This window comes from Cynara cardunculus (assembly GCF_001531365.2).
Source record: "Cynara cardunculus var. scolymus isolate 2C chromosome LG 3, CcrdV1, whole genome shotgun sequence".
NCBI lineage: Eukaryota > Viridiplantae > Streptophyta > Magnoliopsida > Asterales > Asteraceae > Cynara > Cynara cardunculus.
Genome location: NC_037530.1, coordinates 11,422,765 through 11,478,482, shown reverse-complemented (window position 1 = coordinate 11,478,482; position 55,718 = coordinate 11,422,765). Strand labels below are relative to the sequence as shown.

General features: G+C 33.2%; 2 protein-coding genes across 4 annotated transcripts; both read right to left on the bottom strand.

Annotated features, from left to right (window-relative positions):
- Positions 1-20,853: 20,853 nt before the first annotated feature.
- LOC112509476 lies at positions 20,854-22,362 on the bottom strand. Its single transcript, XM_025114456.1, has 2 exons — positions 22,281-22,362; positions 20,854-22,163 (listed from the first exon to the last, which is right to left on the bottom strand). Exons 1-2 carry the CDS (start codon positions 22,329-22,331, stop codon positions 21,384-21,386), a joined length of 831 nt encoding a protein of 276 aa, XP_024970224.1. The 5' UTR covers positions 22,332-22,362; the 3' UTR covers positions 20,854-21,383.
- Positions 22,363-47,753: 25,391 nt separating this feature from the next.
- LOC112508480 (SHUGOSHIN 1-like) lies at positions 47,754-51,921 on the bottom strand. Of its 3 annotated transcripts, none has more exons than XM_025113106.1 (10): positions 51,779-51,921; positions 50,690-50,844; positions 50,531-50,568; positions 49,162-49,270; positions 49,046-49,069; positions 48,879-48,947; positions 48,751-48,792; positions 48,518-48,617; positions 48,383-48,437; positions 47,754-48,304 (listed from the first exon to the last, which is right to left on the bottom strand). In XM_025113106.1, exons 1-10 carry the CDS (start codon positions 51,825-51,827, stop codon positions 48,010-48,012), a joined length of 936 nt encoding a protein of 311 aa, XP_024968874.1. In that variant the 5' UTR covers positions 51,828-51,921; the 3' UTR covers positions 47,754-48,009. The 3 variants fall into 3 exon arrangements, with proteins under 3 accessions (XP_024968874.1, XP_024968875.1, XP_024968876.1); XM_025113107.1 differs by having other exon boundaries at positions 50,690-50,841; positions 51,779-51,901; XM_025113108.1 differs by having other exon boundaries at positions 50,690-50,826; positions 51,779-51,901.
- Positions 51,922-55,718: the final 3,797 nt, after the last annotated feature.

Genomic DNA, 55,718 nt, shown 5'->3' with positions numbered 1-55,718 from the left:
CACATGTTTATAAACATACATAATAAACTCTTATCAATAAAAGAGTTCAAGACATCATCCAGATGTAAACCGAGACTTACAAGAAACCGAGTAAACAATTACGTACCGGATGCTAAGATCATAGGATTCCATATTCAAATCACCATAGTATACCATATCATTGATGCTCAATACAACAAGGAGATAGGATCAACAACCAAATATATTCAGCAACGTTAGAATACCAATAAATATCAAGAACCAAGAGATCGAATTGGTATACATAACGAAGACAGTGCATCACCCCGTCCTTCACCTCCCGGGCTCATGCCAAAGTCCGAGTCAGAATCATACATTACGGGAAACCTTGCACTGCCCGCTTCCTCTATCGGGTATGTGCCAAGGTTCCCTACTCATTGCTCTTCCTCCTCTTCGAGCAATGAGTATTCACAACCGCAGAAAGTCTCACCCGTCCAACCCGGGATCTTGACTTTGCCATAAAATTCCGGTGTACCACACGAAGTAGTACCCGTACTATGGCATACAATTCAAGGAATAAAACAAACAAGTCCGGATCCAGAAAGCAAACCGTTGTACGAGATAGTAATATGGAATCGACTCAAGAGACGGAATGAAAGACAAATCAAGATCGTGTGACTCCATTCAAGACCAAAAACATTCATATGAAAATATAAATGTTCAAATCAATATGTAACAATTAACAATATAACTCACCGGGCAACCGTATAATACCGAAAAGCTCCAAAATGAGCTCACAAAGCAAGTCCAATCTACCACACTTAKATTGCTTCCAAAGTATCAAATCATGTCCTAATTACCCCCTGAAGTAAATGTACAAAATCTCATAAGCAACCAATATAAGAAACTCATGATATACACATATCCTATTTGAACACTTTACCTAAATTTCTATGTACAGCTACTGCATGCATAACTGTTTTGCCCATTTTAAGCTCGAATTCATGCCTTGATCATAAAATAAGAAATAAACTAGACTCAAATATCTAACTAAAAAAATTGGCCTCACCTCATTTGGATTTTTCTACGATTTTATACAGATTTTCAAAGTCTGCACACTTTCAATTTATTCAAAAGTCGAAAATTCTCATTTTCATACATTTTCCTCAAACCATTTCGATTCCAAACCATTCCAACTTCTGAATCTCAACTTAATATAACATATTTGACATAAACAACCAAAATCCAACCTTTATTTTATCATTTATATTATCTCCCAAATAATTRACTTAATCAAGTCAAAGTTCATATGATGAACTTGCATAAATCTTGATAATCTYTTGAATCTAATGACCATTTCATGCCATAAACACTAAAATGCACTCATTTTATACACTTAAGATCAAACCCATATGAAACCCTAACTCTATCTCAACATGCAATCCATAAAACAAGAATGTCACCCAAGAACAAGTGCAAAAATAGATTATACCTTACTTGATGATCAAATCCTTCCAAGATCTTGTAGTTCCTCTTTGATTCGAGTTGAATCAAGCCTATGTGTGTGAAAATCCCACCTCTAATGTGTGTGTGAGTTCTGGACTTAAATGACAAGAAAAATGGGCAAAAAATCCAATTTATAATGCTAAAACTCGAGTTGGGCCGGGTTGGCCCGGCTAGGTACCCATTTTGACCATCAACACTTAAATTATTCATAACTTTTCGCTCGGACATCCGTTTTCTATGAGGTTTTCGCCTACACGTTCATAAAGAGATAATATATAACATCCAACAAAAATATTCCAGAAAATATCTCCCAAGAAAATCAGTTTTACGTATCTATTTGACGTAAAATTTTACCAAATCCTTTAATATACTCCTAAGAAGTATAATTCTAAAATTTTAAACCTAAACTCCCACTAAATCATAAGTTCTCTTTAACCCAATAATTAAATATACTAAGCAAATAATTGGGCATATTAGAAATTGGATGTTACAAATTGGGCGGATGTCGAAGAAACTGCGAAACCAATTGATCACATACATCAAAATCGTATGGAAGAATCAAGATTATCGGGAAGCGATGTGGAAACAAGAGGAATGATTAAAAAACGAGTATCCAGATTTCTACAAAAACTGCAAGTCCTCTTACCCTATCTTATATTTCGAGGACGAAATCTTATTTTTAAGGGGGAAGGATATAATAACCGGACTTTTGTGACGAACTTTACCTGAAAAGTTAGTATTTAGAGTTAGTTTTTGCTTTGTATACTTGTAAATATAGCACTGGGACATGAATCCAAACTAACTTTGTCAAACATGGTCATGAAAAGGGTTTAACGTGGACAAGTGAAACTATAATTAAACCTAAATGTAAAAGAATTCACTAATCATTGTCAGAACACAATTCATGGAACTTGAAGGACTAAAAATGAAAAATAGAAAATTATAGAAACAATTTTGAAATTAATAAAACTCATTTATCAGCCTCTCTTCTCCACGTCTCTCTTAGAACCAAAGTTTTCTCCTTCAAATAGAGCCTCGTATCTTGATGAAATCATTAAATATTGAAGAATTGAAGTTAAATCTTGAAGGTAAACCATTGGGTAATCTTGTAGTCTTGAAATCTAGGTTATTTTATTAAAACACATACTAAGTGTGTGTTTTTGTTGATTAGGTGTTGGAGTTTGGAAGAAATTGAAGGATTCAAAATTTTGAAGAGGTTATAATCATCCTTAAGGTAAGAACTTGATAAATTATAGAAGTTTGATGTATGGTAACCTAGGATTCAAGTGGGTTTTTGGTTGCATGACGTTAGGGACTGTTATAACATAGTAAAATTAATTTAATTTGGTTAATTGATGGTTTAGAATGGTTACTAAATCAACTGATAGTTTTGTATGTTAAAATGGTGAAATCTAATGCTGTTGGTATGAAAAAGAAGCTGCTAGTTGTTTAAAAATGTGTAAAAAATCAACTATTGATCCGATTAAGGTATATGATATGTATTTGGAAATCTTAGATGGCGTTTGGTTCGCAGATTCTGGAGGAATCTGATGGAATTGGAATGTTGAATTTCATTGACCAAATTCTATTCCCTCGTTTGGTTCATTCTTTATTCATGAAAGAAATCTTCAAAATCCTAAAAATTCCACAAATAATGGAATTTAACATTCCTTAGCAACTACATGGTATTTTGATGGAATGAAATCTCTATCTTCATTATACCAAATATACCCTTAACTAAATATACTATAATCTCATAAAACTCAATATGACCATCGTCGACCACCTCTCGACCACTATTGATCTGAACCACTGTCGACCACCATCACCGACTACCACCGATCTGAACCACCACCGACAACCACCGATCTGAACCACCGCTGACCACCACCACTGGTCTGAACCACCACCGACCACCACCATCGACTATTACCGCTCTGAACCACCACCGACTACCATCGGTCTGAACCACCGCCGACCACCACCACCACCGACTACCACCAGTCTGAACCACCGCCGACCACCACCACCGACTACCACCGCTTTGAACCAACACTGACTACCACCGATCTGAACCATCGCCGACTACCACCGATCTGAACCACCGCCGGCCACCACCACCGACTACCACCGATCTGAACCACCGCTGCCCACCACCACCGACTACCACCGATTTGAACCACTGCCGGCCACCACCACCGATCTGAACCACCGACGACAACCACCACCGACTACCACCGATCTGAACCATCACCGATCACCACCGATCTGAACCACCGCCGACCACCACCACCAACTACCATCGATTTGAACCATCGCCAATCTGAGCCACTACTGATTTGATTCACCGTCAATTTGAACCACCGTCGATAACCGCCATCTGAACCACCATGGACCACCACTTACCACCACCACCAACTACCACAGATATGAACCGTCGTCGACCACCGTCGACCACCACCGATCTGAACCACCGCCGACCACCACCATCGATCTGAACCACCGGCGATCTGAGCCACCACTGATCTGATTCACTGTAAATCTAAACCACCGCCGATAGCTGCCATCTGAACCACCACGGACCACCATCGATCTAAACCACCGCCAACTACTACCGATCTGCAGCACCGTCGATCAAAACCACCATTGACCATCACTGATATGATCCATCGCCGATTTGAACCACATCTGACCATTGTCACCTGAACCACAACGGACCACCATCAATCTATATTACTGCCAACCACCGACGACTACCATCGATCTGAATCACTGTCGGACAACGCCGACCACCACCGATTTAAACAACCACTGCCGCCACCGCCTATCTGAACCACCGCTGACCACCTCCATCCTAACCACTGCGGACCACCATCGATTTGAATCACTACAGACAACCACCGACTACCGTCAATTTAGTAACATCGTTTGGCTTATGATTATATTTGGGTTGTGTATTTTATATTGTTTTACATATTAAATAATTATTTTATTAAAGTATTTTTAGTTTTAAAAAAAATATTTTCAAAAAGGGCATTTTGGTCATTTACCAATATTTTTTTTCCAATTCTAAAGCTAGATTCTGTGAACCAAACAGGCAGATTCCAATTACTCAACAGATTCCATTCCAATGTCTGCCAACCAAACACGTGGTCAAACCTGACAACATTCCATTTTAATTCCTTCAAAGTCAAATTCCTTTAACAAATTTCATTCCATCCAAAAACATTATGCGAACCAAACGCCACCTTAGGGTGTCTACTACAACTTTTATGCAGAGTCCGAAAGCTAATTGTGACCTTAAGTGTGTCAAAATTCCAAATTACAGTAGCTGGTATGATGGTATTGAGGATTTGAACATTGTTGGCATAAACTTTGTGTTTAATTGGCCGTAGCTTCAAATGACAAAAATATTGTTATATTGAAATCCTAAGGGACATATATACAACTTAGAAAGTGTGTAGGGCAAGAAATTTTCATTTGCAATGTCTTATTTGCTTGTTAAACCATATCATCCCCTTAACAACACTAGAATTGTATTATAACCCTATTGATATGAATATAAGGCTTATTTAAGCTAACAAAGATTACACATAGGATAAATGGATTAGACATAACATAATTAGGAATGCTTTAATAGTAGTCGAGGACTAGCGGGTGTCGTGTCCACACTACTCGTTCTTACTTATGCCCATAAGACTGTACATCCTCTAGGAACAACGAGTTTAGTATGTTCAGGTGATTTATGTGAACTTGAATAGCACGAAGCACGAATAGGGTGATTACGTGAACCCCCTCGTTATATCTTTGTGATATTCGATTGATTTAAATTATCATTTCATTGTTTATTATTCATTTGTTAATCTGTTCAATGAGTTATTACTCAGTGACGTTTGTTTTTCGTGGCAGGTTCTAGAGACAGGATATGGGATTATCCAGGTTGAGAGACCAGGAGTGGACTTTGGAGGCTGACTTTATAAACGACCTCACTTTTGTATAGTTACTGTTGGCTTGTATATATATATATATATATATGTGTGTGTGTGTGTGTGTGTGTGTGTGTGTGTACCCTATCATTCGGTTGTCCACAATGATGTTTATTTTGGTTATGTAATTAACTTAGTTGCTCTTTATACTATTAGTCCTGTGGGGTTACGTTGGGATGTTACATTTATGGACACAAATAGTTTCTTAAGAAACTATTTTGGTTGATAAAAACATAGGACTTCTGACCATCTGGTTATACTACAATAGAACTAAATTATGTGTATTGAATTTTTTGCAGCATTATGTTGCTTTGATGACTATTGTTTCTTCCCCTATGACTTCGGCTGGAGGATTTCTACATTAAGAATTTGCTGCATTTGAACGCCTAATGGATGATATTCATGATCCATCTGGTCACTCAAATCCAAAGATTGATAAGTCAAAATAGATGTCATCCAATGGTTGTTTTGTTGACACAAACCATGGTTTTCTTATATATAATCGTGTTCCTTGTACAGAAACCTTCTAGTGTGATCTAAAAAAGTATGCTTGTGTCAATTGACATACTTTAATAGAACTTGTATAAGTGTATATGTATTAAACATTGTAATATGTCTAAAATAGACAATTACATAGATTCAGACATTTATCAATTTATAAAAAACAATCTTATTTATTCCGCTTTCAGACTTCAACACCTCTTAGAAACTAAACATGACCTAAAATTATGGTTACCAGTAAATTTGGTGAGACGGTCATAAATTTTTTCCTTCCATGTCATATCACAAAAGAAATTAAAAAATAAGAGGTGTGCGTGAACCATGGATCGGTGGACAAATTTTTCTCTTCCATGTGATATGTCAATATGTCATCTTTTGGTTTTTTATTTATTTAAATAAAATTTATGTATATGTTGTCTTTAATTCTCTCCGATTCAATGCCTGTTTTATTTCATTTCAGATGTATGTGAGGTCTTTATAACTACAAGTCTGTAATGATAGTTTTAAATATGAAATATGTTTTATTATACATTTTATAGTCTAAAATAAAATTACAAATTTATTTATAAATAATACAAAAATTAAATTAGAAATTGACAAGAAAATTATATTTTTTATTGGATTTAATCACTAATTAATAAATTTAATAAAAGTTAGATTAAGTAGTAGAGAATTATCTATACTATCTTAAAAAACATTTGGCTAAAACTCTTAAAAACCAATTATCGTCATCCCTATCCCTAAATATCGCCATCTCTATCCCTAATATCCCAAAAACCAATTCGATTTTCCAACCCATGAAATCCAAAACTCTATCCTAAAGTCGCGCAATGCAAAACCCCTAAACCCAATTCGCTTTTATCGCCATCCCTAATCGATTCCAACCGATTATATCCTTAAAAACCAATTATCGCCATCCCTATCCCTAAATATCGCCATCCCTATCCCTAATATCCCTAAAACCAATTCGATTTTCCAACCCATGAAATCCAAAACTCTATCCTAAAACCGCGCAATGCAAAACCCTTAAACCCAATTCGCTTTTATCGCCATCCCTAATCGATTCCAACAGATTCTATCCACGCAATGCAAAACCCCTAAGGATAGAATCTGTCGGAATCGATTAGGGATGACGATAAAAGCGAATTGGGTTTAGGGGTTTTGCATTGCGCGGCTTTAGGATAGAATTTTGGATTTCATGGGTTGGAAAATCGAATTGGTTTTAGGGATATTAGGGATAGGGATGGCGATATTTAGGGATAGGGATGACGATAATTGGTTTTTAAGAGTTTTAAGCGTTTTAGCCAAATGTTTTATAAGATAGTATAGATATGTAATCTTTGGTTTGATTGTTAGTCAAAGGTATAAACCTTTTTTAATTATAGTTTTTTTTTTGTTTTTAAAAATCATAACGTTTGATTTAACAAAAGATTATTCGTATTTCCAACATAATCTTCAAATATACGGATTACAACGTGTCATTTTAAATTGATTGTACATTATCTAAAATACATAAATCAAAATCAATTTCATGGTGATAATAACAAAACACAAACCAAAGGGCCTTTGGCCTAGCGGTATCTGAGTCCTTGGCTTTTTAGAAAGTTAAGGGTTCAAACCTCACCAAAGGTGATGAGGGTGTGTGAGTTTATTTGTTCTATTTGCCATATATAAATATTATATACTTCAGAAAAAAAACAAAACACAAATATGTAGTCTTAAAAAAATATTTCATAACCATAAGAGTGGTGCCTGATTGGTTTGAGCTTGACTTCAAAGATCAAAAGTACCATGAGGTCCTATGTTCAAATCAAAGAAGGAATAAAAATTCCCTTGTAGCCACGGAGGTTCAAATGCGATGATTCCGGGCTATCTGTAAAGCAGATGGTCGATCTGGATTTAGTCGGCTCGCATAACGGATTGGATATTCAGGTTAATAAAAAAAATTCATAAAATATTACAATGACAATAATATTTTTAATAGAATCTTCAAAGTATAGAATGGAGGCGATTTTAAGGTTTTATTTATTATAAATTTACAATAGAATCTTCAAACAATTTCTTAAAAAATAGAAAAAATGAGTGAGTAGATTATTTTTCCTTTCAAATAGAGAGAGAAGAGATCTCCAACGTGAAATTTTGGAGGAGAGGGAATATATTTTAGTTATCTATATTATATTATAAAACATTTGAAAAAAACTTTTAAAAACTATTTTCTATTCATGAAATACTGTTTATTAATGCATATTATTTATACGATTATAAGTAAGTTGTGCGTAAATATAACTAATTAAGGCTCTATGTTTGAATTCGTGTAACTAACTGCAGATAAACATAATTAAATATAAAATAAACATCTTATTTTAAATATAAAAAAATCTTAAATATAATTAGGATAATCATTGAGTTCTGACAGAATACTTAATGATTATCTTTATAAAAAATTATATTATTAAACCTAAATTAAATTACTTCGTTACGTTAAATTAAGTTATAATAAAAATTTTGAATTAAAAAAATTACAAAAAACTATAACTTTTAAATAGTTAATTTGATACTAATATTGATATATTTTTTTTCAAAATTTTAAGATATTTTCAAATTTATAGTTTATTCAAAAATAAAATATTATTGTTTTCTCAACCACATAAAACCATATTATATCGATATAGATAAAGAATAAAACGAAACATTGCAATCGAGATGTGTCTCGATGCATTGCAACAGTACCCTTCTAGTTTTTTAATAAATGATTGGGTGCGTGAAGATAAGATCATCTCTAAATAAGTATCTATATTATATTATAAAACATTTGACAAAAACTTTTAAAAACTATTTTTTATGCATGAAGTATTATTTATTGATATATATATATATATATATATATTACTTAAAATTTAATATTACAAATAAATTGTGCATACGTATAATTTATTAAAGTTCTATGTTTAAATTCGTGTAACTAACTGTAGATAAACATAATCAAATACATGATAAACATAAAAAATTTAAAATATAATTAGGATAATCATTAAATTCCAATAAAATACTTAATTATTATTTTTATAAAAAAATGTATTATTAAATCAAAAATAAATTAWTTYGTTATTAAACTTGAATTAAATTATAATAAAAAAATTGAATTAAAGAAATTACTAAAAAAACCGAAAACTTTTAAATAGTTAATTTGATACTAATATTGATATATTTTTTATTCAAATTTTTATGATATCTTTAAATTTATATATTATTCAAAATAAAAACATTGTCGCTTTCTCAAAACCACATAAAACTGTATTATATTGACAGAAATAAAAAATAAAATAAAACATTAAAATCGAGATGTATATTACTACATTGTACGAGTATCCTTCTAATCGTATTTAATATTAATATGTGATCCGAACCCACTACAAATATGGATCTGGGTGGTTGGTCCGACCCATGGCTCAATGTTAAATTCAAACAATTGTAATTTTAGCCCCCATAGTTTTATAAATTACTTTTTGAGGGATTTGGAACGTTTGGTAAAATAGAATTGAATTTCATTCTCTTATAAAATCGATCGTACCTGCTGTGCTTCACTTCGAGAGTTGGCGGAACATTTTACAAAACAGGCGGGCTAGAAACGCAATTAAAATAATTGAAATCCATGGGATTCGTATTTGAAATGATTGTCATCTCCAATATTTTTCTAATCTGTCGGTTGAGGGATTTAATTGAATATTTAAACTTTCTTTCAAACCAAATACATGACTGAAATTCAATTCAATTTCAAATACCTTCAAATCATACTAAACCCTGTTTATGTCCGTTCATCAAGAAAATATGTTTGTTCCTGTTCGTTCATATTCATCCGTTAAGATGCTAAAAGAATGTAGAAGAATATAAGCGAACATAATTGAACTAATGAGACATTTATTTGTTTCTGTTCGAGACAAAAAATGTTTTCATGTTCATTAATTTATTAAATAAACGAACTTTGAACCGAACAATTTGTTAAATGTTCAGTTCTCTTATAGTCCTAGGTGAGATGTATGTATATCTGCCCTCTACGATCAATAATGATGTCAGTTGTTTTCGTGAAGACCCATTAATAACTGAAACTGAGTTTTCAGGATCGATTCAAGGACTATTTCAGTCTTTTTGTATCTCTAATCAAATAATAAATCAAATAAACTAAAATGAAAATATTAAATTTTAAAAATGAAAAGTATTCAAAGTATAAGAATACTAAATATTTGAAGAAAGAGGCATAGAGGTTAATTAGAGATGAAGTGAATAGAATATAGATTTAGATTTAGATGTGTGAAGTTGACTTGGTCCAATGTCAAAGAATGTATGCAATGCCTCATAAATGAAATCTCGACTTTTTGTCTCATTTGACTTCCCATCAATTCATCAAAACAAATGTATTTGCCGACACCCATTAAATTATGTAATTTATCAAAAATATGTTTAATTTTCTTAGAGAAATCATTGAAAAAGTTAACGGTTCTGTTGTGATACGTTCATGGGTCATGATCATTCAATGAACATGTTCGATTTATGAACTCTAATTATCATTAAAAATTATTATCATTTTGGATGACTACTTCTTTTTCTCCAATTAGATACTATATATGAACTCAAACACATTTTGTTTACCGCAGTATGTGTATATATACACACACACGTATATATGTATATATACACACACACGTATGTATATATGTATGTATGTATGTATGTATGTATGTATGTATGTATGTATGTATGTATGTATGTATGTATGTATGTATGTATGTATGTAATACTTGTGATTTTATTAACGGGTAGTGTTAAATTCTCTTAATTTATCATGTTAGTCATTACAAAACAGTGGACAAAGATTAATAACAAACTGAAAGTGAGTTGATGGGTGGAAAATTCAAACAAAAGCTGGAATAATTGAGTTAAACAGCTACGCGAATACTTGTAACTATTGTCGTGTAAACATCAAGCATCATTCGGAAGATTATAGCCAAGTATGTTATCGGATCTAAAAAGAGAAAAAAATGCATGTTCTTGAAAATTGAAGGGAAGAAAATAAAATAACTTTTCATGCATGTTTTTAAGTATGAGAGAATGGAAATAGAGTATATCATATTGTACAAATATACCCTTTTGTTTTTGTCTAACTATTTCTAAGTGATGGGTAATTTTGTAATTTTACTAATTTTTAAAGGATGTTTTCACTATCTTTCCATATTTAGGAGGAAACTTATGATTTATTTTCATTCAGATTGCTTTCCTCTCTCTAACACAAGTTTTTTCTCTCCTCTTTCCATCCCTCTTCTTTCCTTTGTAAAAGAAGGCTTAAGGTACACAATGTTTTTTTTATTAACCTGGATATCCAACCCGCTATGCGAGCCGACTAATCTCACGGCAACCACCTGCTTTGCTTTGCAGGTAGCCCACAGAGTCACCGCATTTGAACCTCCGTGGCCACAAGGGGATTTTTGTTCCTTATTGGATTTGAACCTGGGACCTCCACACACTTTTGACCTTTGGAGCCAAGCTCAAACCAATCAAGCACCACCCTTGTGGTTAAGGTACACAATGTTAGAGATAGGTGTGAACGAAAGCATAAGTTTGCTTAAGTAAGAAGCATGAATAAAGAAAAATAGAGGTTTAAGATGATGTAAATGAGGTATACTGAGAAGTGTTTGAGCCAACAAGTGACAATATTGGCGGTGAATACATTAACATCTCACTATAAAAGGAATAAGAGTAATGAGCGAGATGCTTTTACAAAGATTTGAAAGTAATATTTAACAAAAACTTAGATTTGAGAGGAATGTGGGTATGAAAATGGATAAAAACTCATCATTTGACATGAAGCTTCAGGGTCTAATATTAAAGTGTCTTTATAAAAGGTGTAGACTTGACTAAATTTGAGAATAATAAGGTTAATTTAGAGGAAAGAAGCTACAACATTACTAAATTGTTGAGCCAATGAGAAGAATCAGTTTCTTCATATTGTTGTTTCAAGAGATACAAAAACAGAATTGAAAATGACCATTGCAACTTTTTAAGGTCTAGGGATGTCATTAAAACTGTATGTGTGTGATTAAAATATCCGTAAATTAACCGTAAGAAACAGTTGATTTGGTTCGATAAATAAAACCTAGTAATATATAAGTGTGACTGATATACTAGAGAATAAAAAATGTATATTAGATCGGTAGTGGCCAGGCTTTCACCTATGATCGGGTGCCCAAAATACAGTGCTTCTTCTAACTTGGAATGAATTGGAAAGAAAATTGAGATTACTAATGACGGATAGAGGTTGAGGACAAGTTGATCTCTCTGGTAGAGATTGCAATTCATTTTGACATGTTTTAGACCGTTCCTAGCTAGTACTTGCATGAAAAATCACAGACTTATCGGAACATTTGGATTGGACCGACCCCAGGTTTAGTATTTACTTAACCGATTTTGGGCTTTTTCAAGCTTGTGCACCTCTAAAGTGAAATGATGTGCAAAAAGTATATAAACAAGAACAAATACTTATAGGCTTATATTCATTAACATATGAGGATAATGCTAAGTGATATAAATCGAAAGTCTAAGTTGGAAGGAGAAGAAGTGAATAACTTGAAAGTTTTAAAAATATTTTAGTATGAGGACTTACTTCACAATTGGGTAACAACTAAAAAGGATAAAACTTGCAAAGTTGAAGTCGACAGGGGTTGTTTGACTTCCTTTGGAAGATCGAGGGACCGAATGTCACACCACAAAAAGCGAAAGACATCTTTGTAATTACCTCAAGTTCATGATAATAGGGAGGTGGCACAAATTAGAGTTCATTTGGTGACGATTCTTGCAAATGGAAAGTATTATAAACCAAGTGTAGACATTTTCATTCAAATCCCGACATTATTTTTTTAAAAACCCACATGTATTTAGAAAGATAAAATCAACGTTGAATTGCGATAATTGAACTTGTGGTTTTGTAATAACTGGGCCATGATTTCTAAACCTTTTCTTTTTTTTATTTTTATATGCAAGTTATAATATTCCACTTTTGGCTTAGATAAAAAGGATGTTCTAAGTGAGGATCTAGTATGTTTATTATTTATCAAAAATTGGATTCTAAAGGGAAAATGGGAAAATAAAATGGATTTGAATTAAAATGTTCGGGTAATTAACAGACTGAAAGGAGGAGGAGAGTTAAAGAAATAAGATGATCCAAACTCCTCTCGATTGTGCTCCCATGGAATCAAAAGCACAAGGTGGGAAAGATTGGAGTTTTTGGTGTTCTTAACATCAAGAATAAAGGACAAAGTGTGCGACGTTTAGAAACTAAGAATCCATTAAACTTACATCTTTAGGTATTTTTTGTTTTGTTTTAATAATGGATCAGTAGCCTATAATGTTTCTATAGTGTTTAGAATGTTAATCAGATCGAATTTGAGGCTAGAAGGTTAATGATTCGACAAAGAGGACCCATTAACATCAGAGAGGATTTGCCGAATGGTATCCAGATCAACAGTACAACTTAACCTACCAAGAGGTCAAAGGTTCAAGCCTTGGTGAAGGTTTTAAACCTTGGTGAGGATGGTGTGCGAGTATTTGTCCATTGATGCATTATTTTGTGTTAAATTGATGTTTAAATGAATAATAATGTTATATATATATATGTGTGTGTGTGTGTGTGTATGTGTGTGTATGTATGTATGTATGTATGTATGTATGTATGTATGTGTGTGTGTTTGTATGTGTGTATGTGTGTATGTATGTATGTATGTATGTATGTATGTATGTATGTATGTATGTATGTATGTATGTATGTATGTATGTATGTATGTATGTATGTATGTATGTATNTATGTATGTATGTATGTATGTATGTATGTATGTATGTATGTATGTATGTATGTATGTATTAGAAGTGTTAAGATCCAAGTAGAATAAGTTCAATTGTCCCTACCGGAAATAGGATTGACTACGTATTCAAGCCATAACACATGGTAACACAACCAATCACTATTCGAACCCCCTTGTTCAATGTGTGATATTCCGAATCCTCATTACTAATGGAATCAAAATGATTTAGATATATGTATTAGAAGTGTTAGGATGCAAGTAGAAAAGTTTTTAATCAAAAGATGAGCATTTTTTGAGCAACACAACATGAACAGTTAACTTATGAAACCCGAAAAACGACATGTTTATTATTTTGGCACACACAAGGCGGGGTTGTAAAGGATTTCGGCAACAACTGTGCACGGTTGTTTCCGAAATTCTTCAAAATCAAGTTAGTCTTTATACGACTTATAAAATGGGATATATGTCTAATATGTTTTCAAAATGATTTGTATGTTGTGTTACATATATTTAAATTGATTTAACATGCTAAATGTATTTTGATACATCAACTAAGTTGTGCACGAAAATAATAATTTTTGTATGTGTTGTAACACCACATAATCACATTTGCATATAACTACATATTTCATATATCATGAAATACAAATTTCATATTTGGTCCCAATATATATACAAAAGTTACATTACAGAAGTAGCTACCAAAGTTTTCCATGTAATCCCAGTACAAGACTTGTAAATATAACAAGTATTCAGGTACAACAATAACACAACATCCCCAAAAATCAACATGCAAGCAATCATAAATTCTTCATAATTTCCCTTATCATCCGATTGTGTCCGACCTGTAATGCACAATTTTAAAACACCAAAATGAGGGTTAGACCATGAGGTCTAGTGAGAAATCCCTTTGATTGCTATTACAAAGTGAAAATCATCAAAACACTTTTATAAAACCCATGAAAATTATATTTCAAAGCATTCAAAAAATTATTTGGCCACGACTTCAGACTAACATTCTAAGCCATATTCTTTTTGAAAAGCAGCAAACTATATTAAAAAAAGAACAAGAATTATACAGCTAAGGAGGACTTGTTATAGCAAGATGGCCGCAACCATAACTAGACGTAACCAACAGCCAAAGGAGACAAAATGAGGAAAAGATACAAGGAAAAGAAAACACCAACAACCGAGCAAACAAATCAATGAGAAACGAGAAGCCCAACTGGATTTTTGAATTCAGCTGTAAGCCATTTATTTCAAGAGATAAAATCCTTAAGGGGTTGTCTCGAGATCCAATCATACACATAGACTTGGATATCGGAGAGACAAAACCTCCATATAACTCGACTTGTTTCGAAAAACCATCTTGTTACGGTGGCAATTTGACCCCAAAAACTTGTAAAATTCATATTTTGGTCTCTCGTATTCGTTTTTATATGTAAAATGTACTTTTTACAAAGTTTTTACTAAAATAAATATCTTTTACATGATTGAAATAGTTTACGAATGATATAAACTTGTTGATTTCAAGGAATGTCAAAGAAATATTTTAGATTTAGTTTTCTAGAATGATTGGCTAATCATTTTATTGGTCATAGTTGTGTTAGAAATGGAGGGGCACTCGATGACTACTGAATATATCAGATCATTTTTTTGGATACCCAAGAGTTATATTTGTCGTATAAGGTAAATTTAGTTGACTCATCAATAAAGGAGTATCAAGACCGACTTCATAAATTTCATAAAATTTTATTGAAATCTTTACATCGTTTTAATCGTAGTTCATGCTTATGACGAATATTTAATAGCATGAAATCATTTCAAAGTTAATATAAATATAAAAATTGCCTAAATTGTGTAAATGGTTAAAAAATACATTAGAAGGGGAATTTACATATATGTTATTCGGGGGACGTATGTACATACATTCTTTAGGGGATTATGAATGATTATTCTTAACGGGATCCATTGTACGGATTAATATACAGAGTGCTCTTTAATATTTATTTAAAATTGTTTTGATTTGCATACAATCAAATAACTGTTTTTGAGTGTGTGTCTGTTATGAAGTTACGAAGCTGGTAAAGTAACACCAAGAATGCACATATATAAATCTTGGTAGTAGTAGAAGGATTGAAATGAAGAGGTTTTAAGTGCTAGTTTAGAAACGTTTTATTTTCTACATACTGATTTTCTTGGATGTAATGTTTTAATTCTTTTGGCGTATATTTGTGTAGAGACTGTATAATACAAATGTCTTTTCAAACTCCGTATCTTACAACTCAACAAAATTTAGATTAATATATACTGGAACTTAAACTGAGTGTTCAACACCATTCATGTTCGTTTTCGAGTATGTGGAAGTCAACATCTTTTAAACGATAAATTAAATAGCATAAGGGAAAATTTTCTCATATAATCCTGTATACTTTGAAAATACTTCTTGTCATGTGACTACACCCATGGATATATAGTGAAACAAAATAATCACTGTAACAACCTTAAATCTGGAAATAGCGACTAATTTTAAAAAAAATTTCGAAAAAACATCAAATAAGGAATAAATTTCTCTCGATAGATCAACACTTGATTACCTATAATGGCCATATAAGATTTGACACCAAGAAAAGATAAATCAAACCTTATATAAAGTCTAGGTTATGGACTTGTGATACTAATATCCAATAATAGTCACTATCTCCATATACAGAAGACATCCCTGAGTAGCTAAATCTTTCTCGTGCTTCTAACTAGCACTCAACGTTATCACAATGTCGCTAGTACCATTCTCCAACGAGGACCTTATGCAAATGCCGATAAATAAAAGAGTTAGGCTTAACGCCTAATGAATTCAAGTAGGTTCATCATTTATAAAAATGTAAAATCGAAAGGATACTATTTAAATAACAATTTCTAAAATCAAATGTATTAAATATAAAAGCGACATCTTTTCTAAAACTCACCATTTTCTTAATGAAAACTCGTGAATCAAAGCACTCATTTAACATGGAACCAAAACCGAATACATGCTCAAATTGCAAATAAAGTTTAATATTCAAAATTTCAAATACTGAAAACATGGATAAGAACTCTAATATCCAAACCCAATAAAATATGGATAAGAACTCTAATATCCAAATACTAAATTTTCTCTCAAGGTTATTGGGATCCGTCTACGACTCTACTGAGTACCACCATAAGACCCAAGCTTCGTATACGACTCCAACAAGTAACATCGCAAGCCCCAATGGCAGCCAAGATTCCTACTCGTCCTCTAGATGATTTTCATCATAAAAGTCACCGGTCTTTGTATATGGCTCCAACGAGCACCATTGCTAGACTTAGCCCTGTAACCACTTAATAGAGCATCACGGCAGGCTACTAGCTCTGTATGCGACCCAATACGGTACCATCGCAAGCCCTCAAAACTATGAATTGGTAACCACTCACTATTAATTATAGTGAGAACATAAAAATTTCTCACTTAAAACAATAAACATTGACCCATTGGTCCTAGAGTCCGAATCTATGCGAATTTACCTCCGCAATACCAAATGAAATCGACAACTTATAGGCTCCGGATTCTAACTCTACATGAATCTCTCTCTGCAATACCCATCGTCTCAGAGTTCAAGCCTACATGGGCTCTCTCCGCAATACCGACACGACCACCATGCTTACTCGAGCACTGGTCTCAGTGAGAACATCAAGACTCCTCACTCATCAAACGACTGACTCACATAACTATGGATCCAATCCGTTATACTCTAATTACATGACTCCAACCTAATGACCAACTCACTCAAAACATGTAATTCTCAAATAAATATGCAATATATGCAAATCATGTCCAAAGTTTAACATGAAGCAATTTAAAGCGAACAATCATCCCCAAATCTCATTTGAGCCACAAATGACCAATACAATCCACATTTATGAGATTACTCAATAAAAGCCATCACAAGTCAATAAAAATGCATTTTCTAAAACGACTTATTAACTTAAATACACTAAAAGTGCATTACCGTCAAATAAGCTTCATTTATACAATAAATCATTAAAGAACACACTCTTATGATTTATTTATCAAAATACTCAAATATCTCAAATAACACATTTTTCAAGATTTATTGAACCAAATTTACCTAATTTCAAACTTCATCAAATAATCAACACATTTGATAAATATCAAGGAAAACACTTTAAGACTCCAAAATATACATTTTTTTTTGCATGTATAAAGTTTTCACAAAGCAACTTAAACTCACCTTACTAGGTTAGGTTAAACCAAAATTCCAAACCCTAAAGCTTTAGCTTCCATTAGTGAAGACTTCAAATCCCCAAGATAGACTTCTAGATCCATGATACAACGCTCACAAGAACATCTCATCTGCTCTCAATCTTTAGTAAAATTACCATAAAGAAGGATAAAGGTTTGAGGATGCAAAGTGCACAAACCCTAGGTCAAAAATAGAGATCTAGAACTCACCTTTCACCACTATGATCTCCATAATAAACAACAAATTTAACCCTCTTTGATCTCCCCTTGAAGAGCTTCAAAAATCAAGTCAATAGCTTGAAGAATCATCAAAATCGGATAAGAAATGAAGAAGTTATGACCAAAAGAAAAAAAAAACCCCTAAAATTGGCATTTTTACAACTTTCAAATGCTTCTCGCGGCTTAGTTCGTGGGTCATGTCATGTCATGTCGTGCTCCCATTCGTTTCACACCGCATTCCCACATCGTGTTGTGCCACGTGCCTGCCTTTCCAGACCATTTTCTCGACCGTTCCTTGATCGTTTTCCTGGCCATTACTCGACCATTTCCCCGCCCAGTTCCTCGACCTTTCCCAGACCGTTTCCCCGGTTGTTCCTCGAATGTTTTTCCTTGGTCGTTCTCCTACAGTTTCCCCATCCATTTCTCGACCGTTCTCTGACTGTCTCTTGACTGCTGCCCGACTGTTTTTCTTGAAAATTATGGGTGTTTCAAACACACAAACACACAAACACTCATCTAATCTTGATATTTGAATCCCTTTTGTTTATTATTGATATTCATATCTTTGTAAGTGATATTTATTTTGAGTGTCTGTAACATCCATTCAAGCTTTTATCAATAGGAAAGTATGTACCCATATTTTATAGAAAATGATTTTTGTTTATTCACTAAAAAAGATCCGAGTCGATTGGTATGTCCTGGGGTGGGCTCAAGAAAAATAAATTAGCCAAGTTGGTGAATCATTTTACTTCAACATGTTTGTTTTCTCTTCCTCTCGTTCTTATAAATTTCGACAGTATTGTTTATACGTGAAGTAAATTTTTTGCAAAAACCAATTTCCGTGTGCCAAACAACACCCCTGCCCTGCCCTAACACTTACCTCAAGCTGCACGACGACTTCGAAGTTGACAACACGAAAATCCTGTCTCAAATCACCATATTTTTTTTAATTGTACGGTTTCTTTATTATAATAAGCTTTTAATACAACTACAGGTACATATTCATTTATATTGGTTTTATACTAGTCGTTTATCACATGTTGTTGTACGCCAAAATATTCTCTCCAGACCCAATCTATTATGTCTTTGCAAACATCTCTAGCTAACCGATTTCAACAACTATTATGGGGGTGTTTGGGATTGCTTATTTAAAACAATTTATGTTTTTTTGTAAAAATATTTATTAACTTATGTGGTATCAAACCGGAGTTAAATAAAACATGGTTAAAATTGTAAACTGGTAATAAACAGTTTTTCATAGTCATGAAGGATTAACTTATCAAAAACAGCTTATTACCGGTTTGACATCGATATAAGCAGTTTTTTTTTCTTATCCAAACACCAGAAAACAACTTATCATCGATGCCAGACTGAAATAAGTTAAAAAACAGCTTTTATAAACAATCCCAAACACCCCTTATATATCATGTTCCAATGTCTTTATAAATATCTAAAAGAACACATAAAATAGTTGAATTACCATTTTAGGGTTTATTTAATTCATGGAGTGAAAGGTGCATATAATGAATTAGGAGCAATAGTTGAAGGAATGAGTGAGTCGGTTATAGATGTCATTTTAATGGCAGACACACACCATGGATCATTGATTCACTCAATTAACACAAAGATTCTCTAATAAATTTATGTCAACCGTTGTATATATTTCTAAATATATAATTTATACCTTTTTAAGGTAAATTAAAATTAGAAAATGTTAAAAACAATTCTAATAAAAACAGTTACGAAATAATTAATTAACGGTTATTTAAATATATATTTTCTAAAACAGACTATAGGGTCACCATTTTCACTTACCTTATGGAGTAACATTCTTGGCCGTCAAAATTGTTTGATGGTAAGCGTTCATAACTCGGTAAGCGCTTACCGGGTAAGAGTCACCATCATCACTTACCGGGTAAGACCATCGATCTATTGCCTTTCCTCTTACCCGGTAAGTTTTAGGTATTTGTTATGTTCATTCCGTAAGATAATTGAACCGATAAACACTTACCAAGATAAGTATTTAGTAAACGGCCCATAAGTTTATATTTTGTTAAGATGCATAAAAGAACAAAATACGCCAATGAACATTTTTTTAGGTAACGGTGGGTTTCAAGTCATTTTATACGTACTGACTAATCCGTTGGACAACTACAAGGAACAAAAATATAATTGTTTATGAAAAAGATATATTTTATTGTATTTCAATGATTACAATAATTATTTAATAAGGAAAATAAATAAATAAAAAGAATAAAAAATAAAAAATGGAAAAGCAGGAGTAATGATATGCAACTGCTCAGGAGAAGAGCCCCACATCCACCAAAAACTCTACTACCCAATCCACACCTTTCACATTCATTAAAATATATACCATAACCACATCTAAGGTGTAAAGTTAAAGCACAACAATCATATTTTCCTTTTTCAAAATCATACATAAAACCATATATATATATATATATGTATATATATATATAAGTATTGTTTTATGTATAATTATTGTCGTTCTGGAGTATTCAAACGACCTCGCCCAAATTCATTAAAAAGTAACGTAAATCAAAAGGGTTTTTTCATTCATAGAAACAATTCTCCATCATTCTGGAGTATACAAGAGACTCGCCTAAATTCACACTGTATATGTGAAAGGAGAGTAAAACAATACCGAAAAAGGAAAAAAACAAGCGTAAAATGTGGATAAGACATCTCATATCGCTTGAGATGACTTGGATTCTAACTGCATACTACGAATGTCAAAAATATCAATTTCAATCAGACTTGAAAGTAGCGATTTGATAGCAAAATAGAATGATAAAAAAAAAAAGGAAAGCCCTCAATCAAACATAGAGGCTCAAAGGGTTTGATTGTGCCCTCTCTCTTTTTTTGCTAATAATAGTTAGGATACTTAAGTTCTAAGGGAAAAAGTAATTAATGTACACAAATTCTAAAGGGGGAAAGCAAAGGGTTCATGATACTCGTCCCTTTCATCCTAATAAACTTTTCCAAGCCTCATGAAAAGGATGGAAATTGACAAATTTTTGTAGCTAAATTATGGTTGGAAGGAATCAAAACACTAGTCACTATATGTTGGTCAATGGTGATTGGTGAACCACCTTTTGGTTCTTGGCGTTGGTGTTGGTGGTGGGACTAGAATCATAGTCAAGTGCTTCACAACTTTGCTCTAAACACCTTTTCCTAGTGATCAATCCTCCACCACCATTGTTATTGTGGCTGCCACCACCAATGATTGTGCTAACACAAGAATCTTGGTGGAGGAGCATCCGAGTTGTGGTGGTGGAAGTTGAGGGAATGGTCACAGGTGGGATCTCAATTGAATTGAGTTGTGGTGGTGGGTGTTGCCACTGTGGAAGCGGGCCCGCTAGAAGAAGGGTTTGGAGTAATGGACCTGCTTCCACCACCGCCTGTAAAAACTTGCCATTCTCAGGCAACCCCTTTTTCAATACTACATTATCAATGACTTCCGGTTCTGGTGGTTGTGTCAGCGGTAGTTGCACTTTGTCCATTCCTTGTGCTCCAACAAAGTCTTCATCAGAACCCGAAGATGAATCCACCCCTAAAACAGGGTCATCTTCTAGGTAACTAGTGGGAGTGTTTCTAACAAAAGATGTAGCATTAGCTTCAAATTCTTGAACCTTTTGTTGGAGAATGAGGTTTTCCATAACTAACCCTTGACACTTCAATTGGGCTTCATCTCTCTCCTTAATGGTCTTCGACAAAAGACATTTGAAATGCAAAACTTCATCTCCTTTTCTTGCAATCTCTTCATGGGCACAAGCAATTGTGGTTTCCAACTCCAATGTGTACAACAAAGTGTGCTTCAACTCTTCAATTCCTTGTGCCTACTCGACAGAACAACCAAAAAAAAATCAACATTAAACACAAAACCAATCAAAACGCTTTGATTTGGTGAAAAATCTTAAATCATAATCAAGAAACTTCCCGACAAGTGCCTATACCTCTTCTTGGTAGTAACAGTCCCAATTGAAAGGGCTACATTCATCTTCCATGTTGATAAGAGCAAAAAGAGGTAGAGAGTATGTGTGTGTTTTGCAAGTAGAGTGAAGGGGTTTTAAGTAGAAGTTGTTGGTTTCTTTTTGAAACTTTTGCTTTTGCTTTTGGGGTTTTCTTCACAATGGGGACAAGAGGTTGTGAGGTACCAACGAAAAACAAAAGCCAAAAGCATGTAGAATAGAAAGTTCAACCATAGTGCTTTCTTATGCCCCGTTGAAAAATCTTTTTTAAGATCCCAAAAGAATATATATATATATATATATATATATATATATATATATATATATATAACTTTAAATCTTTATATTTTCCAGAGACCAAGAAAGCATACGTAAGTATAACATTTAAAATGTTTAAATTAATCTGACCATTTAATAATGAATCTTAAATATGTTTTGAATAGAAATGAACCTTATGGAACAAAAATTATTCATGACACAATTGTTTATCAGTAACTTGTTAACTCATTATATTATCATACTTGAGTAAAATTATTTTTGTAACCATCAGTGAAATTGAATTTCATAATTTGTTTTATATATTTTAGATGTATTTTTCGTTTATTCATTTTGAAATTTTTGTTTAATTGATTTTAATTTTTATGTTTAATTAATTTAATGATGAATGTATTAAGATGCACTCACATGAGTGGTCGTGAATTTTAATTCTATCTAAATTTCTAATATTAATGTGATAATAAGACTAAAATACCCTTAAACACCATCTCATCTTGTTCATTTCAACATAAATGATGCATTACAAGTTAAAGGATAGTTTAGTCTTCTTAATAAATAAATAAAAATATCAAACACTATTTAAATTCCATCTTTTTTCGTCACCATGTATGCAAAATGCCAAAATCAATAAATAAAGTAGCAAACCACCAAATAACCATCTTTTCTTTGTTTTTTTGTTAACTTAAAATGTTTTTTCTTTCTTTAGTTTTTATAAATATTAAGGCTGCGTTTGATACATGGGACGGGATAGGATAGGACGGGACAAAACCCACTGTCTCATATTTGGCGCAGCATGGGACAGAACAAAAACTCACTGTCCCACGTTTGACGCGACATGGGACATGGACAAGAACTGGGACAAGGTGGGACAACATGAGACAGAAAACCACAGGGTGGTGTCTTATTGGTATGAGCTTGGGTTCCAAAGGTCAAAAGTGTCTGAAGGTCTTAGGTTCGAATCCAATGAGGAATAAAAATCTCCTTGTGGCCACAGAGGTTCAGATGTGGTGACTCCAACCTACCCACGAAACGGGTGGTCGCTTGAGGATTAGTCGGCTTATATAACGGCTTGTATAACCAGGTTAAAAAAAAAATTCAAACCCTAAACATTTGTAGGGATATACGTTTGGGGTGCCATTAACATTTTTTGTATATTAAAATGTGAATGAAATTCCTAAAACTATTTTATAAAGCAAATTCATTAAAATACAACTTTAGATCAATTAAAACAATAAGAAACTTTTGTTAATAATTATTAACAATATATATTATAAATCGATTATAAATTGTAAAATAATTTTTAATAATAATACATGTGTGTAAATATATCGTTACATTTTCTTCACATGTGGATTTTATTTAATAAATATATTATATTTAAAATGTTGAAAAAAAAAAGAAAAAAACAAAAAGAGGTTAAGATGTCAAAGTTTCTAGATTTAGCTTGAAACATTAAGAGCTCCATGGTTGCAAACATGGCCTCATACACGAATTGAATTTAATGACTACAATTTTTGTTATATTTTTAATAAAGAAAATTAGATTATGAAGAAAATAAAAGTGAATGAATTTAAATGGTTTTGGGAAAACGATAATGGTTTTATTTTTGAATAAAATATAAATATGAAGATATATCATAAAAAATTGGAAAAAAAATATTGATATAAATACCAAACTAACTATTTAAAATTTCTTTTTTATGTGTGTTTCTTTAATTCATTTTTTTTTTAATTTTTTGTTTAATAATATAATTCATTTTTTTATTTTTGGTTTAATAATATAATTTTTTATAAAGAAAATAATTAAATATTTTGTTAGAACTCAATAATTATACTAATTATATTTTAGATTTTTTATATTTAAAATGAAATGTTTATTCTCTATTTGATTATGTTTATCTGCAGTTAGTTACACAAATTCAAATATAAAGCTTTAATAAGTTGTACTTACGTATAATTTACTTGTAATCTTGAATTTTAAGTAATATGCATCAATAAACAGTATTTCATGCATAAAAAATGGTTTTTAAGAGTTTTTATCAAAATATTATATAATATAATATAAATAATATACTATAACATGTTAATAAAATCTTTGATGATTTTACGCGTTTACCCCATATTTTCTGTTAAATAAGTAGGGGCAAATGGGTCCATCAACTTTTTACCCTAAGAATATAATATATTTGTTTTCATTTTTGACCCCATAAAAGGAAATTGAAATAGACTTAGAAATTAATTTTTTAACGAAGTTGTTCATTCGGTTAGCATTTACAGAGTAAAAGACGTTTAGCAACAGTCCATTTTTATTTGGTTTATAATATTATCCGATAAGGTAAATGAGAGTGATGACTATTGCCGGTAAGTACTTAATTAATAAGTGTTCGGTAACGACTTTTTAATTAACTTAATGGTTCATTGTGTTAGCAAGTCAAGTTTTTTTTTCGTGATTTTTTTAAAAATAAATGGAAATAGTTGATAAGTCATCTTATTTCTGTAATCAACTTCAACCATCTTATTCCAAATTTCCAGCCATAATTTATTAGAAAAACCTCTTACACGTAAAAAGATTAAAATGCAATTTTAGAAGAAAACCCAAGTTTGAGTATTTTTTGATAGGGTATTTAACATTAAAAAAGGCCAAAAAAAGAGCCCTACTAAAGAAAGTTGCGAGGAGCATATACCAAAGAGGGAAACAAGCAAAACCCAAAAAGGAAAGAACAACAGAACCTCTGGAAGCAGCAAAAGAACATAACCTAAACAACACCATCTTCGGAAAGAAAAAAAAAACCAATCTTTGAGCGTAGAAACAATCCAATAGAACAATTGAAACCGGATGTCACCGACCACAAGCATTTACCCCCTTGAAGATACAAGCATTCCTGGATTTTCAAAGTATATAAGTCGCAATCAAAAGAACCATTTGCCATACACCCTTCAACGTTCCCACAATTTGCCTTCCACCATCGTAAATCAATAACTCGGAGAAGGAAGAAGGTAGAACGAAGTTGATATTCCACCTTTTTAAGATGTTATTCAATAACGTGAGGAGACCTTGCAACCAAGTAGACTGATCCATTGATTCGACATGATCGCTACAAAATTGACAAAGCATTGAATCGAGATCAATTCCTCTTTTGTTGAGCTCTTCAAGAACTAGCAATCTGTTACGGAGTGCCCTCCAAATAAAAATGTTCACTTTTCTAAGAATTAGCTTGTTCCACAATGTGGATTTTTCATTAGGAGTAGATTGCAGAAAGAATTTGTCCACCATATGGCAAAGAGATAAAGTAGCGAAAACATCTATTCATTGTAAGGAACCAACATGCGAAATCCCTACCGGAAACTTTAAAAGATACATTATGCAACAAAAAAGATTAAGTCAGTAATATCACTTGAAACTCTCCACCTAGGAGGACGAACCCATGTGTAATTTCACACCCACAGCCTGTCAGTACAGGTGCCACGATCGCAAAATTAGACATCAGGGTTGCATTTCAAATGAAAAAAAATTAGAAAACCTGAGTTACCCACACATTTGTTAAACAAAAAATATGTAACTTTCCCATCTCCGATAAATATTGTAACACCCCAAAATTTAGAAAATAGCAGAAATTTTAAAAAATTTAAAATCTTTCAATACAAAGTAACTTTAATACGAAAATTACATGAAGTTACATATTAGAGTTCTAAAAGGATTATGTAATTCCCAAATAGAATTAGAATGATTTGGGTGTTACTAATAGCATAAAATTTGCTATCTTCAAAAGCGGATGACATCTCTAAGCCATCCTATCGGAACCTCTACAAAGATCCATATGCAACTCAGATTTCTCTAAGACCTGATATACATATCGATAAGAAAAAGTGTTAGGCTTAGCGCCGACTGAGTTAAAACAGTTTATCTCATAAACATAAAACAGTAAAATCCAAAGAGTTTCCCTTTATCCCGATAATTCCTTTTAAAATAGCATTTAAAATCAAAAGGAATATATTCACAAAGACATACCTTTTCTAAAATGAATATGATAAGTAAATGTTCTTTAAATCAAACCCTCATCTAAACTCACCCTTCAGAATAAGTGAATAAGACTCATTATGTAAAATGCATGTAATAAGATAATACTTTGTACCCCAAAATCCTCGAAATCACGAATAGACCCGATACCCAAGCAACATCTTTCGATGACGGGGGAGACATGTTTTCGTCGACAATGGCGTAACACAAAGTAAACCATGTTTCAACGTTATTAAGTAGTGCCCTAAGATCACGGTCCCGATGTCTAACTCCCTTTCAAGTTTCTACTACAATACCTAATATCCCGAAACCCAACCAATATGAGTTCATCTCTGCATTACCGACCCTAATGCCTACTTACACACCATAGAATTGCACCTACAAGCCAATGGTCCTAGGGTCCGACTCTACACGAATTCATCCCCAAAATACCCCGTTAACTTAATGTAAACTCTACTAGGTCGAAGCCTCAATATATAGGTACTGATGCCTGAATCCTCACGAGTTCATCACTGTAATACACAGGGTCTCGGAGTCTGACTCGACAAAAGATCACCTCCGCAATACCCACAGTTTTGAAGTCCAACCCAAACCAATTCCTCTTTGCAATACCAACTACGATCTCAAAATCCAACCCACATGGGTTCCTCTCCACAATACCGACTTCTCAAATAACAATATGACTGACTCACATGTTTATGGATCCAACGTATTACAGTCTAAAATTACACGTATCCAAATAAATGACTAACGCGCCCAAAACATATAATAACCAACAAATATGAAATAATTGCATTATACATCTAAAGCTCCATATATGAGCTATTAGAACCGGACAATTGTCCCCAAAACTCCTTTGAGCTAAAGTCAAGCCAAAATACTTCGTAAAATATTTAATTGTTTTAAATAAACCAACATAACCTCATAAGCGGAAAAGGCATATTTTTCAATAGTTAACAATTACAAGTCAACTATACACATGATTAGGTTCATAACCAACACTTCATTGAAGTTCAATAGCGAAGTGGTCCAAAACCGTATGGTTTGTATTTTCAAAATCCTACAAAAACAAGGAAAAACGTTTACCAAAGATTTACACTTTTGTGGCTCAAGTGTCATCATCAAATTTCACAAATTGAGGTAAAGTCTCAAAACGGTACTTGACTCAACCCAAGGCCAATAGACCTTTCAATTTGTTAAACAAATCTAATAAAATCTTTATAAACTCAAGTTACTTTATTTCTAGAGTCGAACAATATTTTGTACCAAATCATCCCAATATCTAAGAAATCACTTTTGAAGGAATAATTATCTTTTTGGTGTCTCAAAACACCTAAGAAAACATCATAACAATCTTAAGAATTTTATGCCCCAAATATGCCAAAAGGCATAAACTCATCAAATATGAACTAAACTCATACAAATGTAGTCAAACCACAAAAATAGAGATATTTTGACATGTTCTGCAAATCAACTACAATTCACTTCGCTAAATTTATACTAAATTTAGGTTTCTAACAAACCTTGAGTTTTCTTTGAAGAAACTTGAGATCTACAAGTAAATATTCCAACCTTATATCCAAATGATCCCCAAGGTTTTCCACACCTCAAGGAACCCAAAACCTAAGAAAAGGATTGAGGAAACGGAGCGGAGATGAAGAACAGTTAACACCCTATCTTTAGAGGAAAGAGATGAAGAAGTTACCTTTCTCAAATACTATTGAATTAACCACTATATTTTAATCCTATTGATCTACTCTTGAAGAGCTTCGAAAACCGAGATTATAGCAACCAAAGTCCGGCAAAATGGAGTTGCGATGAAGAATATAAAAATGAAGAAACCTCAAGAAAAACATAGCCCATGACTTACCTCACATGGTTGGTCGCCCGCATGCAGGGAAGTCCATCCAGTGTCTCATGCGACCTAGGTTGTTGGTAAAGTTGTGGCAAACTCAATTTCACCCGGTTTGTCGTTTTCTTCGCCCATTTCGACTTCCTTGCACCCCATGACCACTTATATATAATTCCTTATATAAACTGGCCACTTTAAAGCCATGTGACCACGAACAGGATCCCAACAAACACCCTGAAATCATGGGTGTTACAAATTTCTCAAAAGAAGAATCGTTTAAGCTACTCCACACTTTATGATTCCACCCCAAGTCAATCCATTTTTAATGAGCCTAGCTTCGGAAAAACTAAACCAACCTTTATATAAACGTATAATTACCTGACTTTGTTTTCTGTTGGTGATTTTAGTGTCGTTAAGCATTTTCGGGGTAATTGAGATTTACATGAGATAGATTAGGTGACAAGACAAACATAACGTAAGTTGGGAGGTGCGGAGTGCACACTTACAAATGATTCCCCTATCATCTTAGATCACCATAAGGTGGGGTCCTGGGGACAATCCTCTGGCGATGATATTTAAACTGTTAGAGTTGAACATTCTAAGTGAAATTCAAAAGGTTGGAAACTTGGTGCTTTAAAGACTAAGTATTGAATCAGAAGTCTCTGAGTTGAATAAGAAGCTTCTGATTGTGAAGGCTTTTGACTTACAGCTTCTGAGTTAGTTTTTGACTCGATCTCTAAGTTGTTTTCTGACTTAGACTCTAAGCTTGTTTATGATTCGTTTCTAACGTATCCACAAGCAATTGTGACTGTTATACAGTTATATATTAATTGCTTAACTGTACAGGAACCATCGATCTTTCCAATAAATATATAAAACGTTTATCTAGAGTGTGAAATACTCGAGTTTTTCTACCTTAAAGATAAGAGTGATTCTTGGATTGTCTCAATACTGATTTCGTGAAAACTAAGGCATTAAAGGGTCAGAATGTAGTATTTGGAAAGAAAAACTGATACAAGATCCCAGAATTTATTCAAGTGATTGAAATAACAATACCAAGATTTTCAACAATTTCCTCCTCGAAAAAGCGCCACCACCATTTAGCTAGAAGGCTCATATTTTGGGATCTAAGACCACCGATATTACGCCCTTCCTTCTCGAACTCTTTTAAGAATATTAACCCATTTCACCCAATTCAATTTAGAAACCAACTCATTCCCCCTCTCCAAAATAAATTATTCTCACTCTTTCAATCAGATTCAACATACAAATCAAGGTACAAAAAGAAGAGAAGTAATAAAGTGACAAACTTCCCAAAAATAATTTCAGCAAAGTAATCCGACCTCCAAAGGATATCAATTTCCTTTTCCAATTTGTCAGCTAATTATTCTAAAAAATTCTACGATTGGAATCCAGTTTACCGCCTTGCTCATATCAACTTGAATCGGAAGCTCGTTGTAAGAAAGCGAAAAATAGCCGTACTATAACGCAAATATATAAGATGCCTTCGCCATGTTATCTATCTCAAAAGTAGGGGTACTCTTAACACCAAATAATTTACTTTTGTCAAGATTTACTTTTGGACCCAAAGATAGCTCAAAACATTTAAGAACTGCCTTCAAGTTCATAGCATTTGAGACACTCCGTTTTCTTATTTAGACACCCAATTTTTTTATTTTCTTTAAGATAGACCATGATATTATGTTTTTATCTTGAAACCCGATTTTCAAAAGGGAAACCAATAGTTTTTCGAAAAAATATATTAAAAAGACAAAAAATGCCCTTAACAAGTTAAAGAAAGGAAAATGGATCGTAAGACCAAAGTTTTGTATTTTTAACGTGTTCATATCTTGAATTTTAGTTATCAAAAGTTCCAAATATTATGTTTTCTTTCGATCAATAGTTATGGCTTGAGACTTCATGGACAAAGTCATCTTTTGTCACCTCAATTGCCACATTTCATTTGTTCATTCTTGTTTTAAATTCCATATATACAAGTTCTCTTGTATGCATCTTAGAACAGTACAATGAAAATATTAGCGTAAGTTACATAAATAGTCATTGTGGTTTACATTTCACCTGATTTAATCCCTACAATATGTTTATTATAAAATGGATATGGTCTTTGAGTTTAATGTCTCTTAAATGAGTATTGTTAAGTCACCCCATGCACTGAGCATGTACAACTATTTTACTCTTTTTACCTATTATTTATTGTACAATTTTATAAAACTTGTATGATACAAAAGCATTATAGGAAAAAAAAACAAACAAACAAACAAAAACCCACCGTTCTCCTTCCTCAATCCACCACAGGACCTCCATGCCTCTACTTTTGAATCCATTGACCGACACCACCATGTTTCTTCCCCGGTCTAGGACCATGCTTCATAATGTACTAGAAATGAATGAAGTTGATCAAATGCATATAGCAGATAAGAATCAAGAGGTCAAAAAGGAACTACTTTAGTTGGGTTTTGTAGTCTCATACTGAAACTAAATCAAATAATACATGACGCAGAATAAGAATCATAAATCGAGAGAGATTTGAGATATTTTGTACGTTTTTAGACTTAAACTGAAAGTAACAAGAAGAATACTCGAAACATAATGAAATGTAAGAGGAAGATTAGAGATATTTTTGTTGAGTTTTGTAGTGTAATACCGAATATAATTAGACATATCATATCGAAAATCCTTATGTTGAAAGATAGAGGGATTTAAACCTTAATACTGCAAGTGCTTATGAGAAAAGGGAATGCCATAAGAGGTTACAAAACAGTCACTGAAGTTTGTTGAAGAAAGGGGGGTTGGAGGTGAAAGTGAAGGAAAAGTGGATTTTCATTGACAAATACGCTGGGGAGGGGTTGAGGTCAGGTGGTGGGTTGGGGGGATGAGGAAGAAGGGTGAGTTTTTTTTTTTTTTTTTAAATGTTTTATGTATTCATATGCGTGTTTTTCACACATGTACACTGAAAGTATTTAATAAAAATTAGGAGAAAAAAAAGTACGCTATGTGCTTGGCATGTGGGGTGACTTAACGGTCCTGATCTAACGGACATTTAACATAGAGACCATGTCCAAAGCAAATTGCAGAGAGAAAGGAATTCTTTTGTAGTAAATAAACTAATTATATCAAGAGAAAATGAAAAACCACATGGACAATTTATAGATTTGGTTCCTTTAATTGTCATTTTTCATAGTTTTGGACCTTGCAGTGTTTTTATTCCATTGGTATGCATTTTTGTCGATTTTGGTCCCTCCCAGTAACATCATTTTAAAATTTATTAAGTGATGGTGGTATTTTGATGTTCTTTCTCTTTTATCACATTTTGTTGTAATAAATAAATAAAATGCTACATATATGCTTTGTGTTCATTTTCTTCCCTTTTACCCAAATTTTTTTGATTATATTATTACTTCAATTGTCTCTATTTAATGTTTTTAGGCACTCATTTTAGAAGTTTGGGATAATGTTGGTGTCACACATGGAATCAGAGAGACAAAGATGGTCAAGTTAAAGATTTGAACCCATAAAGAAATAAAGTTTGGGTCCTTTTTCTAGCGTTCATAATTCCTTCTGTTTCTTGAACATTGCCATTTGTATCGATCGATGATGTTGTTGTCGTAAAATTGCGATTGAAGCCCTAGAAGCAAAATGGAGCATCTCATTCCACCAAATCATGTGTATACATATACAATATGACTCCTTTTTTATGTATTGTGTTGTTGCAATTCGATAAGACGAAATGGTGTTGAATGTTTGGAGGAGTGGCCCTTGGGAAGGTTGTAGGTGATGGGGGGCTTCATTTTGTAGTCGATGCTTCTCTTCGCTTTTCTTTTGATTTGGCTATTAAAAGAATGGAAAACATAGGAGAAGATGATTGGAGAAGGGGACGTTGGAAAATATAATCAGAGAAGGGCATGTTGTTTCTCTCTGCCTTTGTTTTGTGGTTGTTGCTTCTGTCTCTATGTCTCTCTATCCCCTTTATCTATTGGTGTTTGTGTTTGTGTTTGTGTTTGTATATGTATATGGGTGTGCATATGTGTGGGTGTTATATGTATGTATGATATACACTGTTCTTATTTTTAAAGAAAATGAGAGGAAAATTTAAAAAAAAAGAACCAAATGCTTCTCTTAACATGTTTTTTATAGATATTAGTGGGAGGGATTAAAATCGATCAGAATTCCATACTACAATCACGTATTTGGAATAAAAAAAAACTGTAAGGATATAAAATCTAGATGAATGAAAACTACATGGACCAAATTTGTAACTTACTTTAAAAAAAGAGTAAACTACAACTTTGGTCCCTATGGTTTGGTGGTTATAACACTTTTGGTCTCTATAGTTACAAAATTACAAATTCACCACTGTGGTATGTAAAAACGACCGGATTTGGTCCCTCTCCGTAAGCCCATTAGAAGAACCCGTTAAGTCAAAGGTAATTTAGTCTTTTTTTTATTTCTATCATGTTTTTGCTTTAAAAATAAAATCAAGGACCAAATTTGTAGTTTATTCAAAAAAGCATAATTAAGTATATACTTATATTAATTATATTATGTAATATATATATATATATATCTATATATATATATATATGTATATATAGAAAGATCACCCCTTCCTTGGCCAAACCAAAATAAAAATTCAATACTAAATCTAAATCTAAATCTATATCTCAAAATTAATTTGCACCCTCTCTCCCCAATTTGCACCTCCGACCATACCACCACCATCACTTAACTCCGACCATCTTCTCAAATTTCCACCACCCACCATTCACTACCAAAAATCTAAGTGAAATTCAAGCCTCAAGATCAAACCCTATCAATTGATATAGTAAGTGAAATCTAAATCAGATACAAGAACCCTATCAAATCATAAACAAGAACCCTAAAATCTAAATCAAATCCAAAATCTCAAGGACATAGAACTGTTGTAATCTTCGTTGGTGGAATTGGACCTTCGATGGGTCTGAAACGAAAATGATTCACAGTGGTTGATTCAGAAGGGTTTGTAAGTTGGTCGTGACATAGAATCGTGATGGTGATCGAAGACAACAACAGGAGCTTTGGTGATGGAAGCAAACACCAACAGGGGGTTTATTGGTAACGAAGACGGGGGAAATCCCATTCCTTTTTCATATATTTTCTATCACGTGAGTCCATAGCTTAAGATTTCAGCACTACTACCAAAAGTCCTTTCTTAATTCTATCTAGGCAAGAATCACAATGAGAAACAAAATAGCCCCAATTTATATTTCAACTTGGCTGCCGAAACTATGGGGCGTCGAACCCGAGAACGTCAAAGATAGGTTCTTTCTGTTGGATAGTCGAGCTAAACCGCGCGGAAGCAGTCTCGAACACTATCTAATATGATAGTGGTTGCGACCTCAACTCCAGATCAATGCAAAAGAAAGCATCTAAAGAGGAAGGCTCCTTGTAGAGCTAGAAAGTTGATACTTTCTAAAAGAATCTATTGAATGTAGTATGGTACTACCAACCCGACCATTGCTGCTTTCTTTCAAGCTTTCCTTTTGAACATGATCCCCCATGTTGTGATAACAAGGTTATTTCGGTTATATAAATTTGTATGGTTTTTGAAAGATTTTGGTAAGTAAAGAAATTTTAAATTGTTTATGTGGTTACTTGCTTATAATAATACCACCGTCTATAATTTTATGCATAATTTAATTTATGGGGATAAATGTGAAAATAATAGTTTTAAAACAATTAACTCCACCGCCTGTGAATTTTTATGATTGTATAAAAGTAAAAAGATAAGATTTATCTTATCTTTGAGAAGGAAAACAAAAGAAAAACTTTATTGTGTGTATGTTTCTTGTGTCAAATCCTACATTAATTTGTAGAAGAAGAAGTTGATTCTGTGGTTATATTTGGAAATCGTTGTTGCGAATTTCATCTTCGTATACGTGAATATAAGGTGAGTTTATGTTATTAACTTTCTATATTTAGTATTTGAAATACTGAACTGGTTGGTTCTTATATGGAAGAAGGCAAACTGTTCTTAAAGCTATTCTGAGTTGATAATAAAACTGGGTTTAGAACTGTAAAAGTTCTTAATACGAGTTTTTGTTATAGAACTGTTTTGATGCCATTCTTGGTAAAAAAAATGACATATTTGGTTATGGTTATATTTATGTGGGATTAAGGGTGGCATATCAAGTAGATGTGTACTATGGGATAAGGGTGATATATCAAGGAAAGATGTACATTGGGATAAGGGTGGAATATCAATGAGAGGCGTACCTTGGAATAAGGGTGGCAATTGTCATATCTGAGTTTTGATTATATATTTTGTTATCGCATCCATGGGATGCAATGATCTTGAGTTATCGCCATTGTGTGACGCAAGGACTTGGGATCATTGCTCTTAATTGATATGATAACAACGTTATTATGATGAGGAGGAAAAGTGTCTATAACCAAAGAGGCTTTGATTGGTTGTTCTTTGAATTAACAATATTTTTGGTTTGGTTTAGTTTGGTTTGGTTTGGTTTCTGGTTAGTTATACTTCAAGTTATTTCATTAAAGTAAAGGTTTGATGAGGAGTCAGGGGCTCTGGTTGGTCTTCATGTCCAACTAGAAGGCCTCTTGTTGTAATCAAAGACCCAAGTTCTTAAAATGTTCAACATATCTTGACCTAGAGGCTATGTATCTTGAAATCTAATGGTAAGTCCAAGCTTTGTATCCAAGCTCTTAGTTCCAAGCATAATTTATGTAGCTAAAATCTTTTGGACTTAACCATTTCCAACCTTTGGTAGAGGACCAGAGAGGCTCCGATTAACTTTCATGTTTTAACCAGAGAGCCTCTGGTTATGTTTAAAATCTTTTTGCCTTCATATATAACTCTTTCTTATTTTCCTTAAGCTCTAGTTAAGACAGACCAGAGGCTCTAGTCGTCCAAAGGGCCTCTAGTTGATCATGCATCTTTGGTCTTTTAAGTTTGAGACCAAAACCTCTGGTTAGTAAGACCAGAACCCCTGGTTGGTAAGACCAGAGGATCTGGTCGTTCCAAAGGGGCTCTGGTTGGCTTGTCTCTAGATTTCTTTTACTTCTAATCGATGACCAGAAGCACTAGTTGATCATGTCTTATGTTAATATTGCTTTGAGTTGGCCTAGACTTCAAGTTAGCTTTTAGTGGCATTGTTTTAGTTTGGCTTTGCTCTGGTTGGTGGACCAGATGAGCTTTGGTCCTTAAGGGCCAGAGGGGCTCTGGGTGATCCCGTACAAAGTGATGCGAGGAATTTGAGAATCTCGCACAGAGTGATGCGATGAGCTGAGTGGTCACGCTCCATGTGCGGCAAGAAAGATTTATAAATCCATATTTGAATGTGATATTTGAGTTATATTTTATCAAAAGGTTATATATATTTGTATAATTACAAATATGATTTTATAATAGGATTTGATGATTTTCACCCTGTAATTATATAAAAAAGAATTTCTCACTAGATCTCAAGGTCTAACACTCATTTTGTGTTTCAAAAATGTGCATTGCAGATTAGATATTATCAAGGGATAAGGGAAAGGGAGGCAATGTGAATTTTCGTTTTGTGCTTACAGGGATTATGAAGAAGAGTATGTTATGTGTTGGTTTTGGAATACTTGTTATACATACAAGTTATGTACAAGAATGTTAAGGAAAAATTTGGTTGTTAATTTTGTAATATAGCTTCTTGTACTTGTTGGGGCCGAATGTGTACTATTAAGTTTTGTCGTTATATGTAATATATGATTATATGCAAATGTGGATCTAGGGGTGTTATACATGTACTCTATTCTTGACTTTGAGCTAAGTCTCTGCCTAAAGAAAGAAAGGAAAGAAGAAAAGCATCCCGAATTAGATGGAAAGAAGCCATGCTTCATAGCACTCTACGGAAAGGTACTCATTCTATCGATTTGTCCTCAGAAAGATGTATGTCGGCGAAGACTTGTCTTGGCTCTGTAGTCTGTACGATACTTATGAAGTGTGTGTGTGTGTTAGAGTAAGTTACATTTTTTGTATATAAATTAGAGCAAGTTACATTTTTGGTCCTTATAAATTACATGCTTATTTATTTATTTATTAAAGAATAATATATAAAAGTGAAAAAGACTAAAATATCTCTGACTTAATGAATTTTCTTAACATATGTTAAAGGAAGAGACGTTTCTACAACCCACAATAACCATCTTGTAATTTCAAAACTGTAGGGACCAAAAGTGTTATAACCAACAAACCATATGGACCAAATTTGTCTAAAATAATATTCTTTACTTAAGGGGTTTTTAAAGATATTAGTGGGAGGGACCAAAATCGAGCAAAATCATACCACAATGGTGAATTTGGAATAAGAAAAAATGTAGGGATGAAAATAGAAACTATAACAAAACACAAGGACCAAGTGTGTAGTTTAGTCTAAAAATATAATTTGGAGGGAAATATTAATGGTAAAAAAAGGTTTGGAGGGAAAAAATAAAAAGGATAATAACGATGGGGCCCAGAGAACCCCTTTGGGAGTACACAAAACAAACCTACGTATGAAGTGGAAAAGCAACAAGTGCAAATTTGACTGCTCCACGCGTTCCCTGTGGGTCCCATCACATCTCACGGGTGACTGTGGGGCCCTCCAAATTACATTTCCCTAATACTAATTTGCTTTATTTGAATTTACGGGAAACACTTGTTAAAATTGTCAATAATTATAATAAAAATTCAATTAACATAAATAGTAAGTTAACAACTTTAAAGTGTATGCAAGACTTTTTTTGGAAAAGTAATCATAAGATTTTTGAAAATCAATTTACTGAGTGTGATCTTTTTTACCAGATAACTATAAATTTAATGTAATGATTAACATATAACTTGTTTCATATGTATTTTAGTTCATAATGTGAATTTTGAGGACGTAAAACACTTAAAAAAACGTTTTATATTTGTGAACTGAATACATACGAAACAAATACATTGTTTAACAAATACATATTAATTAGTATATTAATTACATGTGTAACAAAACCTTAACTTAAAAAACCACAAATGTGGTGCTTGATTGGTTTGAGCTTGGCTCCAAAGGTCAAAAGTACCAGGAGATCTCGGGTTCAAATCCATAGAGAAATAAAAATCCCCTTGTGGTCATGGATGTTCAAATGCGGTGACTATGAGCTATCTGCAAAGCAGGTGATCGTCATGGGATTAGTCGACTCGCATAACGGGTTGGATGTTCAGGTTAATAAAAAAAAACCTTAACTTAGAAGTTCTCACAGATATATCTCACAAATTTTGAAGTTTATCAAATAATTAAGAGCATTTCCAACAGATTTTTCAAAATTTTTATAAGATGAAAAATGAAACTTTAAAATGTTTAGAAGAAAAATAAATTCAGTTTCACCAAATTCTTCATTTTGTAGATTATAACAGTTATTATATTATTAAAATATTTTATTCACCTAATAGAATATCATTTCTCTCTTTAAAAATTTGATTTCAAAATCTTTTATTAGTGAGAATATATTAAAAATAATTTTCTTTTTTATTGTAATTATTTTTGTGGAATTCTTCAAATTCCAAGAATTTTAAATTCTCTATCCTATTTTTTGCCATATTAGTGAAATGTTTCAGATTAGTTAAAGCAAAAAAAAACATGCCTGAAATTCTTAAAATCTTGTTGTTTTAAGAATCTCTTAGACATGTTCGATCCATTAATATTTTGTAACGATTATTAAAACAAATTCTGGATAAATGCTTATATGGGCACATCACGAGGTACGAGCAACACCGATGAAACCTGAAAAGACAATCCGATTGAGAATCAGAGGATCCATTTATTTTAATGCAAAACCAATACAAATATTTTTGAGTCACCTAAAAGGAATTAAATTTTAAAATATGTCAACACCATAATGAGGTAGCATTAAGGACCAAAAGAATATTATGTTAAGTTTAATTAATTAATTAATTAATAATAAATTAAAGATGGATAAGATTCGGATCTTATAAAGTTGCCAAGACATTATAAGTGAAATATTGAAATTATATTTGAATTAAATACGATATTTCATGGTGTTTTGGCATCTTAAAATAGAATAATAATAATAATGGAACTTTTCATTCGAACCATTTATTCTAAGATATTTGTATAAAACGTATCATTGATCCTAAACTCAAAAGTCTCGTTAAATACTATATGACGGTTGCGGACATCCTGACATACCAATTTTGTTGTAATGCATGGTCAAATTCTTTAACACGTCACATGATTACTGTATTAAAATATATGTAAAATTGTGCATTAAAAAGTGATTTTTATTTTGTATGTACAATAATAATTGATCATAAACATAAAAAGTCTCATTTAGTATTCTATTAGAACGATAGTAAACATCTTAACATGCTAATGATTTGCATTGCCCGAAAATCTCGAAAATCTTTAGCATGACACATGGTTTACTACGTTGTATCGTCTTAAAAATTTGTAACAGTGAAGTATTCTATTAAAACGATAGTAGACGTCTTAACCTTTTGTAGCATCAGTGGTACACAACACAGAAGTCATGTGCGATCATTGATATGGTAAGGGAACCTAGTTCTAAGGGTGTGACAAAAACAGAAGAATCAAAACCCGAGTTTATATTTATGATATTATGCTTCAAACGTATTTGTAATCCACTTGTAATTATTATGAAAAAAAACCCCAACTTGTTGTTCAACGTTATTATGGAATATTTGGTTCCTTTCTTTTCATATGGTTGAGGAATCATTTATTGTTTTATACACTTTTGATGGTATTCAAAAGAATATAAAGATACAAGTCCAAGATTTTGTTCGATCCAATGGAAATTTATGACCATTTATTCCAAACACCTTTTTCTTTAGCATGAACTAAAATAGTGTTTTGCCTTCTTTATTTGTTCCTTTTCATATGCACGTTTGATCGAGGTTGGATATGTTTGTATAAAAGACAATAAATAGTCTCTTTTCGGTGCTTTTTGTATTGTCTGATCATGAAAACATTCATCACACATCAAATCTTGAAACAGAAAGAAGAAAGAATAGCCTGAAATGTCAAATAAAATGGCTTCTTTATCATGGTCATAGGAACTTTAGCCGTGTGCTTTAAACTAGAAATAGATATAGTTTTAATACAAATCTGTGATGGATGTGAGATAGAGAGTTTAAGGAGTGTCTGTAATCAAGGAGATATTTTAAGTCTAAAATGCGGTTGTTTTGATGCAAAACTACCGTAATCAAGAATTGATGATATAATCAGAAAGGTGACGTTCTGTGTTTATTTCATTACATACAAAGACGGATGGATATAAATAGGTATAAGGGTGATATGAGATATGGTATCATAATTAATCTTTATCACAACTGTATAGATTTGAACATAATGTGAAGAGATTCAAACATAGGGGCAAAATAGAAGAACCATAATGTGAAATAAACAATTGATTAGCCTTACCCACATATAGTATGTTGTTCCCACGATACTTTTTTGAGATGGTTAATTTGCTTAGATCAAGAGTGCATGATCGGTGGCGCCAGTATCAAAATACCAAAAGAGATCAATAATAGCATATGGAGAGGCATAGTTGGCTAACCGGTCAAAGCAAGGAGGAAGTTGTCGACCCCAATAAGCATTGTGATTGTTGCGATTGAAACAATCAATAGTCGGGTGTCCCATCTTGCAATAAATCTGACATTGAATATTATGAAAAGATATTCCAGATGAGGTATCAGGGGAGTCTCCAAGGTTAGGTGACGAGCGATGATTGTTGCAGGGGGATTGTGGTTGTATGCAGCGTTGGCCGAAGGAGCAGTAAGAGAGTAGAGCGTTGGTGAGGTTAAGATGGCAAGTTGGGCTACCTAGCTTTTTTAATACGTTCTTCCTCTTGAAATAGAAGGCGAACTTGTTCATCAATGTGAACATCCTCCGTTTTCATCATAAATTCAGTCACAAATGGTAATGGGCCATAAGAACTGTCAAGGCCATTGAGAATGTGACTTACCAAATCTTCATTGGCAATAGAATGAAGATTTCTAGACAGTGAATCAACAAGGTTACATTTATGTTTGATGTATTCTTGAATAGATAACGAAGCCTTCATCAACGTATGAAGTTGATTTTTAAGGCAAGCCCGAGTTTGAGCTTGGAAGTTGAGGTCAAGAGTGAGCCATGCCTCGTGTCTAGAAAAGGGATGAGGAATAAGGGTTAGATTGCTCTCTGTTAGAGTAGATCAAAGCCAAAAAAAGTACAAATCAATCGCGACAAAGCCAAGTGGTGAAGGCCGAATTAGCTCCGAGGTGTCATGACATTGGCGTCTTGGGGTTTAAATTCACTGGAAGGATTACATTGCGGCACTCCTTCTTCCAAGTTGAAAGGTTGGAGAGAGGCTAGCAAGGGCGGATCTAAAGGTTTGTTTCGGGATAAAGTTTCAAAAAAAATGTTTATTATGTTATAAAATTTAATTTCTCATAAATATATGTGTTTTGACATCTGACACCATAAATATTTTTACCAATTTTATTGTTGAGTTTTTATATAATTTTTTTACATTAATTGTGAATTGGTAGGGTTAGAGTTTGTTAGGTAATGTATAATTACTAATCGGGAAATTGACCAAAATAGTCATTTCACTTATTCTAACCATTTCTCATCGAAGTTTCCAAAATATCATCAATTTCGCAAGTGGGGAGCCACCTTCCCAAAAACAAAATGGGTCAAACATGAGGAGCCAAACGATCCACTTGCGAAGCCGAACAAGCCAATTGCGGAATGACCTTTTTTTATTTTATCAATTATTTCTAGTAAGAAAACGTACATTTCACTAGTTACGGCTTTACCACTTGCGGAGTTGATGATATTTTGGAAACTTTGATGAAACATGGCTAGAAAATAAATTTTCATGAGTAAAATTATTATTTTTGGTCAATTTCCTTGTTAATTATTAGTCGTTAGGATTTGTTAGTTGACGCCGAATTGTTAACTTTTTGTTGTTAATTGTTAGAGTTATGATTTATCAGTTGATGTCTGATCGTTAATTTGAATGATCTTCTTTGGATCCATTCGAAAGAAGTTTTTTTAAACCACAAGGGTGGTGCCTGATTGGTTTGAACTTGGGCTCCAAAGGTCAAAAGGGCATAAAGTCTCAGGTTCAAATCCAAGTAGGAATAAAAATCCCTCCGTGACCACGCAGGTTCAAATGCGGTGACTCTGGGCTACTCGCAAAACAAGTGCACGTCCTAGGATTAGCCGGCTCGCATAGCGGGTTGGATATCCAGGTTAATAAAAAAATAATTTTCTTATAGAGTATCATTCTAATCAAATAGATAAATAAAACGAAAATATTTAAGTACAGGACATTGTCAAGAACATGAGCACATGACCATTACTTATATTCCGATTCCCATCATCAAAATTTCTAGATCTGCCACTGGAGTCTAGAACTGTGTCACGGTCAAGTTTGATATTGACGTGGTATTTGAAAGTTGATCGGAGAAGTCGAACTAGTGGCTGTGAGAAGCTGGTTGGCAATGTTAGGGTTTGACATATCGATTATGGATGAAGAATAAGCTGCAACTTTGATACCATATAATCACAAAGGTAACTGTTTGTGTATTTCATTACATATAAAGACAGGTGTAAGTAGGTATAAGGGTGATATGAGATATTGTAACATAATCTCTATCGTAAACAAAAAAATAACAACAATCTTACAGATTTGATCATAATCCTAAAGATTTGAATGACCAAATATACAGGGATAATATTCTCTCAATATTAGATACATAATATTTACTAGATAATAGGTGGTAATATTCTGTTGTATAATGGTATATGATTACATATGGTTTAGAATCATATAAAACACATCCACTATATCTTATTAAAAGGTGGAGTCTCAAAGCAGATATGTAGACTATATCCTAATCATACTTATTTTCATTACATCGATTCTATCAACTTTCTTTTCTCACGAATTGATTTGAAGCACCCTTCTATAAAAACTGTTTAAATAAATGCTTAACATCGAACTATCTTTACTTCAAGAGGCTGATACGACCTGTTTATAAGCTCCATATGAAACTCTTTCATACATACATATAAAATGGATGCAATGCATTGCTCCACCATTGTATGCATACAGTGTAACGTATAATGTTTAAAAACTATAACGCAAGAAGGTAGTGAAATGACCAAAGCTGCTATATAAGTTTAATGAATTAACAGATTAAAATTTAACAGTTTCAATAAAAAGAATGTAACCCTTAACTTCATTTCATAAAATTTTATGATCAAATTAAGAAACAAAATTGTTGTCTTTTTAATTTCTTGCCGTAACGAATATAAATCATCCACATCGTCATTTGCACATAGAGAAAATACCATCCTTATGTTTTGCTTCCAAACGCTTGTATAATTTATTACAAACATTCGTATTATGTAATATCATAGTTCTTGAAATTTATTGTGAATAACAACATGATATTCTTTTCAAAGGGTTATTCGTCCGCTACTGTCCAAATTATTATTAGAGTCATCAAATATGAAGAGTGTATATGAATTTACTGTGTATAATATATATATATATATATATATATTGTAAGGGTGTCCGGGCCAAAGCCCGACTAATCCCCGGCAAATTTGGAGGCTACATGGCTCCACTTAAATGTCGCCAACACTCCCCTCCCAGGGCTCGAACTCGGGTTCATGACTATGTCATGCTCAAGCCTTTACCACTAAGCTGGAAGGTCTTTGACTATAATAATATATTACACTCAAAATAAATAAAAAATTCTTTATGCACTTACAAGATAGAAAGATCAATTTTATGAGATGACTAATTTATTCATGTGTAACAACTATATTATATAGGGAAGTGTTAAAACAAGAATACCTTAATTTTACGAGAACGTAAGAACACCTTTTACTATAAACAATTACATGTGATACTATTAATTATTCCATCACATATGATACATATGTGATACCAAATCAGTGATGTAGGCGATTTTTGATGCGATCTTGGTTGCGGGCCAAGTCGCTCTTACACCACTAAGCCCCCTCACAAGTATTATCACATGTGATAAGAGTGTTGTTGATATGATACATACTATAATCCATCAAGACCATCACATGTAATGCTAAATCATAGACGCAGACAACCTTTGGCGCGGTCTAAGTCGTACAACACGTCGTTCGCACATCACATGTCCCTTCACGCGTATTATCACATGTGATAAGGGTGTTCTCGCGTTCTCGTAAAATTGAGGTGTTCCCGTATGAACCTCCACCTATATATATATATATATATATATATATATATATATATATATATCTTATAAAATATATAAGATACAACATTATTAGGCACTAAAATGCAAAGGGTGGGTGTTGGTCCACAAAGAACTTTAACTTAATAATTTGATACCCCAATTCTTTTGTATCATGAAAATGACATAATCATATATTATTTACCTCAAACACACCAAACATGGAGACAACAATATCAACCCCAGATATCTTTTACCATCACTTTTCTAACCATTTGCCAAAAAACATGCTAATTTTTCAACCACACTCCTTATCCCAAAACACTTGCTCATCATAACCTATCACCACATTTTTTTACCTTTTATAATCAATCATACCCAATTAAAATCGATAACACTAACACTCTTGAATCTAAATTTTACACTTAAATATCGCTACTAAGCTAATGGTTACGATGCTACACATTTAGATTATGCTTGCAAATCTTTATTGGTTTGATTCACTTATTTTTAATGGTCAAAATTATCGATCATATTGCAAGAGGAATGATACTGAGTTTTTAAAAATAAAACGTAAGATTACATGTTATCTATAACTTGAACAGATGTATTACTTGATTCTTGAACATTATAATAATAACTTTAAAAATACGAAATAAAAACGTTAAGTGTTAATTATTGTATGGTTTTATGCATACGAGGAGCCAAAAGATGATGTTGACAAGAAGCATTCGAAATGATTTTGTCTTATTTTTCTGAACAACAAAATTATGGTACTTTTAATTAATTAGTGTGATTATTGTTTTCTTTCGTGCATCAACGCGGTTTTTGGTGTTTCACAGGATGGATTTGATGGCGACCCTCCTCTTGAGGGGTTGAAGATCTTGGCTTTCCCATGTGACATCGTTTTTAATTATTCAATCATTCTTATTTTCTTTTCTTTTTTTGATTTCGACCCATCTTTATATTGTTCTCTACAGATTATGTTTAATAAACTAACTATCTGAAAAGTTAGTTGTTAACTGATAAGTTTACTGGTAACAGAAAAATTAGTTGGTGAGCTGATAAATTAGTTAAGAAAAGATAAAACTGACTAAAAAAAAGACATGTAAATCAAGACCGAATTGAAAAAGAGAATACGTGTTTGGTATTGGTTTATAGAGAGATGAAAAATGTAACAACGTGGAACATGGTTTTTTTTTAAAGTCGTTTTAAAAGGATATGACCACACGAATTTCCATCATTTTTGCAGGAAGTACAGTCACTTAAAACGTAAAAAGCTTACATGTTTATGAAGAGAGTCTTTGCAATCGAGTCTGGATAAAGGGAAAATGTGGAAGGAAGACCATTAACAATCGTTTTTCGTATTTTCTTCTAGATACATATTGTACGTATTTATAAGTTCATAATAATATAAATTATATTTTCTTGGTATAGTTTTAATAAATTCATGAATATAAATTTTTTTGTTAATTGTTTCGTCTATTACTGATGGATGTTTTGTTGTTAATATAGTTGTTGGCCATTCAAAAAAAAAATTAATTGCTTATAAAAATAACTTATTGACTTATTTCGGTGTATCATCGGTAATAAGCACTTTTGAGTGTTTGGATAAGCAACTTATACCGGTGTCAAACCGTTAATAAGAAATTTTTAAAGAAGTTAAAGCTTTTTGATTTATAATAAGTTGATAAGTGTTTTTATAGAAAAGCATAAGTTGTTTCAAAAAGTGATACTAATGTGACTAGGAAATAGCATGAATTTGCTAATAAGAGAATAAAGATAGGTCGGAAAAAACAGATGCATTTTGAGAAAGAAAATAGTGGAGGAAAGCGCAGAGAGCATGTTATCCAGCAAGGTTGAGAAGGACGTTACATAAAAAAAGCACATCTGCATGCATATATAAGTCTGGGATGGATCAGCATAATATATAGATACAGATGTATTCGCACATCTGCAAATAAGTACCACATAATATGCATAACCCCAATCCACTTGGCACTTTTTTGCAAACCATCCATGCAATCAATTATTAGAATTTTATAATATATATATATATATATATATATATATATTATAGTTGTCTATCTGCACCAATGCAGTGAGATGTAAAAAGTTCATTAAAATTATTCAATTTTGAGATATCAAATTCCTTAAAGATGTAACAAAGCCTACTATATTTGTATCTAATTTAGATTCAAATATACATCCATCCAAAATGTTGGTGTTAGTAAGTTCTACAATTATTTATAAACTATTAATCACAACCCGAATGATTGGAGCGGTGGAGCAAGATACAAGCATTTGCCAAGGACTGGAGAGGTGGAGCAAGATCTCGACCCGAATCACAACCTATCTCGAATATATTGAATCAAAGAAACCCTTAAAAGCTACATGGGTTTGTTAATGTATACAAATACTGTAAATGTAGATCCGGAGCTCCGAAATGCCAACCTTTAAAATAAGCAGCTAGCTCAAACCCTAGTAGTAAAATGGAAAGCCAAAGGAAGACCTTTATACAAGTATAAATGTGTGGAAGTTGTAAGGGTGTCGGTGCGGCCAGAGGAGAGACGGTGAGGAACGGCGGAGGCGAGGAAGAATGTAGCTGAGGCAATGGAGGTGATTGGGAAAAATCAATCGTGAATTATGAAAATCTGAGGTTTACATTTGAAATTTGAAATGGTAAGATAAAATCTTGAAAACATGAAGGGTCAAAATTTGATAGGAGTAGATGGTTTAAATTTTCAATGTCTACTAAGAACCAAATCTAAATATGGGAAAGATAAAACTTAAAAGTATGAGTTGTAAAAAGTAAAGCATTGTTATGCATAAATGACTTGTAATTAAGACTTTTAATATTTTATGCATAAAGAAACAATACCTTATGTATTTAAGATTGTTTTTAAGATTTTTATCAAATCTGCTTTATAAGATAGTATAGATATATGGACTTGAGATCACGTGAGACCAATGGTTTTTTGTAAGACCCGTAAGACCAATTCTTAACCCTTGGATTAGATATACAATCTGAAAATCTAAACATTCATAAATGCCACGAGACTTCTCAATAATCACAAAATTGCCACCGTGCAATTTAAACCATTAGATCATTAACTTATAAAGTTGATCAATGAACATAAATTGGTCTTACGGGTCTCACGAAAAACCATTGGTCTCACGTGAACCCAACCCTAGATATATGTGTGTGTATATATATATATATATATATATATGTATGTATATATATATATATGTATGTATGTATATATATATATGTATGTATGTATGCATACATAACATATTACATGTATTCATTAAAAATATAGTTTCAAAATCAAAACATCAACTTAAACAAGTACCACACAAACAAAATAGGAAAAGTGAGTTTGTAACTTGAATTGTGTCGATTGCAAAGTAGAGGACAAGAGGAACACGGATTGGCGACGCTAATGATCTAGAACACATCACTCGGTCACGTAGATTGACGATTCATAACCTTATTTGGTCTAAACTAAAATACTAAATAACTACGGCCTGTAGAATAAGCCCAAAAACCTAAAAAAACCAACACTGAATAAGCCCAACAATTATAAACCCAAGTTTAACTAAGCCCAAAAACCTAAAAATCCTAAAATGCAAATCGCAGATTTTTTTTCACCTCTACCACCTAGAAATTGCGATCGCATAAAGACAGTTAGCGCCTATTTTTGCGGCACCACGATTTGACCACTGCGATTCCTCTTACTACCATGAACCGCGATACCACCGCTATAGCAACACTACAGCAGCGTGATTATCAGCATAGCTTAGTTATGGGTAGACTATATCAACCATCTACTTAAACGGTCACAGCTCCATGGGATTAGTCGAGGAAGCTGACCAAGACACCTCAGTCACCATAAACACCCACCAAATCTAGATCTAAAACTATGCAAGCAGTGTTGGATGATGATGGTAATTTCCAAGATGTCATCTTTAGTGGACATAATCTACTTCATTGGTTGGAACCTTGTATAAAACTAAACAGATATATGTGAATGCTCAACATACAACTTACAAACAAATATACCCACTTCAATTGAATACAAACCTACTTCTCTATCATATGTCCAATACATCCTACACCCAAGATGGAATTTAAACCAAATTGTTGCAGGTCAACAGTGAGTGTGTGTGTGTGTGTACAGATAACAATTGGAGGGGAAGTTTCCGAGCAGCTTTCACACCCATTTCAAAACCAAATTCAACTCTTCAGAATTCCTAACAAGAAGAAGTTGGAAAAACACTCACTCAGTTCTCCGCAGTTTCACTTTAACATTCATTTCTTTGTAAGACTGAACCTTCTTAGCAGCTTCACGTGATGGTCTTGAAATAGACGATCTTCTACGTTCTAGACTTACAGAATCACCTTCTACATCTTCTTTCTTGACTGAAACCTTCACCAAATGTGAATCATCCTCTTGCATAGTATCATCAAGTAACGGACATGGTGGAAGATCCACATTATCTGTATGGAACAAGTCTTTTGTCGATTTTGGTTCATCATGCTTAAACCTAGCAGATTGCCTTCTAGCTCGGATCCTGTACGAGAAAATAAAAAGATTCAGATGTATTTGGTCTTATCCTAATAAGGAAAAGGAACTTCATTGAAATGCATACCTTCCATTGTCACCCACACCCTTATCCTGATCCTTCCTAACAGAAGGGCCTAAACCTAGAATCAAGAATCAAGAAAATTAATTTAATATTGAATATAAATCAAGAATAAAATCAAACCACACAAACTAGACTAACTTTTGGATTTCTGCCTTCCGCCAGCATTACATTGTTTGTCTTTATCTCGTTCTGCTACTATACAGACTCCTGGTTCCTCATGCTCAGATACATTCATTCTCTACCAGTGAATAATAAATGTTTACCCAATTTTAGTAACAAAAAACTACGAGTCTTTAATTAAGTTGCATAAAATCATATAGGAACCAAGTTATCTAGCACAATGAAAATGACAATGTGATTCAAATGCTAACCTTAGGATCATTCGTTTGACATGTTTTGGTTTTCCATTTTCCCTGAGGTAACAGGCATCGTGAATGTAAAAATGAAATAAAGCAAAATACAGCATGTCTGCTAACTACATGAAGTGCTACAAACTAACCTCTAACTCCATTTTTTTTGCTATAAGCAAACCGTTTTTGCATCCAAGCTGATGTTGCAGGTCTTTCAGCTAAAACACAGAAAAAAAAAATAGAGAAGGTCATCAATATAATCATGTATATTGGTAAAGAAAACTAAAAATTGCCACACGACGACTGCATAACTTACCCTATCCTTGCCAGAATTTAGTTCCTGCAAGATTAAAGAAATATGTCACCAGGTATTCACAACTTTCTGACAAGAAAATTATAGCAATATGAACGTATTATGTAAAGCAAACAAACCGCTAGCATCTGACTATTTGACTGGGCAAGCTGCAAATTCTGCTGTTGCATCTTCTGCAAAGTAATCCTCAGTTTGTGTAACTCAGCTCCACTGAGTTCAATAATTCTACTGGAACTATATTAAGGAAAACCATATATTCATTGTCTGAGTGGAGAGGGTTATTTGCTATGCTGTTACAACGATCAAAATTCGAAATCACGGTCACTACTGTGATTTGAAATAGCGATTATAGCGATGGTAAAGCGGCCCAAAAATAGTGGTTTATATAATTATTAGAATTATATATATATATATATATATATGTATGTTTATATACGTGGAGGTTCAAACGAGAACACTTCCACTTTACGAGAACGCGAGAACACCTTTATCACATGTGATAATATGCATGAGGGACCCTGTAATGTGCGGATGACGTGTTCTACGACTTAGGCCGCGCCAAAGGTTGTCTGCGTCTATGATTTAGCATCACATATGATGGTCTTGATAGATTATAGTATCATATCAACATCCTTATCACATGTGATAATACTTGTGAGGGGGCTTAATGGTGTAAGGACGACTTGGCCCACAACCAAGATCGCATCGAAAATCGCCCGCGTCTCTGATTTAGTATTACATGTGCATCATATGAGATGGAATAATAGTATCACATGTGATTGTCTATGGTAAAAGGGTATTCTTGCGTTCTCGTAAAATGAAGGTGTTCTCGTTTGAACCCTTCCCTGTCTGTCTCCCTCTCTCTATATATATGTATGTCTATATATATATGTGTGTGTGTGTGTGCGCGCACAAATACCTTAACGTATTATATGTATTCATTAAAAGTATAGTTTCAAGATCAAAACATTAACTTACACAAGTTTGTTTCACAACAAAATAGGAAAAGTTTGTAATTCCAATTGTATTGATTGTAGAGCAATGGACAAGAGGAACACCAGTTGGCGAGGTTTATGATCTGGAACATGTCGTTTGGTCACTTAGATCAACGATTCATAACCTAATTTGCTGTAAACTAAATTACGAAATAACTACAGCCTGAAAAATTAAACCCAAAAACCTAAAAATCCCAACGTTGAATAAGCCCAACAATTATAATCCCAAGTTTAACTAAGCCCAAAAACCTAAAGATCCTCGGATGCAAATCACGGTATTTTCACCGCTATACCACCCAGAAATTGCGGTCGAATAGCGGTAGTTAGCGCCGATTTTTGCAGCACCGTGATTTTAGGCCGCAATTTGACCACCGCTAATCCTCTTACCACCGCAAACCGCGATACCACCGCTATAGAGGCACGATTAACAGCATAGGTTATTTGGGAACTCCCATAACTATATGAACTGTAAAAATCACTATTATAAGGATACTTTTTATCTGCTACGAGCTTCATGAGTGCTGCATTTTCCTGGATTAGATTAAACATAGACCATGTAAATACCAGTTAAACATGAGAGAAGCCACAAAACCATGGTTATGTTCATCTCTAAGTTTCAGGAATCGCTATAAAAAATTACAAAAATTAGTACCTTTTGGAGCTGCTCTATATACTCTTTCACGGTTGCGGAATTTGGCCGGGGCTTGTTATCTTGGCTCAAAGTACTAGGTTTCCGCGGCATGTTACTAATGTCCGCAAGCTTTTTCCTCCCAGAATTTCCAGTAGATTCTGTTGCCATTTTTTCTACTTTAGGCATATCCAGTTTCGCAAATTTTAGAATTACATGAACATATGTCAAACCTTCTAATCTGTAGCTATTTTAACATTTAGGAGAAGATTCAATGTGGAGATGGATGCTATGACCTATAATTTGATCTGGTCTCAGTGTTAAATTTCAAAATGAGCCCTTCTACTTGTTTGCTCATACCCGTGCACAAGCTTGGGGTTCTCGTGAAACCAACCGTTTTGCTCTTTTGGGGTAGAGGTCAAGTCTGCTTACATATCACTCATACCCTACTTTCTTTCAAGTGGGATATACTGGGTGCTTTTTGTTTGATTAAATTTCAAAATGATAAAAACAATATAATGAGACCTGGACCTCTGCATCTTTTGGGCAAAGACTTGTATGCAAAATCTGAGCTTTTGTCATCTAACTACAAATACTATAGATCTTTTCTCTACTTACGACTTAACAACTGCAGTACTTTCAGACTAACAAACGATTCCTAGAGACAGAACAAGATCCAAATTTTAACCGCAATTTTGGGATTCCATGATCTACCGAGTGACCAGTATAGCTGCGGGTACTTTAACTATTGAGTCACTAACAAATGTGAAAACTCAAGAACAATTTTCGTAAATTTTATACCCTTGATCTTGTGATAATATATTGAAACTTTGAAAAAGAGTGAATGCGACATGTTTAAAAAAATATGAATAACTCGTATGGATTTAGAATATAAAACCCTAATTCGCACTGGGAATTAGTTACTAGTCCTTGAATTGCACTATCCCAGTCAAGAATAAAAACCTAGAACCCGGATGGGAACATTAGGTTTGAGATCGTAATTCGACAAAACCAAGTGCTTGATCTTGCAAGTACATAAGATCTTTTTCTTTACAAATCAAATATACTGAATCAGATTGATGAAGAAAATGGAGGCAAAATGCTAACGCATACCTTGAAAGACGACGTCGCTGTTGGAATCAAGGAGGAATACACCTTCCATAACCCTAATCTATAGCATCAAACTTCAGGGCTCAGGAGGATTCAGTGCCCTCTCTCTCTCTCTCTCTCTCTCTCTCTCTCACACACACACACACAGAGTGTTATATGGAGTGAAAGTGAGCGGGAGACTGGAAATAGTGATAAATGGTGAACCCAAAGTCCCAAACGGCATAACGAAGCAAAATCCGAACCTAATTTTGAATCTGAAACCCGAACCTAATTTTGAATCTTACATTGATGGGCCTAATAAACTTAAGAACAAGGCCCAATTATAAAGACCCAATGGGTTTATTTAGAGATGGCTAAAATGGCTAATCACATGTCAACACCACTACACCATTGGTTTGTTTATGGTAATCATGATATCATAGTTATTTAAGAAATTAGTATACCTATTTTATTCACTTAAATCCTTACTAAAAAGTACTCGTTTAATGTAGCGAGATATATCTCAATTTTACTAGATGTTTTGGATTGTTTATAAAAACAACTTATTAACTTATTTTGATGTGACACCGGTAATAAGTACTTTTGAGTGTTTGGATAAACCACTTATACCGGTGTCAAACCGGTAATAAGAAGTTTTTAAAGAAGTTAAATCTTTCTAACGTATAATAAGTTGATAAGAACTTCTGTATAAAAGCATAATTTGTGTCAAATAAGCAAATTCCAAGCACCCCCTTTAATGTTTTGTTTTATGGGAAAATTGCACTAAAATGAAACCAACTTTTACCTGATTTCTATTTTGGGGAACCAACTTTCAAAATTGTCATTTAGGGGTCTCTGTCAAACTTTTTGTTTATTTAAGGGTCTGGTTGACCTGTTGACCTGTTAATGTTGACATCATCCACTTCTTTTGCCAACTAAGATATTTCATGTCATATTAATTTTTTATTTCAAAACTAATATTTATGTCATAATAATTTTTTATTTTAAAACTAATATTCCATGTCATATTAATTTTTTATTTTAAAAATAATACTCCACGTCATATTAATTTTTTATTTTAAAACTAACTAGTAGTGTACCCGCGCAATGCGGCGAGAGCAATGAATTTTAATGATTTTGAAGTTTCAGTGGTTTTGTTAGAGGAGATTTTAACGATTATATAATTTACACTTGGTCTTTACATATTAATACAATTTGAATAAATAAGAGTTATGGTTCCAATTACAATCTATCAATGAAAAAAATTGTATGACAATTTAAAATCCAATATATTTAACCGTCTTCACATGTGTTTTTCAATCTCGATAGTTAACCATCTTGATATCGTTGCTTTTAAAAAAAATTATCATACGGATCTTGGAGATATATGGCAAACTTTATTTATTCACAACCTTGATGCCTACCCATTTTGATTTCATCATCATGAAAACCATCTTTTTACGCAAATATACAACCACCGGTACATTAAGGACACTATACACCTCGCAGAAGTTGTATTGCAGCCATTGCAAACGATTTAATACACTATTAAACCTTACTTTTACAACCATCAATATAGGGTGTCAATGCTAGGAAAATGGTACATTATTTGTCTTTGTCAACATAACAACCATGGGATGATATCGGTCTAGAAATCAATTTTGCCTACAAAATACCATATATGCATTGCAACTTGCAAGACTACCAAAAGACAGCTAGAGATGATAACCTATGAATCATCCCAACCTTCTTGTTCATTGTTGCTAGCTTCAGGTTCACCTTCTCCTACTTATTCTCCATTGTTCGACTCCATCTCCACCTTGTGCCTTTGCTTCATCATCTATAACCACAAATACGTCAACATTAGAAGCCACAATTAACCTATGTTCAAGAAAGCCCATTATCCTAATGATCTAAATTCAATAGATCTTTTACAAATCCCACAATTTTATAATATAGATGTTTCCTAAATGTATGAATAGAAACCCTTTTCAAAATGACCTCCTATTCCAATTCCAAACCTGCAATTCCATGCTCTAGAATGCTACTTTCAGTTAGTGGCTTGTAAAGATTATTTCTTTGGTTTCAAGAATCATTAAATGAAACCCTTTTAAACTGACCGCCAATTCCAATTCTAAACCTGTAATTCCATCCTCCAGAAAGATTGCTTCATTGATTTTAGGAATTATTTTGAATCATTAAGTGAATCTCCTGAAGAACAAATGGTAGTTCTGGACTTGTGTATGATTTCGTAGCATGCAGATAATCTTTTCATTTGCATGTTTTTGTGATCTTTGAATCCTTGCCCTTGGCAACATGTTTTAATTGAAGAAGATTAAAATGGTTTTATCTGTGATTCAAATTGTTCACATTCAGCACAAAAATAAACTAATGGGCTGTTTACCAAATATTTACCCAGTAAGTGCTTACCCGTAAAATTTAACACTACTATTTATTTACTGGGTAAGATTTTAGTCCACCAAAACGACATTGCATTTAACAATTTACCCGGTAAGCGCTACCATATTCATCCGGTAAGATAATGTGACTTGGTAAGCGCTTACCCGGGTAAACGATTGGTAATTGGTCCCTAACAGGTGTTCATTTCACCCTTATTCCAGATAAATGTCTAATTCACACATAGCGACATTTGTAATCACATTTCATTTCATGATCCAAATTTTGAATTTAAAAAAGGACAACTAAGAGATCTACAACACTTGAGTTAAAATGGAGATTCCTTACAAATTCAATTAACCACAAACTTCAATTAACCACAACAAAGCTCATGAAAAATGGATTTACTTACATTTGAAAGTGCGGTTTGCTTTTTGCAGGTGATTATTTTCACAGACCCCGTGGATGAGAACTTGATGCGGTACTTGACCTCTATTCTACCCTTTTCTTGCTCACTTCACGACAGAAACAATGAAAACAAAATGAAGCGGTGTAAACAGAAACAGGTTGAGCTAATATGACAGGTTATGAACAACCATATGGAACCTTAATCTTAGAAGCAACGTAACAAAGGAATACTAAAACTACGTGGAAGATAATATATCCTAAAAACAACTCTCAAGTGTGTAAAAGCTCTGAAAAAAGACTTGGATTTTCTTTCAATTAGCACATCAATACATGAGATTTTTCAAAATTCTCCAATAACTTGTGTATTAATGAAGTGCAGAGATAACTACATTAATCAATAAATCGCAGTGGCTCCCAGAAATCAACACATCTACACCAATAAAAAGCTTGACATATCGCGAAAGTGAACTAATCAATAAAACCAAGTAACACTCAGAATCAACATGTCATCACGAACAAAAAGCTCAAAGGCCATAAGGATGACAGCTTAGCACTAAAAAGGTGGTCTCTACCACAAAGTCTTTTACGCAAAGGCAATAATACTTATTAACTTTTGACATCATTTTCAGTATTCTACTCAAGCATGCTCTCCATGAAATGATATCCTAAATAAATTTCTGAAATCACAGGCATGGAATTAAACTGTCATAGGTTATTTTTAGATAAATGAAATCGCATTGTTACCTGAAATGCTTTCAACAGTGATTTGGGTTGAACGATGCAGTGATGGAGAGCGAGGGTAAAACAGAGAGAGACGATGCGATGGACGATTGAACGATGGAAAGCAATATGAATAACATTGCAAACAATCCTACAATAAACAAACCCAAATCATTTTAACAAACCCAAATAAGCAAAACCATAAACCCTAAAATAAACAAATCCAAATCAGCAAAACCCAAATCATTTTAACAAACCCAAATCAGCAAAACCCAAATCAGCAAAACCCTAAAATAAACAAATCCAAATCAACAAAACCTAAACACATAAATGAATCGTAATCAACATAAATGAATCCAAATCAGCAAAACCAAAACCTAAACAAATCAGCAAAACCAAAACCTAAACACATAAATGAATCCAAATCAGCAAAACCAAA

What these genes read in the sequence shown, in the direction of transcription:
- LOC112509476 (XM_025114456.1), bottom strand. Translation starts at nt 22,331, where the DNA reads ATGGAAGATGAATGTAGCCCTTTCAATTGGGACTGTTACTACCAAGAA. An exon ending in ACTGTTACTACCAAGAAGAG is followed by an intron (nt 22,164 to 22,280) that starts GTATAGGCACTT and finishes TCTGTCGAGTAG; the next exon opens with GCACAAGGAATTGAAGAGTT.
- LOC112508480 (XM_025113106.1), bottom strand. Translation starts at nt 51,827, where the DNA reads ATGGAAGGTGTATTCCTCCTTGATTCCAACAGCGACGTCGTCTTTCAA. An exon ending in CAGCGACGTCGTCTTTCAAG is followed by an intron (nt 50,845 to 51,778) that starts GTATGCGTTAGC and finishes ATATGCCTAAAG; the next exon opens with TAGAAAAAATGGCAACAGAA. An exon ending in CAAATAGTCAGATGCTAGCG is followed by an intron (nt 49,070 to 49,161) that starts GTTTGTTTGCTT and finishes TTAATCTTGCAG; the next exon opens with GAACTAAATTCTGGCAAGGA.